Source organism: Schistocerca nitens, chromosome 12 (genome assembly GCF_023898315.1).
Source record: "Schistocerca nitens isolate TAMUIC-IGC-003100 chromosome 12, iqSchNite1.1, whole genome shotgun sequence".
Classification (NCBI taxonomy): domain Eukaryota; kingdom Metazoa; phylum Arthropoda; class Insecta; order Orthoptera; family Acrididae; genus Schistocerca; species Schistocerca nitens.
In genome coordinates this window covers 115428996-115501084 of record NC_064625.1, presented here as the reverse complement: position 1 = coordinate 115501084, position 72089 = coordinate 115428996, and the positions used below count along the sequence as shown (strand labels likewise).

The window sequence follows — 72089 nt, the reverse complement described above, 5'->3', positions numbered from 1 at the left end:
ATTTTGCAGCTGTGACTTATTAAACTGATAGTTCGGTAATTTTCACATCTGTCAACACCTGCTTTCTTTAGGATTCGAATTATTATATTGAAGTCAAAGGGTATTTCGCCTGTCTCATACATCTTGCTCTCTAGATGGTAGAGTTTTGTCAGGATTTTCTCCTGGAATTGGAGACATTCAGCATCTACTTTTCTCTTCGTAACGCCAAACTTTCTGCGAACAAAGCCACTTTCATGAAACTAACGAACAAGTAGTACAGAAATTTACGTGTGAACCAACAACAGCTAACTATTTCTTTTTACCGGGCTATGGCCCCCGCTGCCACTGTTCATATCGGCACATTTCGCGGGTAGTCGGTAATTTCGTGGAATTTTTGTCTACCAGCAGCGTTTGCGTTCTGTTGATGAGTAGCGCAGGCGTAGGCACTAAATAACGTTTGTGTGTGTGTGTGTGTGTGTGTGTGTGTGTGTGTGTGTGTTTTATTAGCGCTGATCCGAAAGGTACTTTCTCGCATAATGTCTGGGTGTTGTGTGACGTCCGTAGGTTAGTTAGGTTTAAGTAGGTCTAAGTTCTAGGGGACTGATGACCATAGATGTTAAGTCCCATAGTGCTCAGACCCATTTGAACAATTTTTCTCGCATAATACCCAGGTAGGTAGCTGTTTACCAAGCTTTCGCACGCACGTGACCACATTGCCTTTAAATTAGCGCTCAGACTGAAAATGTGTTTCTCTTTGATGTTCAGATCTTGCCAGATGAAATGACATTGCGCATGCGGGGATTAGACAGAACTTTCAGTGGTCTGTGTCATGACCTGCAAAGCTGAGGCGAGCCGAATGTTGGCGGAAATATCGGCAGTTGTGTCCGGAGTGCCTCATTCTGCACTACAGGTTTTTTCCACTGGCCGGTTTGAAACCAATCGCGGGCCGGATCTCATGTACTTGTAGAAATTATTCGTTAACTCAGTTGAACTTCCACAACATATCCGATTTCAAATTGGATCCATTTGAAGTACATTTGTGTATGTGTAATATAATATTCCTGGTATACTGACTATCATCAATGTATTTTATCACTTAGGTTTCAAAATCGAGATTCATTTCATAATTTCTTTCGAATGAAAGAGGAGATTTTTTTCGACGCTGCTACCACTAGAGATTAATGCAGTAAGCAGATTCAGAGGGATGTAGGTAGCAGTAGGTACTCGGAGATGAAGAGGCTTGAACAGGATAGAGTAGCATGGAGAGCTGCATCAAACCAGTCTCTGGACTGAAGACCACAACAACAACAACAACGCAATTATTGGAAAAGATGATTATCGGCAAGGTACAGAAATGGGGCAGTCCATAAAATCAAGTTTTATAATAGCAGAAACTTCCAAAGCGAAAATTATTTTTCCTTCGTGATACACACTGGAAGTTACATTATGATTTCTGGCCATTGGGGAAAGATTCCAGTCATTGGCCTATGGATGCATCAAGAATTTTTGGAAATTCATTATTTATAGTAAATACCATCGTCTATTGCAGATAATAGTGCTATTAAATTAATAATAAAATTCCAGACCTATATCATTGACGTCGGTTTGCAGCAGGGTTTTGGAGCATATATATTTAAACATTATGAATCACCTCGAAGTGAACGATCTATTGATACGTAATCAGCATGGTTTGAGAAACCATCGTTCTTGTGCAACGCAGCTAGCTCGTTATTCGCACGAAGTAATGGCCGCTATCGACAGGGGAATTCAAGTTGATTCCGTATTTCTAGATTCCCGGAAAGCTTTTGACACCGTTCCTCACAAGCGACTTCTAATCTAGCTGCGGGCCTATGGGGTATCGTCTCAGTTGTGCGACAGGATTCGTGATTTCCTGTCAGGAAGGTCGCAGTTCGTAGTAATAGACGGCGGCAAATCATCGAGTAAAACTGAAGTGATATCAGGTGTTCCCCAGGAAGCGTCCGGGGACCTCTGCTGTTCCTGATCTATATAAATGACCTGGGTGACAATCTGAGCAGTTCTCTTAGGTTGTTCGCAGATGATGCTGTAATTTACCGTCTAGTAAGGTCATCCGAGGACCAGTATCAGTTGCAAAGCGATTTAGAAAAGATTGCTGTATGGTGTGGCAGGTGGCAGTTGACGCTAAATAACGAAAAGTGTGAGGTGATCCACACGAGTTCCAAAAGAAATCCGTTGGAATTCGATTACTCCATAAATAGTACAATTCTCAAGGCTGTCTATTCAACTAAGTACCTGGGTGTTAAAATTACGAACAACTTCAGTTGGAAAGACCACATAGATAATATTGTGGGGAAGGCGAGCCAAAGGTTGCGTTTCATTGGCAGGACACTTAGAAGATGCAACAAGTCCACTAAAGAGACAGCTTACACTACACTCGTTCGTCCTCTGTTAGAATATTGCTGCGCGGTGTGGGATCCTTACCAGGTGGGATTGACGGAGGACATCGAAAGGGTGCAAAAAAGGGCAGCTCGTTTTTTATTATCACGTAATAGGGGAGAGAGTGTGGCAGATATGATACGCGAGTTGGGATGGAAGTCATTAAAGCAAAGAAGTTTTTCGTCGCGGCGAGATCTATTTACGAAATTTCAGTCACCAACTTTCTCTTCCGAATGCGAAAATATTTTGTTGAGCCTAACCTACATAGGTTGGAATGCTCATCAAAATAAAATAAGAGAATTCAGAGCTCGAACAGAAAGGTTTAGGTGTTCGTTTTTCCCGCGCGCTGTTCGGGAGAGGAATGGTAGAGAGATAGTATGATTGTGGTTCGATGAACCCTCTGTCAAGCACTTAAATGTGAATTGCAGAGTAATGATGTAGATGTATTAGGAAACATAAAGAGAAAAAACAAATTTGGAAGTATCTAGACACGAAACTGCTGCCCTCCTATTTATAATTTGCAGTGATATTGTACAACACAAGAGCAGTGCAAAAGGTATATTGTGTAAATGTTGAAAAACAGTTACAAAAGTATCATTCTTTAACTTGCTGCACCAAGAATGTTGTGCTTTTGATAAATCATGAGTGTGCCGTGGGATCGAAACGGTATACCTCCAACAGCACGCAAGTTGTAACACGAAAATAATCAAATACTAGAAGATTTTAGCTGCCGATATGTCGTCTCATTATATCACAACAAATCGTTTCTAAAACGACGTATTATCGAGAGATATTCAATTTGTTGATGCTCTGTAACAACTGATACACATATCATACATAGTGTAATATAAAAGGAGTGGCCGAGCGGTTCTAGGCGCTTCAGTCTGGAACCGCGCGACCGCTACGCTCGCAGGTTCGAATCCTGCCTCGGGCATGGATGTATGTGATGTCCTTAGGTTAGTTAGGTTTAAGTAGTTCTAAGATCTAGGGGACTGATGACCTCAGAAGTTAAGTCCCACAGTGCTCAGAGCCATTTTTTTTTTTTCTTTGTAATATAGAAAGTACCGAATACGGAATTCAATTCCTTATTAATACTAAAAACATTCACAGGTTACATATTGTTCTTTATTGGTAGGACATTATTAGATTATCTTGTGCGATGTGGATTATCAGTCATTGCATCGCGTGAGATCATGCTCTACCCTGGTGAAACGCTTCGTTTTTGGACCAATTGCACAACCTGGGACTGTTTGCTGTACCACCGCGCATAATGAACGAATAAATATCAATGCCGTTTGTATTAATACAATATGGCGTCGCGTATTGTAGGTTTTGCTTGCGACATGAAATCTATGCTGCATGCCACTGGCCACGTTTCTCTCTTCTCAGTATAGTAGAATGAAGAATTTCACGCTGTAACGTCACTAGCTCCTCATCCACGAACGTCTTCACGTCCCGTGAGAGTACAGCTTCACGGTGTGTGGCGGAGAGTGTAACTGGCACCACTATCAATCTCATCTTCTCTGCTCCATTCGTGAATGGCGCATGGGAAGAATGACTGACGGTAAACGTTCATATTAGCGCCAAATTCCTCATTTTCTTTGTTATGGTCATCCCACGGGCCCAATGTGCGAAGCAGTAATATGTTGCCCGAATCTTTCCAGAACTTACTCTCTCCGAATTTCAACAGTAAACCTGGGTGTCACGCTGAATGCGTCCTTTGTAATGATTGCCACTGTAGGTTGTTGAGCATCCATGTAACAATCTAGTATTGACTAAACGATCCCGTGATGAAATATGATGCTCTTCTTTGAATCGTGTCCATCTCATCTACGGGGCGTTCAGAAAGTTTCTCCGCAGTGCTGTATGATTGTTCGCCTGCCTGGATTAACTTCCCTTCAAGTGGACTCTCCCACATTCCACTGTTTCGCTTATCTCAGTAAAAATGAATATACAACAGATTATTAACGTGTATTTCACTGAGTTTCATTTCGGTATATTCAACGTGGCATACGGCACGAGCGGCTGGCAATCATACGGCACTGCGGAGAGCGGAGAGACTTTTTGAACACCCCGTATTAATTCCAGCTACTGAGCGTTGAGGGAAGGGGGGGGGGGGTGGCTGGTGAGCAATCTACGTTACTAAGTGACCATCCCAAAACCCGGGAATTGATTCCAGTTGCTGGCTGCCAATCTGACGGCATCCAGGGACACCAAAAATTTTTATTTCGAATATTTTGCATAATTATTACTAAACGAATTTAAAAATTTGAAATACACTCCTGGAAATTGAAATAAGAACACCGTGAATTCATTGTCCCAGGAAGGGGAAACTTTATTGACACATTCCTGGGGTCAGATACATCACATGATCACACTGACAGAACCACAGGCACATAGACACAGGCAACAGAGCATGCACAATGTCGGCACTAGTACAGTGTATATCCACCTTTCGCAGCAATGCAGGCTGCTATTCTCCCATGGAGACGATCGTAGAGATGCTGGATGTAGTCCTGTGGAACGGCTTGCCATGCCATTTCCACCTGGCGCCTCACTTGGACCAGCGTTCGTGCTGGACGTGCAGACCGCGTGAGACGACGCTTCATCCAGTCCCAAACATGCTCAATGGGGGACAGATCCGGAGATCTTGCTGGCCAGGGTAGTTGACTTACACTTTCTAGAGCACGTTGGGTGGCACGGGATACATGCGGACGTGCATTGTCCTGTTGGAACAGCAAGTTCCCTTGCCGGTCTAGGAATGGTAGAACGATGGGTTCGATGACGGTTTGGATGTACCGTGCACTATTCAGTGTCCCCTCGACGATCACCAGTGGTGTACGGCCAGTGTAGGAGATCGCTCCCCACACCATGATGCCGGGTGTTGGCCCTGTGTGCCTCGGTCGTATGCAGTCCTGATTGTGGCGCTCACCTGCACGGCGCCAAACACGCATACGACCATCATTGGCACCAAGGCAGAAGCGACTCTCATCGCTGAAGACGACACGTCTCCATTCGTCCCTCCATTCACGCCTGTCGCGACACCACTGGAGGCGGGCTGCACGATGTTGGGGCGTGAGCGGAAGACGGCCTAACGGTGTGCGGGACCGTAGCCCAGCTTCATGGAGACGGTTGCGAATGGTCCTCGCCGATACCCCAGGAGCAACAGTGTCCCTAATTTGCTGGGAAGTGGCGGTGCGGTCCCCTACGGCACTGCGTAGGATCCTACGGTCTTGGCGTGCATCCGTGCGTCGCTGCGGTCCGGTCCCAGGTCGACGGGCACGTGCACCTTCCGCCGACCACTGGCGACAACATCGATGTACTGTGGAGACCTCACGCCCCACGTGTTGAGCAATTCGGCGGTACGTCCACCCGGCCTCCCGCATGCCCACTATACGCCCTCGCTCAAAGTCCGTCAACTGCACATACGGTTCACGTCCACGCTGTCGCGGCATGCTACCAGTGTTAAAGACTGCGATGGAGCTCCGTATGCCACGGCAAACTGGCTGACACTGACGGCGGCGGTGCACAAATGCTGCGCAGCTAGCGCCATTCGACGGCCAACACCGCGGTTCCTGGTGTGTCCGCTGTGCCGTGCGTGTGATCATTGCTTGTACAGCCCTCTCGCAGTGTCCGGAGCAAGTATGGTGGGTCTGACACACCGGTGTCAATGTGTTCTTTTTTCCATTTCCAGGAGTGTACTATCAAAATCTATTCGTCTCCTACTAACATTATATTAAAAGTTTAACACAATAAGACAAGTATCACACTGCAGTGCAGTTTCTCAGACACCCCATTGACTATCAACAGCCGCATTCAGATAAGAATCAACTCACAAATTGCAGCTATTGGTCCGTATCAGCGGTATAATATTTCAGAAAAAATTAAACTTTGTGTCTGATTGGGACTCGAACCCTACTCGCCGCTTGTTGCGAGCAGTCGCTTTAACCACTTCGGCCATCCGATCACGCTTCGCGGAGCGGCACAAATCTCCATTTGCCCTGGCTAGGGAGGCCGGTCGCGACGAGGGGGAAGTCAGGATTCGAATTCCGGTCCGGCACAAATTTCCATTTCTTTTGAAATAGCTGATGTGAAACCATAATCGCAATTTGCAAGTTCATGTTTGCAAGTATTATAACTAGAAACTTCGTATGTGTTTTGAGAGAGTGTAACTCACGGAGCACAAATTACTCAAACCCTATCGATCCAGCATCTGAGATCGAGAGCACTTAGAGAGTTCGAACAAACTTAACATATAATCTGAAACTTTTACGAAACTTTTTCTCGATAACATCCCTCCTCCACAAAAAGCTGAAAAGAAGAGAGTTAATCGCTTGCTACAATTTCGCTGTTCTTTCAATCATCAGTTTCAGAAACGACGTTTTAATTTATTACTTCTTTACTACCGGCTCTATTCACAACATAGTCTGCGTAGAGTATCCACGTACACCACTGAATGTCCCTAAAACATTATATCATTGTATAACACGTAGTTGATGATATATGACATCATGAACACTGAGATTCCTGAAAACTAGCTTTTGCTTAAAACGACGTGCGACTTACCCAGACTACACTCATCTAGTATGTCATAATAAAACCACTTAGCGGTTTCCAAGCATTATTTCAAAACTTTTCTAAACTTTTCCTCACTTACATGCTTAACATCAAACATTTAACACATTAAGGGGAGGTTTACTACCTTTGGCCCGAAAAGAGCATGATCTTTGAGAATTTTGTTCTCGGGATGTGTTATAGATATCAGTGTCAAATTTGGTCAAAATGTTTCTTGATATCTCCTCTACAAACTGGAATTTTTTCGACCGGAAATGTAGAAGAGCAAAGGCGGAAGTGCCGTCGGAACGAAACAAAATTTCGATGTAGACCTCCACGCGCGGTATGTCACAGATCAGCCGGCTCGTCTGAAATCAAAATTGAGTTGACGTTAGCGAAGTATAAAGGATTCTTTAAGAGTTATTTGGACCATAGAAAACAAGATGGCGGCCATTTGAAAAAAAAAGGGTTTTTTTCATCGATTCTTCGACTTCGTCGGCCAAGTAAAACCATTTATAGTTGATGGATCGGAATAAAAGTGGTTCAAGTCCTAGACACTTTGGTTAGATTCGTCGGAAACAAAGAATCAAACCAATTGGTTCAGTAGATTTGAAGTTACCACACAGCGCGACAAAAAAAAAGTAATTTCGAGGAAAACGGCTATTCCGGGTCCATAAACTAGTCCTTCCTCTTCTCCTCATAGAGGGGGTTCTGCTGGTTCTGGGCCATCCTGCGCTGCTCCAGAGCCGGTCGTACGGCCGGTGACAAGCGGTTTTCGGCCGCTTGAATCCGGTGGTCGTCCGAATGCTTGGCGAACTGCGTCGAATGGAGTCCCAGGTTGACGTCCATCGTTGTGATGGTTGTCAGAATTGCTGAATACCCTCCGTTGAAGCTGCTCACTGCCAGGAAAGTCGCCATCTCCACAGCCTTAGCACCACAATGCAAATGCTTGGGGGCTAACTTCCAAACACACGCTTTCAAACTTTAATTTGAATTTTGTGTGTTTCCTCCCAAACACCGGTACAATAACTCGCCCTCAGAAAGAAAAGACTGGTGCGTGAAAAAGGCCGATTTCAGGCAGGTGCATTTTTTTGTTCAACCGCGAATAAAAACATTTCTGTTCCGTATTCGGAAAAACCGTTTCAGGGGTGGATTCTAAACACTTTTCTTCTTCTTTCGATTTCGGCCATCTTTGGACCACGTTCAACAATTCACTTGCCCGGCTTTTTGATCTTTTTTCTCTCTTCCCAATATTTCCTCATCATTTTCGAATGGTTCCTCCTCCGCTCTTCCGACCATTTCCTGTTATTATTCTTTAGTTTCGTTTCTTCTGGAAAACACTTAATTTCGTTCACTATTTGTCTAAACTTTTTCCTGTCCCTGATTGACTCACGGGTGACATTAAAATAGGCCAAATCCTTTTTCACCATCTGTATCCATTTATTGTTGGTTTTTTCGTTCCTGTTACTATGTTCAAACACTTTTCTTGTTAGTCTGTTTCCATCCATCCTCGACAGGTGATCATAAAACGTTAGTCTGCGTTTACGCATTGCATCACTCACTTTCTGAATAGTTTTGTATATTTCCTTATTACTCTTTAGCTTGTACTCTTCTCCAATCTTTCTCGGTCCTAATATTTTTCTCAAAATTTTCCTTTCTTTCCTTTCCATGTTTTCTATTTCCCCCTTTTTGTTAAGAGTTAGGCACTCCGATGCATACAGGCATTCTGGTCTAATGACAGTTTTATAATGTCTTAATTTAGCTTGAATCGAAATGTTTTTTTTGTTATATATGTCTTTGGTTTTTTGAAAAGCAAATTCCATTTTCCTTGCTCTGGCCTGGTTTGCACTCTTGTCTAAACCATTCACTTGGATTATTTCACCTAAATACTTAAATTTTTCTACTCTCTTAATATTGCCGTATTTAGTAATAAGATTTTTCTTGTTATTTCTATGATTAGACATATACACGGTTTTTTCAAATGAAATCTGCAGTCCAGCTCTGGCCGAAACTTCTTGTAGTTTCTCCAAGTAATTCTGAGCTATTTCTTCGTTTTCTGTAATTATTGCCAGATCGTCTGCAAAAGCTAAACAGTCCACTTCTATTTTTTCTTTTTTTGTTCCAATTCTGATGTCATCCTTGGTGCCTTTGAGTTCTTCTTTCCATATTCTCAATATCTTTTCCAGTACGCAGTTGAAGAGGATTGGGGATCCAAAAATGTAATTTAAAAAATCGATTTTTTGGACCAAAAGATAGTAAACCTCCCCTTAACTCATTTGCAATGAGACCTTTGAAGCTATTTTATACGTACGAGTTCTATTCTTTACTGGTACAGTAGTAATGACAAAAAAATTATAATAGTTAAATAAACCCATACCGACTGGAGTACCAATACACGAACTGAAAAACACACTTCTGTAAATAGCTGTTCGAATTACTCTATACTCACTATCGATCCCTTATAAAGAATTTAAAATTCCCTCGGAAACGCCCTATATATTGAAAGAGTGGCAGTGGCAGTGGCTGCCATTCCCTGAGGCTTCAGCCCTAGTGTGTGTCAGAGACGAGACTTTCTCACAGCACAGCACGTGAACGAGTTGATGCAGCGCATAAGGAGCCTCTCCGAATTCGGCCCGCCCATGCCAGCGACAAAAGAGTGTCGGCGCTACGGGGAAAACCGATGACGTAGCCGGAAAAAAGGTACACGCAGTAGGCGATCGGAAGGCGTCCGCAGGGGAAAGAGTCCCGCGGCACTGCGAGAGAAAACCGCTCCGCCAATTCGCAAACACCCCAGTTCCACACTTGACGAGTGGAATTCGGGCCCGTGAGGGGAGAAAAGAACAAAGGGTTCGCTACTCGGTAATCCGATGCGGCGAATATATTAGCATTTGTTTGGCGCGCCAGAGACGCCGGTGCGATGGCACCCTTTCCTCGCTCCCTCCGCCACCCCCTGCCGCCCCCCCCCCCTATCCTCTTTTTCCACGCCGTTTTCTTTGCGATGCAGATCTGCTGACGTCATCACCTCGTCGAAGCGACGCGCGAGTGTTTTGTCAGCTGCCTTTATACGAAAATAGAGTGTAAGGGGAAGGAAGTGAGAGAGAGCCGGGGGGACGGGGGGGGGGGAGGAAAGAGAGAAAAATGGCGGCTGATGACCCCTCTGTTGTCGGATAAACGTAAGCGGGTTCGGAACGAAAACAAGGCTATATCTGAGGGTAAGAGCCGCCGCAGTAAAGGACGCAGTTGGGCTCTTCGGTTCTGTGAATCTAGCACTACCCGTACACAATCAAACTTGTTTGTCAAATTCGCTATTACCTAATCTGTCAAACAAGCGTGTACACGATCCAACAAGTTTGTCAATTTAACCCAACTTTTGAAGCAGACCCTGTTCGTATATGCTGTGTTCGGACCCTAGTGGGAATAGATGCGAATGGAGATAAAGCATTTGTAGCACTGACCCTGGCAATGTGCTTAAAGAAGAGGAAGAAAAAGCTGGTCTATGGACTGGTTTGAAATGAAAGAGGAACATGCACATGAATACCTGTTACAGGAAATGTTGCACCTGCAAGTTGACGATAACGTCAACTTTCTCCGAATGGACAGTGGGACACCCAAAAAGTTGTTTCGAGCTACTTCGCCAACACATTTGCCCTGTGATGACAGGTCATTAAATTAACAGAACGTGCGAACATAGAGCCTAAATCGTCCATGGACAAACAGGAGTTCGATTTCTTTTATTTCATTCTAGTCCCACTTGTTTGTCGTGCGTAGAATACTGATTTTCTTCTTAACCTCTTCCTGCGTGACATACAGCTGAGAAAGATGCGACACCTCTACCATTTTGGTAACTGGCAATGCAGCTTTGTTTTTGTCCTTGATCGTAGATTACAAGGTTATGGAATCTCGCTATACAGTGAAAGTGAAGTGTGAATAAACTCATTTTCCACTAAACAAATGTGGTGAAACACGAACGAAGACAACGTCCGTCACTGTATAAAATTTTCTGCCAGTCAAAATTTCTCTCAAACACGCTCTGTGCTTAACAAACACATCAAACAGCACCGTACACAGTCAAATATTTGGCAAACATGGTTAAGCGCGATAAGATATTTGATATTCTATGAGAGCCTCAAGAATGGCTGAGAAGGGCACCAGTCTATATTTTAGTCCCATTCTTACTTATTTCTTATTTACTGTAAATACCCAATTAATATAGGAACGTAAAGAGGATTAGTCAAAATATGCGGGATGTACAGGCTATTGAAGAATCTAATGACTCCATTTGCACAGAAGTCAGGTGTTGACAGGATTCAGTACTACAGAACCATAAGTTTAATAGTACCGGGTGATCAGAAAGTCAGTATAATTTTGAAAACTGAATAAATCACGGAATAATGTAGATAGAGAGGTACAAATTGACACACATGCTTGGAATGGCATGGGGTTTTGTTAGAACCAAAAAAATACAAAAGTTCAAAAAATTTCCGACAGATGGCGCTTCATCTGATCAGGATAGCAATAATTAGCATAACAATGTAAGACAAACTAAAGATGATGTTCTTTACAGGATATGCTCAATATGTCCACCATCATTCCTCAACAATAGCTGCAGTCGAGGAATATTGTTGTGAACAGCACTGTAAAGCATGTCTGGAGTTATGGTGAGGCATTGGCGTCGGATGTTGTCTTTCAGCATCCCTAGAGGTGTCGGTCGATCACGATACACTTGCGACTTAAGGTAACCCCAAAGCCAATAATCGCACGGACTGAGGTCTGGGGACCTGGGAGGCCAAGCATGACGAAAGTGCCGGCTGAGCACACGATCATCACCAAACGACGCGCCCAAGAGATCTTTCACGCGTCTAGCAATATGGGGTGGAGCGCCATCCTGCATAAACATCTTAGGTTCCAGCAGGTGTTTATCAGCCAGGCTGGGGATGATGCGATTCTGTAACATATCGGCGTACCTCTCACCCGTCACGGTAGCAGTTACAAAACCAGAATCACGCATTTCCTCAAAGAAAAAAGGCCCGATAACGATAGATGTGGTAAATCCAACCCATACCGTGACATTCTCGTCGTGCAATGGAGTTTCCACGACAGTTCTAGGATTTTCGGTAGCCCAAATTCTGGAGTTGTGGGCGTTGACAGGCCCTCGGAGCGTGAAATGAGCTTCGTCGGTCCACAACACGTTACTCAACCAATCGTCATCTTCCGCCATCTTTTGAAACGCCCACACCGCAAATGCCCTCCGCTTCACTAAATCACCAGGTAACAGTTCACGATGTCGATGGATTTTGTACGGATAGCATCGGAGGGTACGCCTAAGTGCCAACCAAACAGTAGTGTATGGAATGCCGGTGCGACGTGCGACTGCACGAGCGCTGACTTCGCCGTGCATAGACGAACCCGCTACAGTCTCCATTTCTTCCTGAACTGTCTCAGCAGCATTACGCCTTGTGCTCGGTCGGCCACTACGGGGTCTACCGTCTAAACAACCCGTGGCTTCGAAGTTCGAAATCATTCTCGCCACAGCTGCATTTGTCAACGGACCTTTACCCGTTCGAATCCCCTTCCTATGGCGATAGGATCGTAACGCTGAACTAGCACATTCCCCATTCTGATAATACAGCTTCACTAAAAGCGCCTTTTCAGGTAACGTCAACATGCTGTGACTGCTGGCGCATCTGATTCTCTCTCTCATTGCAGCTCCTTTTATACACGATTGCGCAGTCACTGACGTTTTGCTGTCCAGCGCCGGACATTTTATGAACTTTGTTTTTTTTTTGTTCTAATAAAACCCCATGTCATTCCAAGCATGTGTGTCAATTTTTACCTCTCTATCTACATTATTCCGTGGTTTATTATGTTTTCAAATTGATACTGACTTTTTGATCACCTAGTACATTGCTGCAAAAAAATGGCACGAATTATTTACAGCAGAATCTGGCAGGAGCCGACCCTGTGAAGATCAACTTCTGTTCCAGGAAACTGGAAAAATGCGCGAGAAATCATTGACTTTACGAGTGCTCTTAGAAGGTAGGTAGTAGGCTGAAGTAACGGGAAACCTACTTTCAGAAACACCACAGGTGAACGACAAGTGTAGCTCATTGCACCCCAGACCATAATGCCTGTGTCTCACACAAAACAACTCTACTAGGCAGCATGCATCAGGCCTACATCGCTCGCGAAATCTTCGATCACTTGCGTGCACGCAGACTCTACTGTCATCGCTGAAGACCACGGCGTGATCCGCTGATGGCACCAGTCGATATTGTAGCATGAGTGGAAGACATGCTTGGGGTGTGCGTGCCAGTAGTCCCACTGATAATGTTCACAACAGTTCGTGTTGACACAACTGTCCTCACGAACCTGTGGTAGCTGTACGATCTGCCACTGCTGCCCTCACAGTACTACTATTCTGGCAGGCATCTGTGCTGTATAGATATCCAGAACCTTGGCTAAGTGTGTGAGAATGTTTACGTGGCGACAGATACGGAATCCTCGCGTTTTTACACGACGCTGAGACTTCTGTCTGCGGGCATTTCCTGTTATAGGGTAGACACAGATGAAGCTCTGGTAGCTATGCTACTACGCTATCTTTATCAGTACATCTACTATCCCCCAGGTGGCGTATGCCGTCATCAGATCCAAATCGGCGTAGTTTTTCAGATTTACTATTTTTTTGGCAGTGTACGACGGTTCGTGGGAAACAGTGTGATGTAATCGACTTTCTAACCGCAGAAGAATATTTCGCACTTGGAGTATCCACTTCAGCATGACAATGCCACACGATACACGAGCACTGTGACATTGCAACATTTGACACCTTGGGTTCACTGTCATCGATCATCTTCCACACAGCCCCAACGTGACCCCATCCGACTTTCGTCTACACTCCTGGAAATTGAAATAAGAACACCGTGAATTCATTGTGCCAGGAAGGGGAAACTTTATTGACACATTCCTGGGGTCAGATACATCACATGATCACACTGACAGAACCACATGCACATAGACACAGGCAACAGAGCATGCACAATGTCGGCACTAGTACAGTGTATATCCACCTTTCGCAGCATTGCAGGCTGCTATTCTCCCATGGAGACGATCGTAGAGATGCTGGATGTAGTCCTGTGGAACGGCTTGCCATGCCATTTCCACCTGGCGCCTCAGTTGGACCAGCGTTCGTGCTGGACGTGCAGACCGCGTGAGACGACGCTTCATCCAGTCCCAAACATGCTCAATGGGGGACAGATCCGGAGATCTTGCTGGCCAGGGTAGTTGACTTACACCTTCTAGAGCACGTTGGGTGGCACGGGATACATGCGGACGTGCATTGTCCTGTTGGAACAGCAAGTTCCCTTGCCGGTCTAGGAATGGTAGAACGATGGGTTCGATGACGGTTTGGATGTACTGTGCACTATTCAGTGTCCCCTCGACGATCACCAGTGGTGTACGGCCAGTGTAGGAGATCGCTCCCCACACCATGATGCCGGGTGTTGGCCCCGTGTGCCTCGGTCGTATGCAGTCCTGATTGTGGCGCTCACCTGCACGGCGCCAAACACGCATACGACCATCATTGGCACCAAGGCAGAAGCGACTCTCATCGCTGAAGACGACACGTCTCCATTCGTCCCTCCATTCACGCCTGTCGCGACACCACTGGAGGCGGGCTGCACGATGTTGGGGCGTGAGCGGAAGACGGCCTAACGGTGTGCGGGACCGTAGCCCAGCTTCATGGAGACGGTTGCGAATGGTCCTCGCCGATACCCCAGGAGCAACAGTGTCCCTAATTTGCTGGGAAGTGGCGGTGCGGTCCCCTACGGCACTGCGTAGGATCCTACGGTCTTGGCGTGCATCCGTGCGTCGCTGCGGTCCGGTCCCAGGTCGACGGGCACGTGCACCTTCCGCCGACCACTGGCGACAACATCGATGTACTGTGGAGACCTCACGCCCCACGTGTTGAGCAATTCGGCGGTACGTCCACCCGGCCTCCCGCATGCCCACTATACGCCCTCGCTCAAAGTCCGTCAACTGCACATACGGTTCACGTCCACGCTGTCGCGGCATGCTACCAGTGTTAAAGACTGCGATGGAGCTCCGTATGCCACGGCAAACTGGCTGACACTGACGGCGGCGGTGCACAAATGTTGCGCAGCTAGCGCCATTCGACGGCCAACACCGCGGGTCCTGGTGTGTCCGCTGTGCCGTGCGTGTGATCATTGCATGTACAGCCCTCTCGCAGTGTCCGGAGCAAGTATGGTGGGTCTGACACACCGGTGTCAATGTGTTCTTTTTTCCATTTCCAGGAGTGTATTTCTAAAACTTAAAGAAGACGTGCGAGCACTAAATTTGATAGTGATGAAGCGGTGCGAGCAGAGGTGGTGATGTGGCTCCGTCAACAAAGTCAAAAATGCTACATAAACGGTATCAACAAACTAGTCTCTCGTTGAAACTTCCTGGCAGATTAAAATTGTGTGCCGGACTGAGACTCGAACTCGGAACCATTGCCTTTCGCGGGCAAGTGCTCTACCAACTGAGCTACCCAAACACGACTCACGCTCTGTCCTCACAGGATGTCCTTTCTTTCAGGAGTGCTAGTTCTGCAAGGTTCACAGGAGAGCTTCTGTAAAGTTTGGAAGGTAGGAGACGTGGTACTGGCAGAAGTAAAGCTGTGAGTACGGGGCGTGTGTCGTGCTTGGGTAGCTCAGCTGGTAGAGCACTTGCTCGCGAAAAGCAGAGTTCTCGGTCCGGCACACAGTTTTAATCTGCCAGTAAGTTTCATATCAGCGCACGCTCCGCTGCAGAGTGAAAATCTCATTCTAGTCTCTCGTTGGCAGAAATGAGTTCATCTCTAGGGTGACTATGTTGAGAAATAAGTACGTAGACATGAAGAATAAATACGTAGAACGTTTGTTTTATTTAAAAATCCTTAAGAGTTTTCAGATACAAAATTCGGAAGCGTTACCTTTCGGCACGTCATCGTAATTTGAGATAACAAACGAAGTTCTTACACCTAGGAGACCCACAAATACCAGACTACTCGTATTATTCTGCAAACACGGATCACTCTGAACGCATTGCTTAGGTGAACAACTGTTGTCAGTAACAAGTTTTTGTGGGCGCTACTGGGTTCAGGGTATTTACAAATTGCGTCAGTAATTATATCAAGTTTAAATAATATGTCAAGAATGTGACGTAAATTTCGTGTAGCAGTCGACCAAGGAGCTCAGAATTATTTTGGATCGCTTTTCTTGCACAACCAGAGTATCGCTCGCGTTGCCGCGGAACGTCGTCTCGCCGAGAAACTTTGCGAAACAGGCGACTTGGCAGCGGTCCGCAGAATCCGCCGTAATGCGTTTGTGATGACGTTCTCGTGACATGGAAATTGCGGCACTGCCAACTTGGTAAGAAGGGAAAGGAAAACACGCGTATTGTAACCCTGTCAGAGACGCTGGTTACGGGATACTGAAGTGATGCGGAAGTTCTGTAGTACCACGTCCCACTTCGCCAACTATACGATGTGAGGGACGGCATGCAACTTATTAAATGATGTTATTACGTAGTAGTACATAGGAGGAAGAAGCCAAACATTTTGTTTCCACATGGTTCAAATGGTTCAAATGGCTCTGAGCACTATGGGACTCAACATCTTAGGTCATAAGTCCCCTAGAACTTAGAACTACTTAAACCTAACTAACCTAAGGACATCACACACACCCATGCCCGAGGCAGGATTCGAACCTGCGACCGTAGCAGTCCCGCGGTTCCGGACTGCAGCGCCAGAACCGCTAGACCACCGCGGCCGGCGTTTCCACATGAAAAACGAGATTAATCACGCATGCTCCTCAAGGTTTCTTCAAACTGAAAACCTATGTATATGATAAAATAGTAACTCGTATGTACCGAAGTAATTTTTTTTTACTTATTGGACAATTAGGCACCTCAGCCCAAAGGCTGGGTAGGGTAGCAAAATAAATTTTATACAGTCACCAATTCTATTATGTACTAGTTGAGCACCTGGCGTTGTCCATGTATCCATGTATGTTTTATTCCAACTTTGTATCACTCTGTCTCCTCCTTCCCCTTCTCCCTATCGAATCCCTCCTTCACCTCCTATGCCACCATCTCTCTCTCTCTCTCTCTCTCTGTCCACCTCCTCCACTATCTCTCCTGCCAACCTCCCCCCCCCCCCACGCACTATGCCCACCTACCCTTGCCCCTCTCTATATACATCTCATCCTCCCTTGTCTCTCCATCCATTTGCTCTTTCCCCCCCCCCCCCCTGAATGCCTGCCCCATGCCATCATTCTATCACTTCTTCTCCCCCTCTGTTTCTCCATTTCCTCCTGCTCCTCACTCTTTCCACCTCTCCCCCCCCCTCTCTCCCTGTTCGTCTCCTCTCGTCTTTCTCTGTCCATCTGCTCTTCTCCCCTCTGTCTTCTCTTTCCTTTCTCTATCAATCTCCTACTTTCCCCTCTGTCCATTTCGTCCACACCTGTGTCTGCCAATCCTTTCCTCCTCATATCCATGTCTACATCCTCGTTAGCTCTTGTTGTCTGTCTTATTCTCCTCCCTTCGCTCTACACATACCATGCTCATCTGAATAGCAGACTGGTGGTTCTTACTTCCAGAGAATTTCTTTCCAGACGCTAGCTTATGTATACCAGATTTTGTGGAAATCGTTGCAGGGGTTTAGGTTGAGTTCTTACCCATGGCTTTGCCTAAATGCGCGTTTGTCAAATGTACTTCACATATATTTAAGATCTTTTACATGTATTTCTACATGTAATCACCTGTATCTCCAGTGAATATCACCAAGCAGCTTCATTTTCACACAGCTCAATGTTATGACATCGTGTCTCCTGGACTATGTGCTGTACAAATATATAACTTCGCAGGCACACCCTGTGGTCTACGGCTACTATCTGTGAATTCTTTGCCGCGCGGAGTGGCCCCGCAGTTTCAGGGGCCATGTAACGGATTGCGCGGTCCCTCCCGCCGGAGGTAAGAGTGTGTGTGTGTGTGTGTGTGTTTGTTGTTCTTAGCATAAGTTACTTTGAGCAGTGTGTAAGCCTAGGGAACTATGACCTCAGCAGTCTGGTCCCTTAGGAATTAACGCACATTTGAACATTTATGAATAAATTTCGTAGCATGTAGGATATAAATTTAAACGTTTCGTTTTATGCTGTAGTTTTTCACGCATCTCAGTGTTTGACAGCATATCCCCTTGCGTATTGGCAGAAGTAACACTGTGATGACAGGGCGTGAGTCGTCCTTGGGTAGCTCAGATGGTAGACCATTGACGGCGAAAGGCAAAGGTCCCGAGCTCGAGTCTCGGTCTGGCACACAGGAAGTTTCAGTACCTTGCGTCTCTGTTGTTGTTGTGGTCTTCAGTCCAGAGACTGGTTTGATGCAGCACTCCATGCTACTCTATCCTGTGCAAGCTTCTCCATCTCCCAGTACCCACTAAAAACTACATCCTTCTGGATCTGTTTAGTATATTCATCTCTTGGTCTCCCTCTACGATTTTTATCCTCCGCACTGCCCTCCAATGATGCCTCAGAATATGTCCTACCAAGCGATCCCTTCTTCTGGTCAAGTTGTTTCACAAATTTCTCTTCTCCCTAATTCTATTCAATACCTCCTCATTAGTTATGAGATCTACCCATCTAACCTTCAGCATTTTTCTGTAGCACCACATTTCGAAAGCTTCTATTCTCTTCTTGTCTAAACTATTTATCGTCTATGTTTCACTTCCATACATGGCTACACTCCATACAAATACTTTCAGAAACGACTTTCTGACACTTAAATCTATACTCGATGTTAAATTTCTCTTCTTCAGAAACGCTTTCCTTGCCATTGACAGTCTACATTTTAATAGCCTCTCTACTTTGACCATCATCAGTTATTTTGCTCCTCAAATAGCAAAACTCCTTTACTACTCTGTCTCATTTCCTAATCTAATTCCCTGAGCATCACCCGACTTAATTCGACTACATTCCATTATCCTCATTTTGCTTTTGTTGATGTTCATCTTATATCCTCCTTTCAAGACACTGTCCATTCCGTTCAGCTGCTCTTCCAGGTCCTTTGCTGTCTCTGACAGAAGTACAATGTCATCGGCGAACCTAATAGTTTTTATTTCTTCTCCATGGATTTTAATGCATACTCCGAAGTTGTCTTTTGTTTCCTTTACTGCTTGCTCAATATACAGATTGAATAACATCAGGGATAGGCTACAATCCTGTCTCACTCTCTTCCCAACCACTGCTTCAGTTTCATATCCCTCGACTCTTATAACTTCCATCTGGTTTCTGTACAAATTGTAAATAGCCTTTCACTCCCTGTTTTTTACCACTACCTCCTTCATAATTTGAAAGAGAATATTCCAGTCCACATTGTGAAACGCTTTCTCTAAGTCTACAAATGCTAGAAAAGTACGTTTGCCTTTCCTTAATCTAGATTCTAAGATAATTCGTAGGTTCAGTATTGCCTCACGTTTTCCAACATTTCTACGGAATCAGAACTGATCTTCCCCGAGGTCGGCTTCCACTAGTTTTTCCATTCATCTGTAGAGAATTCGCGTTAGTATTTTGCAGCTGTGACTTATTAAACTGATAATTCGGTAATTTTCACATCTGTTAACACCTCCTTTCTTTGGGATTGGAATTCTTTGAGTCCGCCGCAGCTCGAGGTCTCGCGGTAGCGTTCTCTCTTCCCGAGCATGGGGTCCCGGGTTCGATTCCCGCCGGGGACAGAGATTTTTACCTCCCCAAGATGACTGGGTGTTGTTGTGTCGTCTTCATCATGATCATTCATCCCATTGCGGTCGGAGGAAGGCAACGGCAAACCACCTCCATTAGAACGTGCCTATTACCGCTGTGAGGGTCTCCCGCATCGTTCCCCTACTCTGTCAAGCAGGTTGGGTGAACTGTGAATTTACTTTCAAAACTTTTTTTTAAGAATTTACTTTACTTACTAGCGATTCATCAAGAACATGAACACATTTAATCACACTATGTGAGCGTGGAAGTAGTTGCCAGTGGGTAACTGATGAAAACAAATCAAATTTCTTTCAACGTATGGAAATTTTATTCCTAAAAGCCTTTTTTTTAAACAGATTTAAAATTATAATCAGAAACCATTCTCTAAATATCAAGTTACAGTTTATTCAGAGGCAGAAAGAACAAATTTTTGACTGTATGAGCTTTCGTTCTGAGGACCTTGCAGCTCCCTTTTGACACGGCCGTAGTTACGATCTACACTGGTGAAAATCTGCAACACACCAGATTACTTTAAACTAAAAGTTTTAACAACTCAGACAAGCACATAAACTATGCAGCCCGTAGGAGGGATGGAAATCGTACAAAACACTAACATTAAAAGATTAACTTGCCACCGAAGGTGCAACTTGATTTTTAAAAAAGCAAAAAAAAAAAAAAACTCCTACGGTGGTAGGGTGGCAACTTTATATACTAAAATGACCATTTAAATAAAAACCCATGAAATGCAGTCTTTCATAAATTATACAAGGTTGGCCAAACATTCTCTACATTACACATATACCGCCTCTCAAGATGATAGGCACGATAAAACATATTTTAGGAATTCGGCCGTAACACTTCAAGCAATAAATTCGTTGACACCGAATCCGACAAACATGACAGAGGCAGCTATTAACGTACGGCAGACCGACCGACAGACAGAGAGACAGACACTAACTGCCTAGCAAATGTGGACGAGACGGACGAACAACATGGGGACGACGGACTGACCAAGAAAACAAGTAGAATTTAACAAGTAAATGAAACAAAATATCACGAATCACTTAACTTCTAATAAACTGCGATTTCTCGAGAAGACCTGGCGCAGCACCCCAAATCGCTCTCCCGAACCGTCCGCTGCCAGCCGCTTCAACGGACGCAGGAAGGCGCGCCGATCTCCCGTCTCACGGCGTCGCAGCTCGCACCGGCCAGAACGATGTCGTGGGTTGACTCCTGTTGCTCTCGTGTCGGCCGCGAAGCCACTACCCCTTCGCTACACGCCGCGGCCCACTGGACTCACGTGGTGACCTCACATGCGCCGACGCTCAAGACGGACAAGTCATCTTGTGTCTCAGTGCGCGACCGACCAACCGATCGATCCAACCGCCAATGACCATTGCCTGAGCAAACTCGAGCAGACTGGCGGCCTAACGCATACTAGCACTCCGGACGACAGACACTGACCAGGCTGACCAGGCTGACCAACTGCCCATCGGGGCGGGCTGGCAGCAGCATAGGCGCTGCTCTTCAGCCGAAAGACATAGAACAAAACAATAGAAGACATTTAAAAACAGCAAAGGAGAGAATAAGATGAACATAGATATAAAAAAGGGGAACATAATGGAAGACAATAGACAAAAAACGGGGTGACTGTAAAATGGAGATAAAAAAAACTGTTTAAAAGTAGCACACACAAAAAGCCACACACTGCGACGGTTAAAAGAACACAAGGCACAGTATGACTGGAGCATAAAGGTAGCGACGGACGGCATAGCACATAACGTAACACTGACGGCGAACCTCAAGGCAGGACACAATTAAAAGCACACCTCTTGACGCACACGAGAAACAGCACTAAACAACACTGATGTGGCACACTGATGAAGAGCAATACAGAGGATCTGCCGGGTGCTAGGAGATGAGGGAGACCTGAAGAAGGGAGGAAGGGGAAGAGATGGGGGAGGTGAGCGGGGGGCGCGCGGAAGAGGGCCAGGTAGGGAGGGATGTGGGAAGGAGAGAGGCAAGTATGGGGTGCAGGGTCTAAGGGGAGGGGGGTACGGAGGAAAATCCGCTCTGGGAGAAGGAGGAAAGAGGAAAAGGGGGCCCTGGGGAGAGGGGGGGGACCAAGGCCAGGTTATAGTTGGAAGGAAGGGTAGATGTCACGGCGAAGTTCATCTGGGAGGGGGAGGCGTTGGAAATTGCACTGATGAAGGAGATGGAGGGTGTGGAGGTGGAGAGAGGGAGGGATACAGTGATAGAGGCGCGGCAACAGGCGGGGGGTGGAGAGGAAGGAGGAAACCAGAGGGTGGGGGGGGATCAAGCCTGCGAACAATGTAAAGGATGTGGAGATGTTGGAGGAACAGGAGGAGGTGGGGGAAGGGGATCAGTTCATACAGGAGCCGTGTGGGGGACGCCTAGCGAGCTCATAGCGCTCCTTAAATGCACGTGGGCAGGCTACCTTTCCCCTTTCCCGCCAGAGGGAGACACCAAAGCTGCGATTGCCACAGCGGCGCCACTGCCAGAAACGGAGGGCGACTTCTTCACACTGCGCGCTGCAGCGCGCTCTTCAAAACAGCAAATTTTACCACTGCTCAATCCTCTCAACATTACTCGTTTACGTGTAAGTTTTAATCAACTGCTTACAAGGGAACCTCCCCATCGCACTCCCCTAAGATTTAGTTATAAGTTGGCACAGTGGATAGGCCTTGAAAAACTGAACACAGATCAATCGAGAAAACAGGAGAAGTTGTGTGGAACTATGAAAAAAATAAGCAAAATATACAAACTGAGTAGTCCATGCGCAAGATAGTCAACATCAAGGATACTGTGAGCTCAGGAGCGCCGTGGTCCCGTGGTTAGCGTGAGCAGCTGGGGAACGAGAGGTACTTGGTTCCATTCCTCCCTCGAGTGAAAATTTTACTTTCTTTATTTTTGCAAAGTTGCGATCTGTCCGTTCATTCATTGACGTCTCTGTTCACTGTAATAAGTTTAGTGTCTGTGTTTTGCGACCGCACCGCAAAACCGTGCGATTAGTAGACGAAAGCACGTGCCTCTCCAATAGGAACCGAAAACATTTGATCGCAAGGTCATAGGTCAACCGATTCCTCCACAGGAAAACACGTCTGATATATTCTATACGACACTGGTGACGTCATGTGCGTCAAATGACAGGAATATGTTGTCGATCCACCTAACTTGTACACTTGGCGAATGGGTAAAAAGATTCTTCTACCTTGCCCGATTCAGGTTTTCTTGTGGATGTGATAATCACTCCCAAAAAAGTGATGAAAACATAAGAGTTTGTCACATAAACTGCAACAAATGAATGCAACAGTTTCACAGTCGCACAGTTTTCCCTGTGCTCTGTCAAAACATATGTTTTTTACGTTTTCAAATTTTTCCGTGTGTAGACCGTCAAATCCTGCATATGTCCAAGCAAATCTGAACATGTCCTGGAATTTTGGAGAGCGAAGTTGATTATGTGTGAGTGCCTGAACTTTGATAATTGTCTGAAAATAAAAAATTAAACTTTTCACTGAAGGGAGGACTTGAAACAAGGACCTCTCCTTCCGCAGCTGCTCACGCTAACCACGGGACCACGGCGTTCCTGAGCTCACACTACCCATGATGTTGCATATCTTGCGCATGGGCTACTCAGTTTGTATATTTTGCTTATTTTTTTCATAGTTCCACACAATTTCTTCCTGTTTTCTCGATTGATCTGTGTTCAGTTTTTCAAGGCCTGTCCACTGTGCCAACTTATAACTAAATCTGAGGGGGGTGCGATGGGGAGGTTCCCTTGTTAGATATACACTTTAAGAGAAAGCAAAAGGCGGACCAGCAGCTTGGAATTATGACGACCTAATGCGACAAATGCACATAATTTGGCACGATGTCTCTCAGGAAGACATCCAACAACTGTATCGATCAACGTCAAGCCGCGTAACTGCTTCCACAAAATCCAGAAATGGACCAAAACGCTATTAAATTCCTCAGTTCGTGAACTCTGTCTCTTGCATAAATCGGTCACTTTTCTGAAATTTGTAATCATTTCTTTGTCTGTATATGAACATCGTGTCTACCGGTTCCAGTCCTATTCGGATAATTCCTTCGTGGTGCTTTGATTTTTGTGTTATAGTGTATTTGAGTCCACAGCTCGTGGTCTCGCGGTCGTGTTCTCGCTTCCCGAGCATGGGGCCCCCCACACTGGACTCGCATTCGGGAGGACGACGGTTCACTCCCGGGTCCGACCACCACCACCTAGAGACAAGGCCGCGGCGCGAAATTCTTAGCAGGTCGTGACGTCACTCCAAGCGGGCCACCATGTTGTGTTTCGAAGCGTTTGTTTATCTACACGTTTGTTGGATCGAGTGCTATGTTCGTGCTTTAAACTAGCGATTACAGAGTTTACGTGTAGTGAAGCTACTGTGAACATGGTTTATAAATGTTGTGTGCCAAGGTGTCGTGGGAATTACGGAAATGGACCGAAAGTAATGTTGTTTTCCTTTCCGAAAGATGCGAATCTGCGTTGGAAATGGCTTTCAGCAATTCATCGGGACAATTTCCAACCCACTGAGCACACGAAGGTATGTAAAAACTATATACCTAGTACAATTATTATTATTTTTCTGGTGGAATATCTTGCATTTTGGATACATTTGACTAAAATTGTGAGCAAAAGTTCGCAGTATATAGGCTTAGTATTCGTTTTCAAGCGGCTTTATTTTGATTTTGAAAACGAAATATAAATTTGTGGCTCATGTTACTTTTTATTCGTGTTTAAATTTCTCTGCAGTTCGTATTTTGTTACGCATTACCGATACGTTTTATTCTCTATTTGTGAGTGGGTGTTGTTTTTCAGTCTCGCATTAGTTAGCATGAGTGCTAACGAATGTTGAAATTGCTGTTTTGATGTTTAAAAAGCGATCTCTCTGTATGAAGCATATCTGTGTTGTTTTTCTATGTGTTAGTTTTTCCTGTTAGACATTCGCCAACCCACGATCAAATAATTATCTTTCAACCTAACCTAACTTCAGGTTACGATGCAGAATAGGTGTCTTCACAAACAGATTTCAATGGCGTTCTGTATCACTTGAGCCGCCTCATATAACGACATTCTTGTTAATAACGCATCCAGTTAATTATTCTGTCCGGTATTTTAAATGTTCCAGATGGTTAATTGAAATGACAAGTGTCATTTAGTTCATACGGCACAGCTTGGCACGGAATGTTTAGTGGATATTTTCTTAACATACTCCCAGTTGGATGGTCATGACTGTCTTACTGAGGTGTGTCATTTATGTTGGCATCTGTTCAACTTAATTTTGTGTTTGGCATGCATTTGCTTTGGAGTTGTTGTTCTATCCAAACATGAAATTTGTGCTAGGCATATATCAAGACCCCCATTCAGTGTTACCTGCAATGACACAGTTTTAATATGCGCTGGTATAAAAACACACACAGTGAAATAGTATTCTGCAGCTGTTGATATCTCTTATACCATGACAATGAAGAAACTGTAAAGTCAAAATTATAAAATAATTGCTATGTTAACATGCAGAATCCAACAGATTACTGAAATTTGGTGCCACTTAATCCATAATAGGAACTTCACTCTTATAGTTCCATAAATATCACAGTACTGCTGTAACACAAGCAGTTCACAGGTATATTCATCATATACTGATGCCTGGTGAGGTATGCTCATAGTGCTTATAGTACTAATTAATAAAAGAATATTAAAATGGAATATGCATGTTGTTGTAGAACATGGTATATTGCTGTTAGGCCTAAATAATTTGTGTACTTCCACTAAGGTGTGACCTGTCAAGCTGATATTGGTGGAAAATGAATGAGTATCCAGTGTTTTTTACTTTCACATACAGACACACATCTCTAGATCATCCTGTATATTGTACTGACTCACACTACTTTGTTTTAGGTTTGTGAACTTCACTTCACCGAATCTGACATCTGCCGGCATACAGAATGTTATGATGAAGTGAAAGGCACAAAGCTTTCTGTCAAGCTTTCAAGACCGAGGCTTAGAGAGGGTGCTGTCCCATCAGTGTTACCAGGCTACCCAAGCTATTTGTCTACTCCATCCACCAGCTCTCGAGAAAGTGCAGAGGAAAGGAGAGCTAGATTGGACAATGAACATCTTCTACAAGCAATTAAAGACGGTATAGTAACCAAAACAGAGTATGATTCGAGGAAGTTATTTTCTACTTTTGAAGCATTTCTGCAGTGCCTAGAAAGAGAAACCATTCCCAGTGAATGGACCATTGTTAGGAGAAGTGACTGTGTCCTATTTCTATTGCTTACTGTATTGCCTGCTCCATCTGTGTCTGTATCTGTAGTAGTGACAAATGATTTGCAGTTGTCTGCCTATCGAAGTAACACTGAGATAAGAAAGATAGGCAGTAGAAAAATATCACACAAACCTTCAAATATGAATGATTTGTTTACAGTATTAGACAAAGTGAAAGAATTAGTCAGTGCAAAAGAAAATTCATTAAAAATCCAGTGCCTTCTTATACAGGACATTTTAAATGACATGTGCAGTTCTGTAGATGAAGAAAAACAGAAACAAATTCAATTCTTAAGTGAGCAAGTTAAGTTGCTATGTAGCTGTGAGGAAAACTATAGGTTTAATCCTCACTTTTCTATATTTTGTTGTATCCTGCATTCTATCTCCCCTCATGCCTATAAATTTTTGAGGTCATCTGGCAATCTTATTCTTCCTCATCCAAGAACTTTACAGAAAATATGTTCCTCATATACTAATGGTCCTCATAATGAACAAAATGAAGGTGCTATGCTCCTGTATATTAAGGAAAGATTTAAATCTTTGCAGGAAAGTGATTGTACCATTTCATTAATGATGGATGAAATTCATATTAAACCTTATTTTGATTACAAGGGAGGAAACATTGTGGGGGCAGCATTTGATAGTGACAAGGCTGCTACTACAGCATATGTCTTTATGGTACAATCATTGCTGTCTTCTTTTAAAGAAGTAGTGCATGTCCTTCCAGTGAGAAACCTTGCAGCTGAACAGTTATTTTTGTATGTGAAGAAAATATTATGTGGCCTTTATGACATTGGTTTCAAAGTTATTTGTGTAGTTAGTGACAACAATGCTTTAAATAGGAAATCTATGGCACTTTTTAGCTCACCTGCAAAACTCAGTATAGTTTACCCACATCCAGCTAATCCAACTCAGCCACTATTTTTTATAATTGATTCTGTCCACATCCTTAAGTGTATACGTAATAATTGGGTTAATCAAAAGGACTCTCAAGTTTTGCTCAAATATCCACAATTTGATGGAAGCAGTGATGATTGTCAGGTGTTAATGGCATCTTTTGAAGCATTGAGGCAGTTTCATAAGATTGAATATAATGGTCTACTTAAGCACTCTTGTGGTCTTTCTTTGAAGTCTCTTTATCCATCTTCACTTGAGAAACAGAATGTGAGCCTTGTTTTGCAGGTATTCAGTGAATATACAGCTGAAGCCGTTTCAACTGTAGGAGAACAGAAAAACTTGTTACATTACCAGACCACTGCAGAATTTATTAAAATTATACTTACATGGTGGAAAATTGTAAATGTTAAGACAGTTCACAAAGGTGTTCCACTAAATGATCTCTTCCAGTGCCCTCTGTCTTTAAGTAATAATGATGAAAAATTAGTTTTTTTGGAAAAGTTTCTTGTGTGGCTTGATAAGTGGAAGGACTTAGGCCTGAAAAATAATACCCTTTCAAAAGATACACATATAGCTCTGACACACACAACCTATGGTTTGATTGAGATGGCAAGGTACTGTACTAAAGAGCTTGGTTTCACTTATTTTTTGCCTGGAAAAATTCAGACTGATTCTCTGGAAGCAAGGTTTAGCAGTTACCGATCAATGGCTGGCTCTCAGTATCTCTTATCTGTGAGACAGATTTTTGAAGTGGAAGCGAAGATGAGGATGCAGAACATGTTACCACTCATGTTGAATTCAAGTACTTTTGGTAAACTGCCTGTTGCAGAAGGGTTCATCTTTAATTGTTATGATGACACAAAAGAGACTATACAAACAGACTCTGAGTTTATGGTTGACATTATGTACTTGGAGGAAGATTTCAGGCAGGCAGAAACATACCTTCCAATATTAACATATTTAGCAGGGTATTGTGTTCGCAGTGTACTGAAGAAACAGCAGTGTGAGGTGTGCAGCAAATACCTTCTCTTAGACAAAGAAATGTGTCTGCATGGTGAACAACATCTTAGTTTAATCAAAAATTTGGACAGGGGTGGTCTGTTACTCCCTCAGCCTGATGTTGTGAATGTTGTTATTTACAATTACATTACTGTACAAAAATTAATATCTGCCCCTAATGAAAAAAAATTTTTGTCATCCAACAGTCAAAGGGTGCTTGTTCAAAATGTAACCATAAATGCTGTTCAGAAGAAAAGTTACTTCTTAACAGACTTTATTTGCAGTATGGTCATTCGGCAGATGAAATACTGAAGTTGTTAGTCAAAGCATCCACCAACGCATTATTAAATAATTACATTAAGAAAAAGATTGACACTTTTAATGCTTCTTTTAAGAAACGGAAGCTTAGCACATTTTAATTTGCGTACATTTTACATGCTAGCCATTTATCAGGTGTCACAGGATATTTCTATTATGTCTCACACATTCAGTTACACTGTATTTGGTCCACTGAAAGCAGAGGCAGGTTCCATAATCCATATTGGTGTAGTACCTTCAACTGAATGCACACTAATAGTCATTTGGTCCATAAAGCCTGTAAGTTGTGGATAATTTGCTTCCAACAGTTTCAAATGTCAGAAGGTCACAACTGTTTCCATGCAGACTATTCAGCTGAAGTAAATACTTTGTCCAGCACTAATGGCTAGTTTCAATATCATCATTGTAAAATTTTATCAGTTTGTGTACACATCCATCTGTGCACCTGATACTGGCCTAAGGTTGAAACTGGGCCAGTTTTTCCTAGTAAAGTTTTTATGTCTTTCAGCTATTCTGTGCACAAATATTTACATCTTCCTTTCAATTTGTTGAGCATGTTCTGCCCAACAAGAAGAAATCTGTTAAAGTAATTCTGTATTAAACCTCATGTAATTCATTATAACTATGTATGTAATTAAAGGCTATTATTTTGGCATGCAGACGTATAAAACGTGCGGTAGAATATTACAATACTACAAAAGGGAAAGCCAAAAATGGATTTCTCCCATTGTCCTGAATCAGAATGACACCAGGGTGTTTCCTAATGTAGTTACTTCTCATAATAGCTGTTCATCTAAATTTTGATACAAGCTGTCAGTATTGTTGCATATGGGTAACAATTAGTTATCGCTTTGCATATATTATTTTACTGAGACATAGTTACATTCTAGTAGTTGCTTATTCCACTCACAGGTTGGAATAGTTTAATATCAGACACAGTAGTTGGTCTCCATTCCCAAATTTGCATCTCATCTAGACTGTGACCCTTAGTTTGTTACTAATCTTATTGTGTTTTTTTTTTAACTTATGAAACCCCTTGGTAGTGTGACGCTGTGTGTCAGACTTGGACCGCACGTGTTTAATATGCTAGAAAATTTCATAACGGCACACACTTTGGTACTGAGTGAAAAGTGTGTTCTTGAACTGTTTCTGCCAGTAGCTGTAGAATCTTGTGATACAGAAAATCACTTCACAGCATTAAAATACAGCTTCAGTGTTCCATACAGTCAGTTTAATTGAAACAGTTTATTCTAACAGGAATAATGTGAAAGGTGGTGTTTATATAGTAATTAAGGAAAAGTTCTTCCCACCTATATAGAGGTGGAGTATTCTTACAAACATTAAGGAGTGTCATTTTGCTGCATTTTATTTGAATGTGTAGGACATTATATCCTACACCATTAAGTTTAATTTGGAATCAGTGTAAAATTGTTACAGTTTTGATTTATGTTGTATATCTTTAGTTAATCCCAGAGTTAGTTCCTCTGATTTATTTTGTTCACACTTCAGTTCATTACAAGGAAATTGGCTTACTTCTAGATTATGGCAGGGTTTTCAACAAATGTTGCATAGCTGTGCAGTAACAATATAAAAGAGTTCTTTCAGTTGTGGATCAGGTATTCAACTGTAATGTGATACCTCTGATATGTCGTTGTACTCAGTATTGCCATTACTTATTAGTTTCCAATGACTAGCTACATTTTCACTTCGTTGAATGTCCTTCAGTAGTGCCTCATCCCAGTACACCTTTATATCATGGTGCATACATTCCAACAAATGTTTGTTGCTCTATTACTCTGTCTGAGTTAATACTTTTGTCAGCAACATAAGTCATTGTTAGTCACAATTATTAAATTTTATAGACAGTAAGACTGGTAATGTAACTTGTTATACGCATCTGACATGTTTTGCAACTGTAATTTTTCACAAAATACAATATATCAAACGTGTACAACTAATCAATCATTCTGAAAGTAGAAAAGGCTTGCTGCCTTTTAAGATGGAAATCGTGATCTATTTCTGTAATGGAACCATGTTGTGCCCTGGATTTTGTAACAGCATTTTCAGGAAGTAGATGTACATATGACTGACTTAAATAAATTATAGTTCATTACTTCTAGTGTTTTATAGTCCTACATTAACATAAACTATTAATAATTACATCATTTTAAGCATGTTGAGTACTACCGTTCTCATGTTACAGTAATCTGTCTACATATTACAAAGAATTTAACTTGATGTAGTCACCAGCAGTGATATCTGATCCATCCCTGGAGTTACTAAAGTGCAAATGTGAATTGTAGTGTCCCTTGTCCTGAAGTTTAATACAATTCTCAATATTGTATACAGCATTCCCTTTTTGTTTACAGGATAGCTTGATTCCCTTAATGAGTCACTGTCTCCTGCAGTAACGTAGGTAGACCCTTAATGAAATTCTATTACGAAATACAGCTTGAAACAATGGAACAAATTAATCTAGAAATAGGTTAAATTTATTATTGACATTTTTAGCGTGACACATTGTCTCATTCCAACTGCTGCAAATGTCTGCTGAAGGTTTGTAGATTTTCACTGTTGACTTATATAAAGGTCCTGTTGATAAAACTACTGTTGTTTGCAGGGCTTACAGCACGCATTTTGAACAGCTGACCATTATGGTCAGGAATACATCTAAAATTTCACTTAAACATATGTTGCTAATTCTTTCATCTGCAGAGTATTGTCAATCAGGCTTGTAAAGTTCTTAGCAACTCTTGTGAGAAAGTCAACACCTGCACACGGCTCATTACATGTTCAAAATCTGCCATATTTTTACAGGAAAGAAAATTTACATTACAATAACAACGAATAATTGTTTTTGTTTCTGAGAAAAGGTGAGTTAAAAGTGATTGTTTGCTTGGGGAATGTACTCAACTTTCCTGAGGGCGTTCTATAAACAGTTACAGAATATTTATTTAGGATACTGAAGGCAGAGGAATTTAATATTATACACTGTATTAGTGCAGAATTTTTCAAGTGAGTGTAAATAATAGTCGTCTGGTCCAGAAAATCACAGTGCATTTTTCACAAATGTACCTTGTTTTATCATGTATATCGCAATATTATTTACATCCCGCACTCGTACGTTTTCACTGGCTATTGATAAGTCTTAAGCAATTACATTACCGGTAAAAAAAGAATTATAAACTATAGCTTCTGCTATATCGCGATTGATAAAGTTACGTATTTTAACCATACGCAAAGTACTCTCCTCTTTGCGTGGTATCATTTGCCAAGATCTCGTTTCGTTATCTCCAGCGGTTTACGAGATATGAGAGGCGTTATGAATATTTCATTCCCGCTCGTTGCGATCGGAAGTGAAGTTGCTGCAGATGCTCAATTTCTTCAAGATTGGAAGCAGATATTGATCTAAAGTTTTACGAAAATTTCCGAACCTCATCTGTATTTCACATGCAGCAATAGAATGTATAATATGCATCAAACACAAGTTCATAGCGACCCCTATTTTTGATGGCAACGTTCTCAAATTTGATACTCATCTGTGAAATACCACAATAGTTATGACCATTATCGAAATGATTGGCATTTCATCATGAAGCTGGCATATAAAGCTAGAAGTATTTCAGAAATTAATTATTTTTTATGGAACAGGTTCTGTAAAACCGTTTGACAAAGATTTGCAGGCCGTGCGTCTCGAATCCTTAAGCGCGGCGCCAAGCCAACCCTGGCCCGCTTTGCGTGACGTCACAAGAGCGCGCCGCGGCCTTCTCTTTAGGTGGTGGTGGTCCGACCTTCCTGATTTAGGTTTTTCCGTGATTTCCCTAAATCACTCCAGGCAAATGCCGGGATGGTTCCTTTGAAAGGGCACAGCCAACTTCCTTCCATGTCCTTTCCTAATCTGATGAGACTGATGACCTCATAGTTTGGTCTCTTCCCCCAAAACCCATGGGGTCCCAGGTTCGATTCCCGGCGGGGTCAGAGATTTTCACCTGCCTCAAGGTGACTGGGTGTTGTTGTGTCGTCTTTATCATCATCAATCATCCCCATTACGGTCGGAGGAAGGCAACGGGAAACCTCCTCCATTAGAACCTGCCTCGTACGGCGATGAGGGTCTCCCGCATCGTTCCCCTACGCTCAGTCAAGCAGCATGGGGCTTCATAGTGTATTTGAGACATCACACAGACAGAAAGATTTTTACCCTAAACTCGTGTTTGAGGTAGGATTCGCTCCGACGATCTACGCTGGAGTTCGGGCGTGAGGGCGAACGCCTGTTTTCAGCCGGGGATTCCCCCTGGATGCCCACCTCACCTTTGTCGCGCGCAGCGATTGGCCGGCGGCCCGGCACGGCTGATTGATGGCGTCGGCGGGTGTCATTTCTCGACCCCGCGCCAGCCGGACAGCGGACGGTGGTCTGCACACACAGGCGGTCCGGCGGTGAGGGGGAAGCCATCCATCAGCGGCGGCGGCCAGGAAGCGCCTAGGTAGTCGCGGGGAGCCTCTCGTACGGGCTCGGCGCGCCATTGTCCCGAGGCTTAATCTGCCTGTTGGGACGCGCCCGGACGGGGAGCCCTATGCCGGTGTTTGGTGCGGATGCGCGACAACGTGGCGAGCCGTTCGCCACCGCCAGTCTGTTGACAGCGCGGGATTTACCGCCGCAGCGAGCGCGCGCCAGGATTATTTCGCTTGTGAGCTCAGCGACGCACTGAAAGGCGGAAAGACTATCACTGCTGAGAAAGTCTGTTGTTCAACATGGAAAGTCGGATTTTCTACCGACATGCGTGATGACTGCAACTCCATGATTTTAAACCCTTTTGTAGCTACGGGCATACATGCACGTCCAGCAGTTGGATTGCCCAGATATCTGCGGGCGTACGTGTGTGACCGGCAGGTAGAGCTTCCAGATGGCTACGGTCATTCATTTACTCCCAGCTGGTGGGAAGGCTGACACCTAAGGGAATTCGCTTAGGTACAGCCGGGTGCTCTAGTAGGTAAATGAACACACACAATGGCGACTTGCCGTCATCCGCATCTCAACATTCCTGCCAATGCCGTCATTATTTGCTCTTCTCCGTAATGTCATAAAGCGCTACAGCTTTCACCAGCTCCTGGTTACTTTCGGCTTACGAATCGATCTAATAGTTACAATTTGGTTTCCTAACCTAGACAGCACAAAAGAAAGATATATATACAATATGAGGGCATAAATCATCCCAATGACGAGACGTTATCAGACGTTACAAAAGGGGAACAGTGAAGCAGATGCACATCATTTCTCAAGAACACTCTTTGCTGTGCAGAACTGAACATACGTCCTTGTGTTGCTTGGAAATGCTCAGTCAAACTACGAGGACTACTCAGAAAGTAAGGTCTGATACGTCGTGAAACGGAAACCACTATGAAAACCAAAACTGTTTATTTGCAACAATTAGCTTCACCTTTATCTACCTCTCTACATAGTCGCTGCTCAGATATTTGTTGTAGCTTTGTACCCTCGTCCTAGAAGGCACCCACTTGGGCTTTCTGCCAATTCTCTATGCTGGTCCCCAGTTCGTTATCTGAACCTAGATGTCTTCGTAGCCAGCAGTTCAGTGAGCCAATTATGGTGTGTACGATCGGTGATCAACTACTTTCCATCAAAAACGCTGCAGAAGTGTCATCATTGCCCCTTCAGAGCACGGCCGAGAATAGTCAGGACTGAGAAAATGCATGACAGTTGTGTTATGTGGGCTGCATGACGTCAGGCGCTACCTCGCATCAGGCACCCATACATGGCGGCAGACTATTTTTGAAGGCACTTCTACGTGTTCACTGTGTGTTTGGAATTAAAAAGAATGACGTGACACGATTGATGGGCATACTAGAGACACTGCAAAATCTTCATCGGCTTTTCACTGTGGTTTCTACTGCACGCCTGATAGGAGCTCACTGCCCGAGTATCCCTCCTATCTTGAAATGTATTTGATCAATGTTAATGAAGTTTTAATAGGCTATGGACACACTTGTTGATAATGTAAATCTCGACTTACAGAACGTTCCAACCACAAATCATTTGTTAATAATCTGAATCTCTAGTTACAGAATGTTCCAACCACAAATGAAAAAAGGTTTTACTTTTTTCTGAAATAACTTTTTCTCAGAACAGGATAAACTTAGAACAGAATGCTTGGATTAGTTTTGAAGCTCTGATTCTGGGTTATCAGAGACTGTAACCACTATGACCGTACAGTTTGACAGCTGTTAAAAAAAAAAGTGTTACTTAAGATTGGTTCTAAGCATCAGTCAACAGTATTCTAGTCCGTTTTCTAGTTTCACTCTGACCAACTTATCAATGAAATATCTTTTGTGTCAATGTGTTTCTACGTGTAACATCAGACCGAGTTATACCAGCTACTTCAAGATTCCTTCTTAATCGCAGCGATCGATTTAATTGGTTCAGTTTTTGCCTTTTCTGTTTTCGTAGAATCTTACAATTCGTTTTGTCAAGCTAGTGGATGCCATTTTTTTAACGTTCCCATAAAATTTAAGTCCTCGTTTTCTCATATCACCAAGTATGTCTGTGTATTCTTCTGTTTCCTTATTACCTGTCAGCTTATAAGTTTCCATCAGTAATTTTGGAGCCTCATATTTTCCTAATAAGCTTTGGTTTTTTCTTCTCAGTTTCTTCAATATCGCTTTTCTACTCCATTCAGGTTCGACTTCATTTGTCCAAGTTTACTGAATATAGAAAGCGATTTTTTATTACAAATATTTTGCGTAAATATGAATGCAGTTGCCATTTTTTGACAGGGAAGTTCGTTTGCAGCTTTTTCAAGACGGTTTTCTACTACCATTTCCCCCTAGTAATTAAATGGTGAAGACCTTTTTATTTTTCCATATTTCGTGTTCAAAAACTTTCGTGCTTGTTTGTTGCATGTCGTGCATTCCGTTTCTCTGAATGCTATTTGTGGCCTACATTTTGCACAACTTCTTTAAGAATTTCAATTTGTTTTTGAGCTGTGACAATATTCATAGTTAAAATTGCCAGATCATCTGCAAAGGCGAGGTAATCTACTCCAATATTGCTTCTACCTAACTTGACTGATTGATCTGTATTTTGAGTCAACTCTTGCTCTTGCCATTCTGTAATTACCTTTTCCAAAACACAGTTAAAGAATAATAGGAAGAGTCTAACGTCAGTCCTTATATCAAATGGGTTCAGAAATTTCTCCTATGGATTTCACTTTAGAGCTAGGGTCGGCTAACGTTTCCTTAGCCAGTGTTAGAGTTTTATTATCTAGCCCTTGTTCCATTAAAATTTTTGATCTTATATGTTATATCTGATGTACAGGTGTTCGCCAAAAGTATGGAAACACAGCGAGAAATGCATGCTTGAACATAATTGTATATGCTAGCAGAGCCTGCATGTTGCGCTGTTGTACTTGACCGCGAGCGGCATTTGCACAATGTTCTCAACACATTGGAAATGTCAGGCGTCGCAAGAACTGCGTTCTGTGTAGTTGCGATTGCATTCTGTTGGAGCCAAGTGAATGGGGACGTAATTGGTGCTTGTATGGTGAGTGATTCTGTAACCAAGGCAACCGAAGTGTTTGGGGTTTCAAAGACGCACCGCATCGAAAATTTATACGGCATACCGGGAAAGCGGAAAAAAATATCACCCACGACGCCACAAAACGGACGAACGTTTGTGTTTTCAGTCATTGTGACAGACGGGAATTGAGGAGGACTGTCACGAAAAATTTGTGATCCACAGCCGCGAAGGTCACTACGGAACTGAATATCGCACTCACAAACCCTGCCGGCACCAAAACGACGTGAATGCAGCTCCGTAAGCTGACAATAGGAGGGCGAGCTGGAATTTCGAAACCACTCATCACTGATGCACATGCCCATAATAATGAAACACAGTGCCGACGGCACAGAACCTCGACTACGGAGGAATAGAAAAAAAATCTGTTGGTCAAATAAGTCTTTAAAAATGGTTTTTGATAGCCTGCGACTGTAGATACAATAGGTTTGTTTATAAATAAATAAATCTTCTGCTACCAGTCACGATTTTCTTTATTTTACTATTTGCACGACGCGTTTCGAGAAATAATTCCCATTTTCAAGTGCGTTTTTTATCATGTGTGTTAAGCCATTTCTTTTGATGTTGTCAGTGTGTGTGAGTCTGCTTCATTTTGTTGACTTTTACTGTAATACATAAGAAACGCGATTTTTACTTGGGTATCAATATTTTCTGTGAGGTTAGTGGCTAAAGTTTGAGAGCAATTTGTACTTACAATTTTCTAATGGTCCATTTGTATAGAGAGTCACACACACTTAACATCACACACAACTTGTACATTTTACACATCGAAAATATCTTATATAAACAAAACAGTTACAAAGATCTTCTTATAGGTAGTTCACAGAGATAACATTATAGGTCTTCCACAGATTATGATATGCTTTTGTACAGAGGTAATTTATCTTTACAATTTGGCTCATGAATTACTTATACTGATTTTACAATTGTGCTTATTTCTATGTTTTACTATTATTTAAGTATATTATCGAAACATCTGAAGAAATTCACTGATTCACTTTCAAGATAAAATATTAAATGAAAAACTTGAAAGTGAATCAGTGAATTTCTTCAGATGTTTCAATAATATACTTAAATAAAAATAGTAAAACATAGAAATAAGCACAATTGTAAAATCAGTATAAGTAATTCATGAGCCAAATTGTAAAGATAAATTAACCTCTGTACAAAAGCATATCATAATCTGTAGAAGACCTATAATGTTATCTCTGTGAACTACCTATAAGAAGATCTTTGTAACTGTTTTGTTTATATAAGATATTTTCGATGTGTAAAATGTACAAGTTGTGTGTGATGTTAAGTGTGTGTGATGTTAAGTGTGTGTGACTCTCTACACAAATGGACCATTAGAAAATTGTAAGTACAAATTGTTCTCAAACTTTAGACACTAACCTCACAGAAAATATTGATACCCAACTAAAAATCGCGTTTCTTATGTATAACAGTAAAAGTCAACAAAATGAAGCAGACTCACACACACTGACAACATCAAAAGAAATGGCTTAACACACATAATAAAAAACGCACTTGAAAATGGGAATTATTTCTCGAAACGCGTCGTGCAAATATTAAAATAAAGAAAATCGTGACTGGTAGCAGAAGATTTATTTATTTACAAACAAACCTATCAAATGAGTCTTTTTTCACGCCGTGTCCAAGTTTCGGCCGGGTTTACGTCCAAAGAGTGAAACGTGTCGGGTGTTCGGTTGCATGGGCCCCATGGTTATTCTATGAGGTAGCGTTACTGCTAAGGATTATGAGGTCATTTCGGCTGGTCAGATTCCTCCTATGGTACAATAATCGTTCGACAATGGTGATGCTGTGTTGCAAGACAGGGCCCATGTTCACACTCGTCACATAGTCCAGGACTGGTTTTATAGCACGATGTTAAATCTTCTCTGGGTCCCACGGTCACCAGATATCGGTATTATTGAGCCTTTGTGGTTTACTTGACAAGCGTATTTCATACCTACCCTCATACATCATCGTCAGTAGAACTATTCTGCTGTAAGTACGAGGTGCATTCAAGTTCTAAGGCTTCCGATTTTTTTCCTCCGGACTGGAAAGAGATAGAAACATGCGCATTGTTTTAAAATGAGGCCGCGTTCATTGTCAATACGTCCCAGAGATGGCAGCGCCGTACAGCAGACGGAATTTTACCGCCAGTGGCGAGAATGAGAACAGTTTTACATACTTAAAATGGCGACGTTTTCCTTACTTGAACAGCGTGCGATCATTCGTTTTCTGAATTTGCGTGGTGTGATACCAATTGAAATTCATCGACAGTTGAAGGAGACAAGTGGTGATGGAGTTAAGGATGTGTCGAAAGTGCGTTCGTGGGTGCGACAGTTTAATGAAGGCAGAACATCGTGTGACAACAAACCGCGAAACAACCTCGGGCTCGCACAAGCCGGTCTGACGACACGATCGAGAAAGTGGAGAGAATTGTTTTGGGGGATCGCCGAATGACTGTTGAACAGATCGCGTCCAGAGTTGGCATTTCTGTGGGTTCTGTGCACACAATCCTGCATGACGACCTGAAAATGCGAAAAGTGTCATCCAGGTGGGTGCCACGAATGCTGACGGACGACCACATGACTGCCCGTGTGGCATGTTGCCAAGCAATGTTGACGCGCAACGACAGCAGGAATGGGACTTTCTTTTCGTTGGTTGTGACAATGGATGAGACGTGGATGCCATTTTTCAATGCAGAAACAAAGCGCCAGTCAGCTCAATGGAAGCACACAGATTCACCGCCACCAAAAAAATTTCGGGTAACCGCCAGTGATGAAAAAATGATGGTGTCCATGTTCTGGGACAGCGAGGGCGTAATCCTTACCCATTGCGTTCCAAAGGGCTCTACGGTAACAGGTGCACCCTACGAAAATGTTTTGAAGAACAAATTCCTTCCTGCACTGCAACAAAAACGTCCGGGAAGGGCTGCACGTGTGCTGTTTCACCAAGACAACGCAGCCGCAGCACATCGAGCTAACGTTACGCAACAGTTTCTTCGTGATAACAACTTTGAGGTGATTCCTCATGCTCCCTACTCACCTGACCTGGCTCCTAGTGACTTTTGGCTTTTTCCAACAATGAAACTCTCCGTGGCCGCACACTCACCAGCCGTGCTGCTATTGCCTCAGCGATTTTCCAGTGGTCAAAACAGACTCCTAAAGAAGCCTTCGCCGCTGCCATGGAATCATGGCGTCAGCGTTGTGAAAAATGTGTACGTCTGCAGGGCGATTACGTCGAGAAGTAACGCCAGTTTCATCGATTTCGGGTGAGTAGTTAATTAGAAAAAAAAGGGAGGCCATAGAACTTGAATGTACCTCGTATGGTATAACATTCCCCTGAAAGCCATGTAAGACCTCTATTTATGATTTTCGCGATGACAGGAATCTGTTTCGAGTTCCAATGGGTTTTCTACACCGTAGTAGGCATGGTAAAAGAAAAAAAGAAATCTGTGACAAGGGCCTCCCGTCGGGTAGAAGGTTCGCCAGTGCTGTGACTTGCGCGTCGACGGGGATGAAATGACGATGATTAGGACAACACAACACCCAGTCCCTGCCCGGAGGAAATCTCCGACTCAGCAGGAAATCGAACCCGGGCCCTTAGGATTGACATTCTGTCGCGCTGACCACTCAGCCTGCCAGGGGCGGACAGTAGGCATGGTAAGGTGTTGTGTTTTTTGTGTCTCCGTCTTTTGTCCATTCCAGTACGTTAAGAAGTGTTGTGTCTTTTTACCCTGTATTAGCTCATTGATATTTGATAGCCCGCATCTCGTGGTCGTGCGGTAGCGTTCTCGCTTCCCACGCCCGGGTTCCCGGGTTCGATTCCCGGCGGGGTCAGGGATTTTCTCTGCCTCGTGATGGCTGGGTGTTGTGTGATGTCCTTAGATTAGTTAGGTATAAGTAGTTCTAAGTTCTAGGGGACTTATGACCATAGCTGTTAAGTCCCATAGTGCTCAGAGCCATTTGAACCATTTTTGATATTTGATACAACAAGCACTTTAAGAAAAAGTGAAACTAGAAGTTGTAAAAGGAGGTTATTTCCACTACGCGACAAAAACACTCCAGCTGATTCTGTGCAGGATGTAGACACACATGCTACTAACAGGCTGTCAGGTGTTTCCTCAGCCACCGTATTCTCCTGACGGAGTTAGTCCTCCTTCCCTCGGATGAATAAGTCATTACGTGACAGGCATTTACAGAATGACGAGGTGATATTTTATGTGGAACGCTTCTTCTGAACAACACGAACTCCGTGAACTGCGAATTGCAGGACGAACTGGTATTCCAAAACCAGACGTCAGTGATGCAAATTCCAGAAACATAAAAACCCTCAACGCCACAAATATCCACTATGTCATCCACTGTTGGGACAAATGTGCCACTTTGAAGCGTGAATATGAAGAGTCAGGATCGTAAAAATGGCGGTCGAAGACTTCCGGCGTAACAAGTCACCCTCGTTCTGTTAACAGCCTTGTCAAAGATGGCAGAGGAGTAGACAAAGGTTCAGGGCAGTCTTTTTCCCCTAGGATGGGAAACTGTCGCTGAAAGACGGAAGAATCAGCAATGATGAACGTCATGAGTGTGCCTAATGCAATGGAGAACACACCGTTAAAGATACATAATATTATTCATAGAATATACGGCCTGTAAATGAAAAAGTGTCATGATGAACTCTCTATTGACGAAAGATTCCAAACTAGTACCGCATTCCCATCTCTGGGATGGGATTGGCAAGTAGAAGTTAGCACTGAGAAAAAGACTGAGTGACTAACCAAAGGATACTGTTCTGCAAGTTTGGGCTTGGAACGCCCTAAGTTTGAACATAGCAGGGTAGCTAGAAAATCTGAAAAGGGACATAATATGGCTCAAGCAAAGCGTAGTGGGCGTCAGTGCAGTGAAATGGAAAGAAGAAAAAGATTTCTGACCATAAGAGTATAGAGTAATATCAACAGAAGAAGCATAAAGTGCTGTAACAGGAGTAGGATTCGTTATAAAACGAAAGGTAGGGCAGAGAGTGAGGCTGTTACTGTGTACAGTTCAGTGATAGAGATGTTCTCATTGGCATCGACAACGAACCAACACCAGAGGTGGTTGAATTATACGAGGTGTGATTGGAAAGTTTTAAGAATGGATCCGCTACTGCTTACTGGTTAGGCGGGCAGGAACACAGATTGTGGGGAGTGAGTCATTGCCTTGTCCTTGAAAGCCCTCTGACCAGGAAATTGCGTTTCCTTTATTCAGTTAGTTGTGGCAGCTGGTTGAGTGTGGGTCTACTAGGGCTTGTTGCCGGATTCTGTCTGTGTGAAAATGGACGGAAAAACGGAGCAACGAGACTGTGTGAAATTTTGTTTAAAAACCGGGAAATCAGCTTCTGGGACTCACAGACTATTAGAAACAGCTTTTGGAGATAATTGTATGAGCCAGTCAAATGTTTTTGTCTGGTTCAATAGATTTAAAAATGGCCTCGAATCATTTGACGATGAAGCACGGTCTGGCCATCCTTCCATCTCAAAAACGAATAAAAATGTTGTGAAAGTTCGCAACTTAGTGTGCTCTGATCGTAAACTTACAATTAGGGAGATGGCTGATGAACTTAATTTAAGTTTCTATGAAGTTCAGTCAGTTTTAACTAAAGATCTGAACATTCGTCGAGTGTCCGCAAAATTCGTTCCAAAACTGTTGTCAAGTGACTAGAGTCAATAGCCACTTGAAGTGTGCCAAGAACTGATTAATCGCACTAAAAATGACCCACATTTGTTAAATAGAGTAAATACAGGTGACGAATCGTGGGTATGTGGATATGATCGTGAAACCAAAGTGCAGCCTTCGCACTGGAAGACTCCAGGTTCACCACGACCGAAAAAAGCACGGCGAAGTCGGTCGAAGTTGAAGGCAGTGTTCGCGATTTTTTTCCGTTCTACCGGTATGGTGCATCATGAATTTACCCTGGAGGACAGACAATTAACCAGGAATACTACAAATGTGTCCTTGAGCGTTTGCCCGAAAAAGTGCGGAAGAGAAGGCCTGCACTGTGGAAAGACAGGAGTTGTGTGCGACACCGTGACAATGCTCTGGCTCATCGTGCCTTCCCCATCGTTGAATTTTTGACCCAGTTCAAAATTCCTGTGCTTCCAAAACCTCCATATTCCCCTGATTAGGCCCCTGCGCAATTCTGCCTGTTTCCTAAACTGAAATTTTCACTGAAATGGAAGCGATTTGACTCGATTGAACGCACCCAGGCAAATATAGAGAGCGTCCTTAACAGACTTCAGGAAAAAAATAGGAATGTTTCCAAAAGTGGAAACACCGTTGGAGTTGGTGTGTTCAGTCAGAAGGAGACTATTTTGAAGGAGATGCATCACAGTAGCATGTATGTAGCACCACTGTACAATTAGAAGCCCATTCTTAAAACTTTCCAATCACACCTCTTAGATGCTCATGTCGCAAGCAGAAGATGTAGAGAAACTGTATGGGGATATTGAACGAGTAATTAAGTACGTAAAGGGAGACGAAAATCTAGTAGTCATGATGGATCAGAATGCGGTTGTAGGGGGAGTAGAAGAGAGGGTTAAGGGGGAATATGGGCTTGGTAGTAGAAATGAAAGAGGAGAAAGACTAACTGAGTTCCGAAATAAGGTACAGGATTGTAATGCGTACTCAGGAGCAAATATAGACTGATATCACAATTTAGTGATGATGAAGAGTAGGCCGAAGTTTAAGAAACTACTCGGAAAGAGTCGATGTACAAAGATCTGCGATATGGAAATCTAAGGAATGAAGAGAAGCATTTGAAGCTGTCTAGGTTCTGCGATAATGAATAGCTCAGTAGGCAGTTCAGTTGGAGAACAATGGACATCTCTAAAAAGGCAATCAGAGAAGTTGGAAAGAAAAACTTAGGTACAACGAAAATAACTGTGAAGAAAATATGGGAAATACAAGAAATACCTCAGCCGATCGGCGGATGAAAGAAGTATAAAAATATTCAGGGAAATTCAGGGATAGAGAAATGCAAGTCACTTAGGCACGAAATACACTCCTGGAAATGGAAGAAAGAACACATTGACACCGGTGTGTCAGACCCACCATACTTGCTCCGGACACTGCGAGAGGGCTGTACAAGCAATGATCACACGCACGGCACAGCGGACACACCAGGAACCGCGGTGTTGGCCGTCGAATGGTGCTAGCTGCGCAGCATTTGTGCACCGCCGCCGTCAGTGTCAGCCAGTTTGCCGTGGCATACGGAGCTCCATCGCAGTCTTTAACACTGGTAGCATGCCGCGACAGCGTGGACGTGAACCGTATGTGCAGTTGACGGACTTTGAGCGAGGGCGTATAGTGGGCATGCGGGAGGCCGGGTGGACGTACCGCCGAATTGCTCAACACGTGGGGCGTGAGGTCTCCACAGTACATCGATGTTGTCGCCAGTGGTCGGCGGAAGGTGCACGTGCCCGTCGACCTGGGACCGGACCGCAGCAACGCACGAATGCACGCCAAGACCGTAGGATCCTACGCAGTGCCGTAGGGGACCGCACCGCCACTTCCCAGCAAATTAGGGACACTGTTGCTCCTGGGGTATCGGCGAGGACCATTCGCAACCGTCTCCATGAAGCTGGGCTACGGTCCCGCACACCGTTAGGCCGTCTTCCGCTCACGCCCCAACATCGTGCAGCCCGCCTCCAGTGGTGTCGCGACAGGCGTGAATGGAGGGACGAATGGAGACGTGTCGTCTTCAGCGATGAGAGTCGCTTCTGCCTTGGTGCCAATGATGGTCGTATGCGTGTTTGGCGCCGTGCAGGTGAGCGCCACAATCAGGACTGCATACGACCGAGGCACACAGGGCCAACACCCGGCATCATGGTGTGGGGAGCGATCTCCTACACTGGCCGTACACCACTGGTGATCGTCGAGGGGACACTGAATAGTGCACGGTACATCCAAACCGTCATCGAACCCATCGTTCTACCATTCCTAGACCGGCAAGGGAACTTGCTGTTCCAACAGGACAATGCACGTCCGCATGTATCCCGTGCCACCCAACGTGCTCTACAAGGTGTAAGTCAACTACCCTGGCCAGCAAGATCTCCGGATCTGTCCCCCATTGAGCATGTTTGGGACTGGATGAAGCGTCGTCTCACGCGGTCTGCACGTCCAGCACGAACGCTGGTCCAACTGAGGCGCCAGGTGGAAATGGCATGGCAAGCCGTTCCACAGGACTACATCCAGCATCTCTACGATCGTCTCCATGGGAGAATAGCAGCCTGCATTGCTGCGAAAGGTGGATATACACTGTACTAGTGCCGACATTGTGCATGCTCTGTTGCCTGTGTCTATGTCCCTGTGGTTCTGTCAGTGTGATCATGTGATGTATCTGACCCCACGAATGTGTCAATAAAGTTTCCCCTTCGTGGGACAATGAATTCACGGTGTTCTTATTTCAATTTCCAGGAGTGTAAATACGAAGCGCAAGGAAGCTAAGGAAAAATGGCTGCATAAGAACTGGGAAAAAACCATAAAAGAAATGATCATTGGAAGGGCGGTGCAAGTGCAAGTTCATTGTCAAGCCTGTCAGATGACTCTCGACCAAAAAATAAAGCTTCATATTTTTTTAAGAGTTGACAACTGAAAAATCGACTACTCCCTAATACCATGGCAAGTTTCTGACTCTTATGTACGCCCAGGTAGAAGGCATTCTCCAGGATAACAGATCGCACCGTCGCTCCGGACTCGGCCGAGGAGCGCCTAATCGACCCCGGGGCCTCGATGCAGCGGCCGTTTCGAGTGATCGATACTGGGCAACTCGGTGAGCCCACTGCCGACTGCAGCAGGGCAGCCACACCCGCGGTAATGGCCACTAATTTGTAGCCGTCGGAATCGGGCCCGCAGTCGGGCGCCGGCGCTCCCTTAACCACCAGCCTGCTTCCTCCTCCCCCAGGCCAGCAAAATCATTAGGTGCCCGCCGGTTGGCAGAATTGATTGCGCGCCCCAGGGAGACGCATCGCACTCCTCTCCCCTCGGCTCACGTTGGTAGCCCTGGATTCGCTCCCATTGGCTCCGCTCCTGTTCGCTGCTCTTCGTTGGCCAATGGACGATTGCTGTGCTATTTTTTCACTGGAGAGGTAGAGTGCACATGATTTTCATAACGCGGGTAAGAGTGTGCAATATACATATTATCTGAACGTAAGAATCTGGACATCCGTTTGGAATGCGGAACTGACTACTAGACATATGCAAGCTATACCTGCCAATAAAAAGCATTGCAGGGGTAGGCTAGTGTGTAGACGCGTGGTTCCCAACATAGGGGCAATTACCCCATGAGGAATAAAATGAAATTTTCTGAAGTGTAAATACTAAAAGGTTCGTTTCTGTTCCAGTCAGGAAACTATATTATTTTGAAAATATCATTAATATTATCACGATTTTGTGAGACGTTGATTATTTAAGTAACCAACAATTTTTTCTTCAATTAGTAGCATTAATGTGATGGAGGTTATGGGTTCCTCACATAGTTCACCCACTACACACATATGTTGTGCTTTGTCCCGTACATCACGGATGATAAAGTGAGACATATATGTAACAAATTCTATACATCTCAAAAAAAGTCTTCTCCAAGTTGCAGATAGCACCTGCAGTAGTGCAGGAATTGCTTCGTTATTTAGAAAGAGATAAATGAATTAATTGGCAGCACGGTGCAGTAGTAACTACGTAAAGCCTAGTACAGTGTTGCATGCAGTGTTATTATTACTGATATTACTATTTCCAGAATGAGATTTTCACTCTGCAGCGGAGTGTGCGCTCATATGAAACTTCCTGGCAGATTAAAACTGTGTGCCGGACCGGGTCTCGACTCGAACTCGGGACCTTTGCCTTTCGCGGGCAAGTGCTCTACCGACTGAGCTACCCAAGCACGACTCACGCCCCGTCCTCACAGCTTTACTTCTGCCAGTACCTCGTCTCCTACCTTCCAAACTTAACAGAAGCTCTCCTACGATAAGAGCACTTGCCCGCGAAAGTCAAAGGTCCCGAGTTCGAGTCTCGGTCCGGCACACAGTTCTAATCTGCCAGAAAGTTTGATATTACTATTAGTGGCTGCAGTCGGACAAAAAGCATTAACAGTCTGAAGTCTCCCAATTTCTGCCAGCTCAGAAGTAAGGAGTGCAGCAATGAAGTGATTTACGAAGTAGAGTGCACACATTTTAACTCGGTTGATTTTAAACGGGGTTGCAGCGTGCAGGTGAAGCAAGTGTCACAATGAAACTGAAATACACTCCTGTAAATGGAAAAAAGAACACATTGACACCGGTGTGTCAGACCCACCATACTTGCTCCGGACACTGCGAGAGGGCTGTACAAGCAATGATCACACGCACGGCACAGCGGACACACCAGGAACCGCGGTGTTGGCCGTCGAATGGCGCTAGCTGCGCAGCATTTGTGCACCGCCGCCGTCAGTGTCAGCCAGTTTGCCGTGGCATACGGAGCTCCAACGCAGTCTTTAACACTGGTAGCATGCCGCGACAGCGTGGACGTGAACCGTATGTGCAGTTGACGGACTTTGAGCGAGGGCGTATAGTGGGCATGCGGGAGGCCGGGTGGACGTACCGTACGTGGGGCGTGAGGTCTCCACAGTACATCGATGTTGTCGCCAGTGGTCGGCGGAAGGTGCACGTGCCCATCGATCTGGGACCGGACCGCAGCGACGCACGGATGCACGCCAAGACCGTAGGATCCTACGCAGTGCCGTAGGGGACCGCACCGCCACTTCCCAGCAAATTAGGGACACTGTTGCTCCTGGGGTATCGGCGAGGACCATTCGCAACCGTCTCCATGAAGCTGGGATACGGTCCCGCACACCGTTAGGCCGTCTTCCGCTCACACCCCAACATCGTGCAGCCCGCCTCCAGTGGTGTCGCGACAGGCGTGAATGGAGGGACGAATGGAGACGTGTCGTCTTCAGCGATGAGAGTCGCTTCTGCCTTGGTGCCAATGATGGTCGTATGCGTGTTTGGCGCCGTGCAGGTGAGCGCCACAAATCAGGACTGCATACGACCGAGGCACACAGGGCCAACACCCGGCATCATGGTGTGGGGAGCGATCTGCTACACTGGCCGTACACCACTGGTGATCGTCGAGGGGACACTGAATAGTGCACGGTACATCCAAACCGTCATCGAACCCATCGTTCTACCATTCCTAGACCGGCAAGGGAACTTGCTGTTCCAACAGGACAATGCACGTCCGCATGTATCCCGTGCCACCCAACGTGCTCTAGAAGGTGTAAGTCAACTACCCTGGCCAGCAAGATCTCCGGATCTGTCCCCCATTGAGCATGTTTGGGACTGGATGAAGCGTCGTCTCACGCAGTCTGCACGTCCAGCACGAACGCTGGTCAAACTGAGGCGCCAGGTGGAAATGGCATGGCAAGCCGTTCCACAGGACTACATCCAGCATCTCTACGATCGTCTCCATGGGAGAATAGCAGCCTGCATTGCTGCGAAAGATGGATATACACTGTACTAGTGCCGACATTGTGCATGCTCTGTTGCCTGTGTCTATGTGCCTGTGGTTCTGTCAGTGTGATCATGTGATGTATCTGACCCCAGGAATGTGTCAATAAAGTTTCCCCTTCCTGGGACAATGAATTCACGATGTTCTTATTTCAATTTCCAGGAGTGTATGTGGTAAGGTCTTATGGGACCAAACAGCTGAGGTCATCGGTGCCTAAGCTTAAACACTACTTAATCTAACGATAAGGACAACACACACACCTGTGCCCGAGGAAGGACTCGAACTTCGGACGGGGGGAGCGTGCCGCAATGGAGAAGGGTAGTTCAGGGGGAGCATGTTTTGAAACAAGTATCTACTCTCAGTATCTACTCTCACTGCGGATAGTTTACTTTCTTATCTGAGAAGGAGTTGTGCACCACGCATTCCTTTGTTATTGAAACACAGTCTACAGTTAGGTACTGAAGTTGGCGATGATGTGGGGGAGCGGGAGGAGGGAGGGCGGGGTACTAGCTAATGTCTAATTGCACTCAGGGGGCATAGTTTAAGCAAGATCTTATAATTACATTTTCCGTGAGACATTTAAGTCTCAACCTTATCTACGATAATGATGGAAACTAAAAAAATTAATTAAAATTTGTGCCATAGGTGGAACTTGAACGCGGGTCTGCTTCCTTGCTAGGCAGCAATGTTGACCATTTATTTTATTTTATTTTATTTTATTGTATTTTTATACAAGTGGATAAAAGGAAAGCCGTTCATCGTGGGCTACATAAACAGAATAATAGGAAGTCGTCCCATTACGACAAAGGATGTTCCATACTATAGCCCACTGCGAATTTTTCGATGACTGTCGTCTCGTTGCTATGTTGTTTCCGTTGTTTGTTCAATCTCATAAAAAAAATGAACTGCGAGGCAGATTATGGAATGCGCTCCAAAGAAAATTAGAAAAATATTGGCTATATTTAGGGTTCTTGACCATAGCAAAATGTCGTCCGTTGAGGTAATAACAAAAATCGGTTACTGTCTTTTCACCATGACAGAATAGGTAGTGAACAGCGTGGCCGCTAATCTACGTCACAGAGTTCGTTTTTGCTCTTGGGAAATAAATCTCATCTGGGAAAAGAAGTGATCGGGTAGTTGCCGACCGCGGTGGTCTAGCGGTTCAAGCGCTCAGTCCGGAACCGCGCGACTGCTACGGTCGCAGGTTCGAATCCTGCCTCGGGCATGGATGTGTGTGATGTCCTTAGGTTAGTTAGGTTTAAGTAGTTCTAAGTTCTAGGGGACTGATGACCACAGCAGTTGAGTCCCATAGTGCTCAGAGCCATTTGTGATCGGGTAGTTATCCTGTCGGGAGTATTGCGTGTGAGAAAAGCCAATATCTGACGCACCAAATCCCAAACGTCCTTTGCCAACCCGCATTCGAAACGATGTTCATCCTTGTCAATAACTTGGCATGTGGCACACAAGGATGAGGTGGCGAGGTGGATGTGATGTAGGCGGAACTGGCAAAACTGTTTCCCATTAACAGTTACGTACCATGCAGACTGCACGTCAGTATCAAGGGTGGTGGCGTTCACTGTCTGCCACACAGAGCGCCACTTTGTAGTGGGGTGTTTGCTTTCAGTCACATTCGGCGTCCTGTTCATTTGCATGGCAGCAGATATCGCCCTCGTCATCATCAAGCGTGTGGGTAGTAGTGCGGTGCGGATGTAGCTTAATTCAAGGAAAAATTGGCTAATGTACGAGGGCAGTTCAGTAAGTAATGCAACACATTTTTTTTTCTCGGCCAATTTTGGTTGAAAAAACCGGAAATTTCTTGTGGAATATTTTCAAACATTCCCGCTTCGTCTCGTATAGTTTCATTGACTTCCGACAGGTGGCAGCGCTGTACGGAGCTGTTAAAAAGGCGTCTGTAACGGATGTGCGTTGCAAACAATGGGCAGTGATCGAGTTTCTTTTGGCGGAAAACCAGGGCATCTCAGACATTCATAGGCGCTTGCAGAATGTCTACGGTGATCTGGCAGTGGACAAAAGCACGGTGAGTCGTTGGGCAAAGCGTGTGTCATCATCGCCGCAAGGTCAACCAAGACTGCCTGATCTCCCGCGTGCGGGCCGGCCGTGCACAGCTGTGACTCCTGCAATGGCGGAGCGTGCGAACACACTCGTTCGAGATGATCGACGGATCACCATCAAACAACTCAGTGCTCAACTTGACATCTCTGTTGGTTGTGCTGTCACAATTGTTCACCAGTTGGGATATTCAAAGGTTTGTTCCCGCTGGGTCCCTCGTTGTCTAACCGAACACCATAAAGAGCAAAGGAGAACCATCTGTGCGGAATTGCTTGCTCGTCATGTGGCTGAGGGTGACAATTTCTTGTCAAAGATTGTTACAGGCGATGAAACATGGGTGCATCACTTCGAACCTGAAACAAAACGGCAATCAATGGAGTGGCGCCACACCCACTCCCCTACCAAGAAAAAGTTTAAAGCCATACCCTCAGCCGGTAAAGTCATGGTTACAGCCTTCTGGGACGCTGAAGGGGTTATTCTGTTCGATGTCCTTCCCCACAGTCAAACGATCAACTCTGAAGTGTATTGTGCTACTCTTCAGAAATTGAAGAAACGACTTCAGCGTGTTCATAGGCACAAAAATCAGAACGAACTTCTCCTTCTTCATTACAACGCAAGACCTCACACAAGTCTTTCCACCCGAGAGGAGCTCACAAAACTTCAGTGGACTGTTCTTCCTCATGCACCCTACAGCCCCGATCTCGCACCGTCGGATTTCCATTTGTTTGGCCCAATCAAGGAAGCAATCCGTGGGACGCACTACGCGGATGATGAAGAAGTTATTGATGCAGTACGAGGTTGGTTCCGACATCGACCAGTGGAATGGTACCGTGCAGGCATACAGGCCCTCATTTCAAGGTGGCGTAAGGCCGTAGCATTGAATGGAGATTACGTTGAAAAATAGTGTTGTGTAGCTAAAAGATTGGGGAATAACCTGGTGTATTTCAATGCTGAATAAAACAACCCCTGTTTCAGAAAAAAATGTGTTGCATTACTTATTGAACTGCCCTCGTAGAAGAAAGGTGCTGGGATGTCCGAGAGCATGACAGGGGGTTGCGAGTGAGATTGGTCGTAAGGCGTCCAGTAAGGGTCTTGTGAGGCACGTCGGCCTTCGTCGCCACAGTTGCAGGTGACAGCTGACGAACAGGGCCTTCGCTCTGTTCTGAACATGACAAAGGCCTAAACCGCCTCTGCTCCTCGGGAGGGTTAGGGACTCGTAACGAATATTAAATAACATACCCGTATTAACAAAGGTGGCAGGGATAAAATACAGGGAGCGAAAGGCTATTTACAATTTGTACAGAAAGCAGATGGCAATTATAAGAGTCGAGGGACACGAAAGGGAAGCAGTGGTTGGGAAGGGAGCGAGACAGGGTTGTAGCCTCTCCCCGATGCTACTCAATCTGTATATTGAGCAAACAGTAAAGGAAACAAAAGACAACTACGGAGTATGCATTAAAATCCATGGAGAAGAAATAAAAACTATTAGGTTCGCCGATGACATTGTACTTCTGTCAGAGACAGCAAAGGACTTGGAAGGGCAATTGAAGGGAATGGACAGTGTCTTGAAAGGAGGGTATAAGATGAACATCAACAAAAGCAAAACGAGGATAATGGACTGTAGTCGAATTAAGTCGGGTGATGCTGAGGAAATTAGATTAGGAAATGAGACACTTAAAGTAGTAAAGGAGTTTTGCTATTTGGGGAGCAAAAACTGATGATGGTCGAAGTAGAGAGTATATAAAATGTAGACTGGCAATGGTAAGGAAAGCGTATCCGAAGAAGAGAAATTTGTTAACATCGAGTATACATTTAAGTGTCAGGAAGTCGATTCTGAAAGTGTTTGTTTGGAGTGTAGCCATGTATGGAAGTGAAATGTGGACGATAAATACTTTAGACAAGAAGAGAATAGAACCTTTCGAAATGTGGTGCTACAGAAGAATGCTGAAGATTAGATGGGTGGATCAAGTAACTAATGGGGAGGTACTGAATAGAATTGCGGAGAAGAGGAGCTTGTGGCACAACATGACTAGAAGAAGGGATCGGTTGGTAGGAGATGTTTTGAGGCATCAAGGGATCACAAATTTAGCATTAGAGGGCAGCGTGGAGGGTAAAAATCGTAGAGGGAGACCAAGAGATCAATACACCAAGCAGATTCAGAAGGATGTAGGCTGCAGTAGGCACTGGGAGATGAAGAAGCTTGCACAGGATAGAGTAGCATGGAGAGCTGCATCAAACCAGTCTCAGGACTGAAGACCACAACAACAATTACAACAACAACAACATTAAGAAAGGGTTCCAAAACCGCCAACATGCGGTGAGCCAGGGTAGGTGGTATCGGGAGTATCTGTGCAAACTGGGGGTTACGTGACGCCAAATAAGCATTATACCACCGCAGTACTATGGTTAACACTGCTGCACAAGCTACTCAAGTCGAATGTCATCCCCACCAGAAACATCAAAGAACTTGCCCTCCTTCTAACAGCCGTGCACCGCAAGTCTCTAGAGGAAGGTTCCAAATAATTGGAAAAAAGCACAGGTAGTTCCAGTCTTCAAGAAGGGTCGTCGAGCAGATGCGCAACACTATAGACCTATATCTCTGACGTCGATCTGCTGTAGAAGTTTAGAACATGTTTTTTGCTCGAGTATCATGTCGTTTTTGGAAACCCAGAATCTACTCTGTAGGAATCAACATGGATTCCGTAAACGGCGATCGTGTGAGACCCAACTCGCTTTATTTGTTCACGAGACCCAGAAAATATTAGATACCGGCTCCAAGGTAGATGCTATTTTTCTTGACTTCCGGAAGGCGTTCGATACAGTTCCGCACTGTCGCCTGATAAACAAAGTAAGAGCCTATGGAATATCAGACCAGCTGTGTGGCGGAATTGAAGAGTTTTTAGCAAACAGAACACAGAATGTTGTTATCAATGGAGAGAAGTCTACAGACGTTAAAGTAACCTCTGGCGTGCCACAGGGGAGTGTTATGGGACCATTGGTTTTCACAATATATATATTAATGACCTAGTAGATAGTGTCGGAAGTTCCATGCGGCTTTTCGCGGATGATGCTGTAGTATACAGAGAAGTTGCAGCATTAGAAAATTGTAGCGAAATGCAGGAAGATCTGCAGCGGATAGGCACTTGTTGCAGGGAGTGGCAACTGTCCCTTAACATAGACAAATGATATGTATTGCGAATACATAGAAAGAAGGATCCTTTATTGTATGATTATATGATAGCGGAACAAACACTGGTAGCAGTTACTTATGTAAAATATCTGGGAGTATGCGTGGGGAACGATTTGAAGTGGAATGATCAATAAAATTAATTGTTGGTAAGGCGGGTACCAGGTTGAGATTCATTGGGAGAGTGCTTAGAAAATGTAGTCCACCAACAAAGGAGGTGGCTTACAAAACACTCGTTCGACCTATACTTGAGTATTGCTCATCAGTGTGGGATCCATGCCAGATCGGGTTGACGGAGGAGATAGAGAAGATCCAAAGAAGAGCGGCGCGTTTCGTCACAGGATTATTTGGTAACCGTGATAGCGTTACGGAGATGTTTAACCAACTCAAGTGGCAGACTCTGCAAGAGAGGCGCTCTGCAACGCGGTGTAGCTTGCTCGCCAGGTTTCGAGAGGGTGCGTTTCTGGATGAGGTATTGAATATATTGCTTCCCCCTACTTATACCTCCCGAGGAGATCACGAATGTAAAATTAGAGAGATTAGAGCGCGCACGGAGGCTTTCAGACAGTCGTTCTTCCCGCTAACCATACGCGACTGGAACAGGGAAGGGAGGTAATGACAGTGGCACGTAAAGTGCCCTCCGCCACACACCGTTGGGTGGCTTGCGGAGTATAAATGTAGATGTAGATGGAGATCAATTCATATCTTGAGCTTATTTTCCTCTTAAATCGCCATTATAAGCTGAAGATATAAAGTTTTTGTTGGGGAGGGCACTGGACTTGGTAGCTTGTGCAGCAGTATCAACCATAGTGCTGCGGGCAGCAGTATCAACCATATTGCTGCGGTGGTGTAATGGTCAGCATTCGTGCCTAGTAGGCAAGATGATCCGGGTTTGAGCCCCACCTGTAGTACAAATTTTAATACATTTCTTCAGCTTCCATAATTTTCGTAGGTTTAGGAAAGGTTGGGAACGACTGCGTAAACAGTATAGAAGCTGTCACAGCAGAAATGGACATTTCAGACGTTTCAGCGTGTTCTAACGGCGACTTGTCAGCGGGCGTCACCTGAGCAACAGACCCACAACGGACATTTCAGCCCTTCCTACATCTTCCCATGTTCATGGTTGGTGCTGTGATTCTGCAGTGAAAACGCGAAGTAAGAACCACAGCAAAACCGGGACCAGACAGACCTCACGTACAGACGAACAGGGACCGTCGACCACACCGGAAGGCATTGGCAAGAATCTCACGAAATCAGCAGAAAGCAGCACCTGTATATTCCAAAGTGCTACGAGCAGACCAGTTCGAAATAATGGGTTACAATGATGGAGCAGCTCCTCTTGAGCGACACATCCCAGCTGTCAATGGAAAGCGACGCTTGAGGTGGTGTAGAGAGGGACGCCACTCGAGAGTTGATGACAGGAAGGAGGATGATCTGGAGTGATGATCAGCCTATGGGAATATATTGGAATCGTGTTCAATGGCTGGAGAAAGTAAGCTGACATGAAGTGTGATGCCAAATATAGAGGAAGTTGTGTTACAGTAGGTTGGTGTTTTTCGCGTTTAGGATGTGGTCCCCTTACAGTGCCTAAGATAACTCCAAATAGAGAAGGATATAAACACATTTTACACGATAGTGCGCTACGTACATTAGAGGAACAGTCCGGAGACGATGATTGTATCACCATTACAGTGTTCCCCGTCTCAGAGCAGTATCTGCTTCTCTTCCGCATGTGCACACCGTGCAATTGTGGTGCATGCAACTGCTGCGGTTAATAAGTTGTTGTTGTCAGCCATTTTGAACTTTGACGAAAAATATGATGACAGTGTAATACTCCTCTTTAGCGCCACGTCAAAGATCTTTGTCAAATACGAGGGCAGTTCAATAAGTAATGCAACACATTTTTTTTTTCTGAAACAGGGGTTGTTTTATTCAGCATTGAAATACACTAGGTTATTCCCCAATCTTTTAGCTACACAACACTATTTTTCAACGTAATCTCCATTCAATGCTACGGCCTTACGCCACCTTGAAATGAGGGCCTGTATGCCTGCACGGCACCATTCCACTGGTCGATGTCGTAGCCAACTTCGTACTGCATCAATAACTTCTTCATCATCCGCGTCCCACAGATTGCGTCCTTCATTGGGCCAAACATATGGAAATCCGACGGTGCGAGATCGGGGCTGTAGGGTGCATGAGGAAGAACAGTCCACTGAAGTTTTGTGAGCTGCTCTCGGGTGCAAAGTCTTGTGTGAGGTCTTGCGTTGTCATGAAGAAGGAGAAGTTCGTTCAGATTTTTGTACCTACGAACACGCTGAAGTCGTTTCTTCAATTTCTGAAGAGTAGCACAATACACTTCAGAGTTGATCATTTGACCGTGGGGAAGGACATCGAACAGAATAACCCCTTCAGTGTCCCGGAAGACTGTAACCATGACTTTACCGGCTGAGGGTATGGCTTTAAACTTTTTCTTGGTAGGGGAGTGGGTGTGGCGCCACTCCATTGATTGCCGTTTTGTTTCAGGTTCGAAGTGATGGACCCATGTTTCATCGCCTGTAACAATCTTTGACAAGAAATTGTCACCCTCAGCCACATGAGGAGCAAGCAATTCCGCACAGATGGTTCTCCTTTGCTCTTTATGGTGTTCGGTTAGACAACGAGGGACCCAGCGGGAACAAACCTTTGAATATCCCAACTGGTGAACAATTGTGACAGCACTACCAGCAGAGATGTCAAGTTGAGCACTGAGTTGTTTGATGGTGATCCGTCGATCATCTCGAACGAGTGTGTTCGCACGCTCCGCCATTGCAGGAGTCACAGCTGTGCACGGCCGGCCCGCACGCGGGAGATCAGACAGTCTTGCTTGGCCTTGCGGCGATGATGACACACGCTTTGCCCAACGACTCACCGTGCTTTTGTCCACTGCCAGATCACCGTAGACATTCTGCAAGCGCCTATGAATATCTGAGATGCCCTGGTTTTCCGCCAAAAGAAACTCGATCACTGCCCGTTGTTTGCAACGCACATCCGTTACAGCCGCCATTTTAACAGCTCCGTACAGCGCTGCCACCTGTCGGAAGTCAATGAATCTATACGAGACGAAGCGGGAATGTTTGAAAATATTCCACAAGAAATTTCCGGTTTTTTCAACCAAAATTGGCCGAGAAAAAAAATGTGTTGCATTACTTATTGAACTGCCCTCGTATATTTGCGAATATTTCATGAAATGTTTGATCAAATCTTTGACAAAGAAATTTGATAGTGTAATACTGGCCTAACGGACACGTTCGCCGTACGTCACACACTGATTTATGCCGTTATCTCGCGCAGTTTTACTAGCTCGAACAACCCTGCATTATGCGTGCTGAGAGGTAATGCCTGGAACTTGGTATTCTCGGCACACTCTTGGTACTGTGTATCTCGGTATATCAAATCCCACAGCAATTTCCGAAAATTAATGTCTCATGCGTCTAGCTCCAACAACCATTCCGCGCTTAATGTCAGCTAATTCCCGTCCTACGGCCGTATCTAGGTCGGAAACCTTTTCACATGAATCAGCCGAGTACAAATGACAGCTCGCCAATGCAGTGCCCTTTTATACACTGCTGGCCACCGTAAATGCAACACCCTGAAGGAAGCATCCGAATCAAGTGAAATTTACACCATGGGTTTGCAGCGATGAGATATGCAACTGATTAGAATTTCAGCGCAGACGCACATCACGCGCGCCTGTGGCGCCACCTCATAGCGCCATTTAAGGCTTGGCGATTTCGACGAGTGTACGTTCGGCACGTGTGTTTACCTTGTGGTTGTTTCACAAGACGATCAGTTATGCCTCGTAGACAACAGCGAACACCGTTTGATCAAGTATCCGAGTTCGACAGAGGAAGGATAGTGGCTTACCGAGATTGTGGATTATCATACAGAGAAATCGCTAGTCGTGTTGGACGAAACCAGACAACTGTAATGCGGATATGTGACCGTTGGATGCAGGAGGGTACGACGGACCGACGTGGTCGATCGCATTCACCTCGGTGCACCACTGCACGTGCTGATAGGTAAATTGTGCGCATGGCAGTGACGGATCGCTCAGTGACATCCCGAACCATAGCACAGCACATTGCGTCTGTAACGCATCATCCAGTGTCTGCGCGTACCATTCGACGCCGTTTACAGTAGAGTGGTCTGTCCGCAAGACGTCCATTGCTTCGTCTACCATTGACGCAGAACCACAGACGTCTCCGTCGCCAATGGTGTGATGACAAACGGATGTGGACGGCAGAATGGAATGACGTTGTCTTTACTGACGAGGCACGCTTCTGTCTGCAGCACCACGATGGTCGGATTCGTGTGTGGAGACAACGTGGAGAGAGGATGCTGGACAGCTGCATTATGCACCGCCACACTGGTGTTGCACCGGGTATTACGGTATGGGGCGGTATTGGATATTACTCTCGCACGCATCTAGTACGCATTGCCGGTACTTTAAACAGCCGGCGCTACATATCCGAGGTGCTGGAGGCAGTTGTCCTTCCTTACCTTCAGGGCTCGGCCACAGCCATATTTCAACAGGATAATGCGCGACCACACGTGGCACGCATTGTCCAAAGGTTCTTCGTCAATAACCAGATTGAATTGCTTCCCTGGCCGGCTCGCTCTCCGGATCTTTCGCCGATAAAAAACATGTGGTCCATGGTTGCTCAACGAGTGACCCAGATTACATCCCCAGCTGCCGCACCAGATGATCTTTGGCAACGTGTGGAAGCTGCTTGGGCTGCTGTACCCCAGGAACACATCCAACTTCTCTTTGACTCAATGCCGAGACGTGTGGCAGCGGTGATCTCCAACAATGGCGGCTACTCTGGCTACTGATTCTGGCAGGAACCACATGCCACAGACGTCTGTAAACGTAATCATTTGATACTTGGTCAACATGTTATCTACAAAATAAATTTTGTTGTGCTACCTCTTGTCTTTCTTGGTGTTGCATTTACGGTGGCCAGCAGTGTACCTTGTCTACACGATAATACTGCAATCTGTATGAGTGCATACCGCTATCCCATGTCAGCTCAGTTTGTATTAAAGCTGCAATGTGTATGTTGTTAATTCTCAGTTGCAGCGTTTTCTTGTGAGTAACATTCTGAATATTTTTATAGTTAGATAACGTCCAAATGGTTCAAATGGCTCTGAGCACTATGGGACTTAACGTCTGAGGTCATCAGTCCCCTAAAACTTAGAACTACTTAAACCTAACCAACCTAAGGGCATCACACACATCCATGCCCGAGGCAGGATTCGAATCTGCGACCGTAGCGATCGCGCGGTTCCAGACTGAAGCGCCTAGAACCGCTAGGCCACTGCGTCCGGCTTAGATAATGTGTGGAAGGTTACGGCATAGTTTCTCAAACGTGAACCATGCTGTATCTTCAGACGGAAAGTCAGTGTTCTGTGGAACACTTGAGATTTGCAAATACACCATGTTTCTTTAATGTACTAAAAATTTTCCCTGTAATTTTAGAAAAAGACTACACCACTAATGATTTCAAAATGGAATAAGAAAATACATTAAACTTCATGGGGTGTAGAAAAATATCGGCTACCAGTCACAATAAAAGGTTATTTATCTGTCACACGACCGGTTTCGTGCTTGCGCCCATCTTCAGGTGTTTATATATTCAAGTACATGCTTATACTGTTGGAGATCACTGTATAAATACAAAAAAATATTTGCTGGTGACTACACAGATACAAGTGGGACAATTGTAAGTGGTAAAGCAGCATTTGACGAAAATATACCTGTACTTACATAAAGATGAAGCACCATTATTAGAGCTATGCTGTTGTGATAGTTTTGCCACTTAGTTACACACTTATTGTCTTTTACTGTTTACTTGTAAACATAATGTATTTCAAGAGTGCACATCACAATAGTGTAATATGAAGCTATACTTGGTAAAACTGAAATATGAACGTGAAAATGACAATAAGTGTGTACTAAGCGACTAAACTATCACCACAGCATAACTGTAATAATGGTGTTTCATATTTATGTAAGTACAGATATATTTTCGTCAAATTCTGCCTTAGCACATACAAGTGTCCCACTTGTATCTGTGTCGTCACCAGCAAATAATTTTTTGTATTTATACAGTGATCACCAACAGTATAAACATGTACATGAATGTATAGACACCTGAAGATGGGCGCAAGCCCGAAACCGGTCGTGCGACAAATAACCTTTTATTGTGACTGGTAGCAGATATTTTTCTACACCCCATAAAGGAACAGTCACAGAGTTCGACACCATCCACTATGGATAAAATACATTAAACCTCTGTTACTGGGCGAAAATCTGAAAAGCGATCTGAAGTCAACACTCTCCCCCTACTTTAACTTACTGTAACATATCACTTTGATATTCGTATTATTTTTTGTATTCTTATTGAAGTATTCATTCTTTTATATGCAAATTCCTGTCTTCCACGAATATCGATTTTTGTTCTGAAATGAATCATTCCAAGCTGTTGGTTGCGAATCAATAAAACAATGACAGCTCCCAGCTGGGAGCTACGAATAACACCGCTACCTACTGAAACTATAGCGGCAGAAGATAGAGTATTCCACTGTCTCCAATTTCAAATCACTCATTTTCTCAACGGAAACTGGCCTAGAAAAACGATGTGTTGCATTTCTTATTGAACGCCTCATACGTACTGAAATCTGGCGAAAGTCACAGACAAGTTCAGCGGATGATTTTACAAGAACCTAAGATTATGCAGTGGTGGCGTGTTTGTTGCGGGTGGAAGTAGGTTACCTAGTAGTGGAACTGAAGCGTGTAGTTTCTTTGAGTCGAACGGTTCATTGCCCCAGGAACAAATGCAGCGCTGTACATAGAAACCAGCTTCACAAAAGTGTTTTCTGTCTCCTGTTTGCATCAGAAAGGGCCATGTTTCCATTTCCCGAGGAAGATCCTCCTCGGCTAACGCTACCCTGCCCTTACACGACGCGACAGAAGGGCTGCACAGATAAGGCAAACAGTGTCGCCAACTCTGTAGCGTGGAAACGCGCCACGATTTGCATGTTAAAGACAAACTCTGAGGAAGAGCGCCGTCGTATCCTAGTATCCGTTAATTAAACAAGAGGGGGGAAAAAATTAATAAAGAGGAATTTCTCGCCGGTGCGGGAGTAGAGAAAGCGCTGCAATGGCGGTGGCGGCGGCAGCTGCGGAAACGGCCAGCGACGAGAAGAATAACTCATTACGCGAATCACAATTGAAATTCAAATTTTCGTAATAAAAGCCGGCGGAGAGGGCAGAGCGATGCTAATGCGGGGGTTGGAGCCCAGCCCCCGAAACTCCTTAGAATATTGAGCAGCGCCCAAATTAAAATCAGCCGCGCGTACCTTCCCCCAGCTCCCAGCCGCGGTACACGCATTCCTGACCTACTGAACCGAAGTCTAAAGATTACAGGCGGACACCACTCTGCCGGCCTAATCTCCTCGCACCACTGTGCAAGAGAGGCTGCTCTTCCTCAAGGATCTGTGCTGGGACCATTTTTACTGTAACTCTTTGTTAACCACATATCGCATAACAGCAGAACCGTAATGTTTCCATGACCCATTGAAAGGAAATCTAAGGCTTACAGACGAGCGCCAACGTACCAGCCTAATACCGTCACGCCATGTCCAGACAGAACAGGTAATACATAGAGTGAGTCACTAACTATTGCCACCCAGAATAACTCTGAAAGTATGATAGTAGCTGAAAGGTTTGTGGGGCAAATGTTGCATGGGACAACGGGGGCCATAATACGAAGTTGGTTTTTTCTTGCTAGGTGGGGTCGTGTCAGAGATATGAAAGTCAACTTTGTTTTTTAAAATGGGATGGTATAGTTTGGTACTTATTTGCTGATAGCGGCTATCGCGACGAATCAAATGATGTGTAACAGTAAGGTCGTGGTCGTCAACGAACAAGGTGGCATGAACGTCCATTTACAGAAGGTGTTCCAAGCGATGACCATTAGTATCAATGCAATGCTACAATCTTCTTATCATGGATTGAGTGGTATTCCTCATCACTTCGGCACTTATGGAAGCACATTCTCTGACAATTCTCTCTCGTAATATTGAAAATAGCAAATATTCGCCGAATACGGCATGTCCATCTGACGTTCCACTGACGTGTAAACACCATAGGACGGTTTCGCAATACAACACTAAGAACCGTAAGACTAGTATCGTAGAATCAAGCGAATGTGAATGATGTATTCCCTCGAAGAACAAGTCGATATCCTTCTCGTTTACGAAGAATGCCAACGAAATTCAGTGAGAGCTAGAGAAACGCTGAAAGATATCCTCAACGTAATCTACAGGTTGTATATTTAAAAATGTGAATGATAAATTGAGAACAACTGGATCCTTAAAGCATCGGAAACATATCCGGCAAAGGAAAGTTCCAAACGCGGAAATGAAAATTGGTACTCTTGCCACTGTGGTTCGAGATCCTTGCGTTAGTTCGCGTCAAATCCCAAGGAAATCTGGAATGAGCCAGAGTAGTGTTGTTCATGTTCTGCATCGCCATAAATATCATCCGTACCATATCAGTCTTCACTACGAATTAACTGGTACGGTTTGTAGGCGTCACATGTAAGTCTGTCAATGGGCTCAACTTCAGATTCAGGCCCCTATTTCATCGAGGGAAATCTTAGTGGTCGGAAGTACACCACATTCCTGTAAGAAGCCTTAGGTCTGTTACTGGAAGAACCACATTCAGGATTAAGGAACAACACGATAGGTGGACGGCACATTTTGCGCTGATGGCTAGAAATGAGTTGCAGAGACAATTCCCAGATTGTTGGATTGGATGCGGAGGAGACGAGTCGTGGCCGGCTCGTTCGCCAGACTTGACGCCTCAGGATTTTTGTTGTGGGGATTCGTTAAAGACATCGTTTATAAAGAAGTTACAACTACACCTGAAGAATATGCGAGAGACAGTTGTCAGAGCATGTTCTTCGATAAGTGCCGATGTGATAAGGAATACCACTCAGTCCATGATAAGAAAATGGCAACACTGCAGTGATACCAATGGTCATCACTTCGAACACCTGTACATGGACGTTCACATCATTGGATTCGTCTCGACAGCCGCTATCAGAAGATACGTACGAAACTATAGCATCCCATTTAAAAAAAATAAAAAAGCTGAAATTGATATCTCTGACGCGAGCCCACCTAGCAACAGAAAAAACCGACGTCATATTATGGGCCCCCATTGTCCCATGCGACATTTGTCCCACAAATTTTTCAGGTCCTATCATACTTTCAGAGTTATTGTTGGTGTCAATAGTTACTGACGAGCCAAAACATTCTGAATACCTGCTTAATAGCTTGTTGGGTCACCTTTGTAATGAATACATCCCCGATTCCGCGTATCATAAATTCAACAGTCCTTTCGTAGATTTGTGGAGCTATGTGGTACCAGGTCATGTCATGCAATTCCCGTAAATAACTGGTCACTGATTTCCGTACGCGGTGATAGCGCTCGATAGCGACCCAGATGAAAACCATTAGATTCACATGAGCCGAATTTGGTGGACAGGATGTGATTCCACTATTATGCTGATCGAAACGCTGTAGCACGATTCTGGCTTCGAGACACTGATAGTTGTTCAGCTGAAAGATGACGTCAGGGAAGACATCAAGCATGAAGGCATGCCTGTGGTCCACACATGAGATGATGTCTTCGATAACCACCACAGATCCCATACAAGCGCAGGAGAATGCCTATCATAGCAGAATACTTCTCTCACCAGCCCGCGTCCGTGGCGCTCTGCACGTTTCGAGCCGCCGTTCACCTCCATAACGGCGTTTGTGGAGACGACCATCGACCAGGTGCAGCAAAAACGTGATTCATCTGACGAGCCGTCCGCATCTCGTGGTCGTGCGGTAGCGTTCTCGCTTCCCACGCCCGGGTTCCCGGGTTCGATTCCCGGCGGGGTCAGGGATTTTCTCTGCCTCGTGATGGCTGGGTGTTGTGTGCTGTCCTTAGGTTAGTTAGGTTTAAGTAGTTCTAAGTTCTGGGGGACTGATGACCATAGATGTTAAGTCCCATAGTGCTCAGAGCCATTTGAACCATTTTGAGCCCATCTGACGAGCCGACAGGTCTCCATTGGTCGACGGTCGAATCCCGATGGTCCCGTGCCAACTGCAATCCTACCTGACGATGTTGTAGGGTCAACAGGTGAACACGTACAGGTTGTCTGCTGCGGAGCTCCATGCTCAACCGTGTACGATGGACAACGGTGTGTCGGAAACACTTGCGCAAGCACCAGCATTGTGGTCTTTTGGCAGAGATGCCACAGATCACCATGTATCCTACTTTACAGAGCAGACAAGCCTCCAAACCTGACGTTCCGTGAAAAGTTCAAATGGTTCAAATAGCTCTAACAAGGGAACCTCCCCATCGCACCCCCCTCAGATTTCGTTATAAGTTGGCACAGTGGATAGGCCTTGAAAAACTGAACACAGATCAATCGATAAAACAGGAAGAAGTTGTGTGGAACTATGAAAAAATAAGCAAAATATACAAACTGAGTAGACCATGCAAAGATAGCCAACATCAAGCATGATCTGATCGCTGCAGCGCCGTGGTCCCGTGGTTAGCGTGAGCAACTGCGGAACGAGAGGTCCTTGGTTCAAGTCTCCCTCGAGCGAAAAATTTTTCTTTTTTTTTCGCAAAGTTATGATCTGTCCATTCGTTCATTGACGTCTCTGTTCACTGTAATGAGTTTAGTATCTGCGTTTTTCGACCGCACCGCAAAACCGTGCGATTAGTAGACGAAAGGACGTGCCTCTTCAATGAGAACCGAAAACATTTGATCAAAAGGTCATAGGTCAACCGATTCCTCCACAGGAAAACACGTCTGATATATTCTATACGACACTGGCGACGGCATGTGCGTCACATGACAGGAATATGTTGTCGACCCACATAACTTGTACACTTGGCGAATGGGTAAAAACATTCTTCTACGTAGCCCGATTTAGGTTTTCTTGTGGATGTGATAATTACTCCCAAAAAAGTGATGAAAACATAAGAGTTTGTCACATAAACTGCAAAAAATGAATCCAACAGTTTCACAGTCGCTCACTTTTCCTTGTGCTCTGTTAAAACAAATGTTTTTAACGTTTTCAAATTTTTCCGTGTGTAGACCGTCAAATCCTGCATATGTCCAAGCAAATCTGAACATGTCCTGGAATTTCGGAGAGCGAAGTTGATTATGTGTGAGTGCCTGAACTTTGATAATTGTCTGAAAATAAAAAATTAAAATTTTCGCTGACAGGAAGACTTGAAACAAGGACCTCTCACTCCGCAGCTGCTCACGCTAACCACGGGACCCCGGCGCTGCTGGCTGGAGTCTCTCCCAGATGTTGCCTATAAGTCGCATGGATTACTCAGTTTGTATATTTTGCTTAATTTTTCGGAGTTCCACACAACTTCTTCCTGTTTTCTCGATTGATCTGTGTTCAGTTTTTCAAGGCCTATCCACTGTGCCAACTTATAACTAAATCTGCGGGGGGTGCGATGGGGAGGTTCCCTTGTAAGCACTATGGGACATAACATCTGAGGTCATCAGTCCCCTAGACTTAGAACTACTTAAACCTAACTAAGTTAAGGACCGCACACACATCCATGACCGAATCAGGATTCGAACCTGCGACCGCAGCAGCAGCGCGGTTTCGGACTGAAGCTCCTAGAACCGCTTCCCCATAGCGGCCGGTTCTGTGAAAAGTCGTGGACGTCCAACCACTTAGTGCCTAGTAGTAGTTTCACTGTGATTTTTTCTTGCTTGGCTACTTCAAAAAGCAAAGTCTACACAACTCGACCAAGACCCCTGCATAAGTTAAGAGAATTCGGTACGCAATTCACAGTATCCTAGCTGGGATGTTGCAGCTGTCAATGAGGAATCTCAAAAGCAGATTTCACGAATGTATTAGTACAGGAGGGCGCCATCTAAAGGACGTAATTTTTAAAAAACAATAAACGCCATCAATGTTTCGTAAATGGCAAAGTTGTAAAGTTTCAATTACTATGAATGTAATTTATTTCCTTCACCATCATTTCTAGTTTTATCGGATTGTGGAAGTATTCCCGTTTTTCTGTGTCACCCTGTACATGCTTCTTGTCCATGAAAGGAGTGCTTAAATAATCTTGGTTTCAGCGGAAAAAGCTGCGGTTATACGTATATTCGAAAGTACTTATTCATAAATATGTCACTAAACTATTGACATTCTGCTGTTTTTATACTTATTTCACGATCCTTCAAGTCTCTATTATTTAGTAGCGCTTTTATCGCAAAAATATAATAATTATTTCGTTAATTAAATAGGAAAATGATTAAAAACAAACATTAATGTTTCATAACATTCTAGCTCGTCGCGTGGAGCGCTAGTGTTGATCCAGATGTCAGACGATAAGAACTACCACAGCAACATACACTCCTGGAAATTGAAATAAGAACACTGTGAATTCATTGTCCCAGGAAGGGGAAACTTTATTGACACATTCCTGGGGTCAGATACATCACATGATCATACTGACAGAACCACAGGCACATAGACACAGGCAACAGAGCATGCACAATGTCGGCACTAGTACAGTGTATATCCACCTTTCGCAGCAATGCAGGCTGCTATTCTCCCATGGAGACGATCGTAGAGATGCTGGATGTAGTCCTGTGGAACGACTTGCCATGCCATTTCCACCTGGCGCCTCAGTTGGACCAGCGTTCGTGCTGGACGTGCAGACCGCGTGAGACGACGCTTCATCCAGTCCCAAACATGCTCAATGGGGGACAGATCCGGAGATCTTGCTGGCCAGGGTAGTTGACTTACACCTTCTAGAGCACGTTGGGTGGCACGGGATACATGCGGACGTGCATTGTCCTGTTGGAACAGCAAGTTCCCTTGCCGGTCTAGGAATGGTAGAACGATGGGTTCGATGACGGTTTGGATGTACCGTGCACTATTCAGTGTCCCCTCGACGATCACCAGTGGTGTACGGCCAGTGTAGGAGATCGCTCCCCACACCATGATGCCGGGTGTTGGCCCTGTGTGCCTCGGTCGTATGCAGTCCTGATTGTGGCGCTCACCTGCACGGCGCCAAACACGCATACGACCATCATTGGCACCAAGGCAGAAGCGACTCTCATCGCTGAAGACGACACGTCTCCATTCGTCCCTCCATTCACGCCTGTCGCGACACCACTGGAGGCGGGCTGCACGATGTTGGGGCGTGAGCGGAAGACGGCCTAACGGTGTGCGGGACCGTAGCCCAGCTTCATGTGGACGGTTGCGAATGGTCCTCGCCGATACCCCAGGAGCAACAGTGTCTCTAATTTGCTGGGAAGTGGCGGTGCGGTCCCCTACGGCACTGCGTAGGAACCTTCGGTCTTGGCGTGCATCCGTGCGTCGCTGCGGTCCGGTCCCAGGTCGACGGGCACGTGCACCTTCCCCCGACCACTGGCGACAACATCGATGTACTGTGGAGACCTCACGCCCCACGTGTTGAGCAATTCGGCGGTACGTCCACCCGGCCTCCCGCATGCCCACTATACGCCCTCGCTCAAAGTCCGTCAACTGCACATACGGTTCACGTCCACGCTGTCGCGGCATGTTACCAGTGTTAAAGACTGCGATGGAGCTCCGTATGCCACGGCAAACTGGCTGACACTGACGGCGGCGGTGCACAAATGCTGCGCAGCTAGCGCCATTCGACGGCCAACACCGCGGTTCCTGGTGTGTCCGCTGTGCCGTGCGTGTGATCATTGCTTGTACAGCCCTCTCGCAGTGTCCGGAGCAAGTATGGTGGGTCTGACACACCGGTGTCAATGTGTTCTTTTTTCCATTTCCAGGAGTGTATGTATTGCAACTGTGTATGTTAGACTGTCTTGTTATTATTATATGAAGCTGGTATATGTGCAGATATCGTTGGTGATGTTTCAGATCTCGAAGAATGAAGTTATAATGAAATATAGACCCTTAGGTGCTTACAGGTGTTGATAAATATCAACAGGGATAGTTGAAAATGTGTGCCCCGCCCGAGACTCGAACTCGAGATTTCCTACTAACATGGCAGACTTTCTATCCAACTGTGCCACCGAGGATACAGAGGAAAGTGTGACATGCCCGAAAGAACAGATACCGTCTTCATATAGGTAAGGCTTGCCGGCCAATGATTGTCTTCAGTGCGGATGCACTCACACTGCCCGAACTCCTACAGGAATCGGTAGATTGACTGCCGCAAGTAATGAGTACGGTGGGCAGGGGCTCTACAGATGTAGTGTGTGGACAGAAAGCTGGAAGTGTGGGTCTCACGGGGAGCGTGCCAGAGATAAGTCCCTGCAGTTGCACAATCGTCTCTGTCCTCGGTGACTCAGTCGGATAGAGCGTCTGCCATGTAAGCAAGGGTCCCGGGTTCGAATCCCAGTCGTGGCACACACTTTTCCACTGTCTCCGTTGATATTTATCAACGCCTGTAAGCAGCAAAAGGGCTAGATTTCATTATAACTTCATGTATTATTATTGTCTAACGAGACAGCCGGGACCAAGAACCTCGTATATCAAAGTACTCGCCAAGTATCTCCGAACAATCTCAGAAATTTTATTGGTGAAGATTGGGTTCTCTATGTACGTCCACATGAACATGTTTACTTAAGATTCACAAGACAAGAAACAGGTCGTGCTGTGAAACCATAAAAAGACATAAAAGCAAGGTAACCAGTACACATCCACTTTAGTGATTAATGCTGTTAATGAAATAAATCGAGACCCAACAGAAGATGATACACAAGTGTCAAGACACATCACGGTAGTGTTTTGCAGGAGGCAGAGTTAAAAAACACCAATTAAATTCGCAAACACGGAAGAAACAACAGGAGATTGCAATCCCAGCAAGTTGATTATCTCGACGCCATTCAAGACACAGATAGTAAAGTACGTATAATATTTATGAAGCTGTGAAGAAATTTTTCCTCCCATTTCATAACTGTAGTGTCTGCAAAGAAAAAATATTACAGAAATTAAATAAAATAAATTTTTCTGTTGTTGGTATTTCATCAGTGATAGAGACTGTACATATTTACCATTGGACGCTGAAAACATTTTGGACGACATAGTTTCATATCTAGGAACAGAATTTTTGATAGGTACCGCTATTGCTTTATCCATTACACGCACCTCAATTTCTAGTGATTCATGGCAGATACATCTGCACTACCTACCTCTTTACTTATCTGTTAAAAGATTTATTTATGCATTACCACAAACTCGAAACTCTGATTCTACTCCATTACACTGATTTAATCACCGAATTTCGGAGCTGTTAGAGGATGGTAATTAGATGTGGACGGTTTTAATTGCTCGCGATATTCGGGAACAATTCTGTCACGAAATCGCAGTAATGTCGTTAGCCTAAATGTCGTTCAGCAGATTTCGCGTCGGGCAATTCTCTCGCCACGAAACTTGTTACCGCAGACTGAGTTAATAATCATTTTGACCACTCTCCATCAACGGCGAATCGCGCAAATGTGATTGAGAGCCTATATTTGAGTGTGATTTTTGCATCCGAATGTGTTACAATGCAAAGCTGATCGCTGTTTCGGGAAACTACATACACAAACGAAACAAGCCAATTTTTCTCATTCGTATTGGTAAAGCGACGGAAATGTTACGTACACTTTTTCTAAACTCTTAGGCAAAAAAGATTAGATTGTTAGTGTTTTTCATTTGCATTCTCTCATATTGTAGCTAATTGCTTTTAGTTCTATGTACAAAACACAGATCTTCCTTAATTTTTTCTGGATACTATATTCTTCCAGCAACACCAAAAGAGCGCAGTTTATTTTCAGTTTGTACAGAAATAAAACTGCATGCATACGAATCAAAAGACACGAAATGGAAACAGCAGTTGAGAAGACAGTGGGACAGGGTTTCAGGCTATTCCAAATGTTATTCAATTTCTACATTGAGCCAGCTGTCACGATAACCAAGGAGAAATCTGCGAAATGAATTGAAGTCTAGCGATAAGAAATAAAAACTTTCATGTTTGCAAAAGACATTGTCATTTTGTCAGAGGCAACAGAGTATACAGTAGAAAACAGTTAAAAAGAATGGTAGCGCCTTAAAGAAAGGTTGAAAAAAGTAAAACAAAGACGATGGAATGTAGCCCAGTTAAATCAAAAGATGCTTGCTGGGTAATGAAGTTGAGAAAAGCGATACTCAAAACGGTAGATGAGTTTCGCCATTTGGGAAGCAATGATGAGCGATGCGGAGGATAGAAAATGTGGATTGATAAAAGCAAGAAGAGAATTTATGAAAAAGACGAGCATACTAACATCTTATGTTAGACTTTTGAGAAGGTGTTTGTCTGGGATGTAGCTTTGTATGGAAGTGATACATGCACGATGAACAGTAAAGAGAGAAGAGAACAGAAGAGTCTGCAATGAGGTATAAATGAAGAATATTCAAAATTAGATGGAAAGATCGAAACACTAATGAGACGTTACTGAATCGAACTCGAGGAAAAAAATTATTTTTGGTGGTACTTGACTAAAAAGAGAAAAAGAGGGATAAGCTGAAAGAATATCTATAGGGGCAACAATGAGTCGGAAATACAGGGAAGGGGTAAAAATTCTAGAGATGGGTTTAGGCATTAATGTAGTATGCAGGTTCTATTGCATGTGGGTCGCAGTAATTAAGCACAGATAAAGGGATGGACTATGAAGAGCTACACGAAACCAGTCTTCGGTCTGAAGAGCACAACGGCGACAACTATATCCATGGTCTTCCCCTCGTGTTCACCCTATCTACAGAATCTCCCCATACGATCTGTGGTATACACTGCTTAGAAATAGCCGTAAAGTTGAAAAACAGAGGAAGGATGATTACGATTAAGCAGCTCGTCGGTGAGAGGGCACTAGAGACAAATTTAACAACTAAGCGGCCTTTTCTTTTCTAGAAACATCATTCCATTATTAACTTTATGTGAGGTCCGTATTCCTTGAGTTCCATAACACGTCCAGTACAGTTCCTCGATGTCGAAATATTAGGTTGATGCATAAATTCGTTTTTCTCATGCTGATATTCCCGTTGCTATGGAACCTGTCAGGTTATCCGAGAGAGTTAATGCACTTGTGTAGGCACGCCACCCACGGACCGAATGCGCCTGGCCAGACTGGATATGGTTTTTAGGCGGTTTTCCACATCACACCAGGTGGATACCGGGCTGGTCCCCACGTTCCGCCTCAGTTACGCGACTCACCCACATTTGAAACACGTTCTCATTCTTCCATGATTTACACTACACACAGACAGCTGGGGTACACTGCTTCCGTCCCAGGGGGTATGGAATGGCTGCGGGAAGGGCAAAAATGGTTCAAATGGCTCTGAGCACTATGGGACTTAACTTCTGAGGTCATCAGTCCCCTAGAACTTAGAACTACTTAAACCTAACAAAACTAAGGACATCACACACATGCCCGAGGCAGGATTCGAACCTGCGACCGTGGTGGTACGCGGTTCCAGACTGTAGCTCCTAGAACCGCTCGGCCACCTCGGCCTTCCGTAAAGGATTAAAATTATGTGTACAGTTTGATGGAAATCGCTACATGGTCTCATTCGAACGTTTTTCATTTATTTATTTAATTTATTCATTTTGTTTTATTTTATCTATTTATTTGAATCAACTGACTTGTGTGATGTTCGATAACGGTGGCCACGAATTCCTCTCGTGTGTCAACCTTTTCATCTCGGAGTAGCACTTGCAACCTACGTCCTCAATCACTTGCTGGATGTATTCGAATCTCTGTCTTACTCTACAGTTTTTAATCCTGTGCTGCTCCTTCCAGTACCATTGAAGTTATTCGCTGATATCTTGACAGGTGTCGTATCATCCTCTCTCTCCTTCTCCTTGGCGATTCTGTAGATAACGTTCGTCTGTAGCACAATATCTCAGATGCTTCGATTCTCTTTTGGTCAGGTTTACCCTCTACCACACAATGCTGTGCCCTAAACGTACATTCTCAGAAATTTAGAAACATTAAGGCTAATGGTGGTCGAGGAGCAGTTCGAAGCGGGACTCATCACTGAAGACAATTGTACTCCAGTCAATGAGACTCCAGGCCGAAGACGTATCTGGAGACACCCCCGGCAGGGTGGGAGACCAGCCCAACCGCTGCCCGCCAGATGTCCCGACAACCAGAAGCGATGGTCTAAAGTGTCATTTCTTTCGTAGCAGGACCTCTTTGGCTGTAATCCGCCGCACCTTTACAGCACAACGGTACGTCGACGATATTCTACGCCCCGTTGCCCTTCATAGAAAGCCATCCTGAGCTTATTATATTTCAGCAAGAGAATGCCCGCCCGCACACAGAGAGCGCTTCTACTGTTAGCATTCGTGTTTGTCAAACACTACTTTGACCAGCAAGGTCGCCAGACCTCTCCCCAATCGAGAAGGTTTGGAGCATTTTGGGCTGGGCCCTCCAATCATCTCGTCATTTTGACGATACGCCAGTTGGACAGAATTTGCCACGATCTCAATCCGGATGACTTCCAACAACTGTATTAATTAATACTGAGAGTTTCAATGCCGTCTTTTGCATGTCTCCTCTCATTTTCATCAATTTTCTTAATGTTCTATGTCATTGCACGGTAGTAACAGACCGAATAAGGTTATTGTAATGAGAGTATTTGTACTGAGAGCTCAAAAACTATTTTTCACTTGATTCTCATGCATGGGTGGCCTGTGCAAGGCGAGCATCGGAGGACGCGGCACACTGCGTTTCCGGTTGGGGGCTGCATTTCCCTAAATTCTGAGGGCTTCGTACAATAGGCTTAAGCGCCTGTCGGAACAACTGGCGTCGGTCGAGTTTCGCCTATTGTATGCAGGGTGAAACGACCTGCGAGACGTCTGAGTGTCGCCGCACTTTGTGTGTTTACCGTCTGCATTGTCCTCTTGATTCGGAGAAAACTTGTGGACTGTGCCCGGCTGAGTGCGACTGTCTGGCACCGGATGGCCGGTGGTCCAGGCCGGTTGTTTTCGCAGCCGGTCAAACAGCATGTTCAGTGCCCTCACAAGGGAACCTCCCCATCGCACCCCCCTCAGATTTAGTTATAAGTTGGCACAGTGGATCGGTCTTGATAAACTGAACACAGATCAATTGAGAAAACAGGAAGAAGTTGTGTGGAACTGTGAAAAAATAAGCAAAATATACAAACTGAGTAGTCTACGGGTTGCATAGGCAACATCATGGACAAAATGTGGACAGAAGCGTCGTGGTCCCGTGGTAGCGTGAGCAGCTGCTGAGCGAGAGGTCCTTGGTTCAAGTCTTCCCTCGAGTGAAAATTTTATTTTCTTTATTTTTGCATAGTTATTATCTGTCCGTTCATTCATTGACGCCTTTGTTCACTGTAATAAGTTTAGTGT

At 44.6% G+C, this 72089-nt stretch overlaps 1 protein-coding gene across 1 annotated transcript; it reads left to right on the top strand.

Annotated features, from left to right (window-relative positions):
* The first annotated feature begins 24047 nt into the window (after positions 1-24047).
* LOC126214943 (uncharacterized) lies at positions 24048-28236 on the top strand. Its single transcript, XM_049941580.1, has 2 exons — positions 24048-24304; positions 25660-28236. The coding sequence occupies exons 1-2, from the start codon at positions 24152-24154 to the stop codon at positions 28234-28236; spliced, it is 2730 nt and encodes a 909-aa protein (XP_049797537.1). The 5' UTR covers positions 24048-24151.
* The last annotated feature ends 43853 nt before the right edge of the window (positions 28237-72089 follow it).

Bases quoted from the DNA above. Each gene is read 5' to 3' on its own strand.
- LOC126214943 (XM_049941580.1), top strand. From the start codon at position 24,152: ATGGTTTATAAATGTTGTGTGCCAAGGTGTCGTGGGAATTACGGAAAT. The intron at 24,305-25,659 runs GTATGTAAAAAC...ACTTTGTTTTAG, and splicing joins AACCCACTGAGCACACGAAG to GTTTGTGAACTTCACTTCAC.